The following is a 62,250-nucleotide window of genomic DNA, read 5'->3' on the forward strand; positions in this document are numbered from 1 at the left end:
GGGCTCCTGCTGCTTGTGCCGCTGCCCAGCCCCTGGCAGTGCCCGCAGGGCTTCCGCCGCGACCCCCGACCTCCCCCCACCCCCCCTTGCCCAGGGACCTGACAGCCCCTCCTGGGCGGCCCTCAGGAGCACCCCCGCGCAGATGACCCCGCCCTCAGCCCCCAGCCCAGACTCCTTCTGAGCAGGGGTGTCTGCTGGCCTCGGGGCCCTCCCTGACCCCCACACCTCCTTCAGAGACACCCCTCCCCTGGCTGCTCTGGCTGGAACATGGGGAGAGGCATCCCTTCCTGTCCCTCCCACCTCAGTCCAGGCTCCTAAGCCTCCGTCCACTCCAGCGCCCTCGGGCAGTCCGCCCTCACCTGCCCCCGTCCTGCCCCGGCTCAGGTCCCAGCTGCTCTCTCAAGCACACATCTGGGGAGCCCATCCCTGCTGTACAGTCTGCTGTGGCTCACAGCAACAAACCCACGCCCCAGGTCAGCCCCTGCCCAGCTGTTTGCCTACGCTCGCATCCCCCATGCTGAGGGATGCGGGGGCTCACCACTCAGGGGTAGGATGTGAAGATGTCGGGGTCCAATCGTAGAAGCTCAGAGAGGCAAGCCCTCAAATGTGGCCGTTTCTGCTGTCCTGCTGCTGTTCCTTCCCACCAGGCTCACACGGCCTGGCAAGCTCTGCCCACAGCCCCCCACCTCTTCCCTGCCCCCAGTCCTAGCCTCTCTGGCCTTGCCAGGGCCCCACACCTCTTCATATCTCACCCCTGAGCCCCATTCAGGCCTCTGTTCCCAACTGTGGCAGAGAAAACCCTCACTAAAGGGTCTGCAGAGTGAGACCCCCAGCCAAGGCCAGCGCCCCTGGCTGGACTCACATCCCAGAGAGTTCGGGTGACTGGCTCGGGGTCACACAGCCAGCTCAGGGTCCACGTGGCTGAGCAGTGGGGACATCCCCTGGCCCGCCCCCTCCAACACTCCCTGGAAGCTCCAGGCTCGGGGAGGAGCTGACTCCAGATCTCATCAGGGTCCAGGCCCAGGCCCCATCCCCAACACACATGCGTGCACACACGCAAGCATGAAGCAGCTCAGCTGCGCCAGACGGCGGACGGGCATGCACCGGCACGCCCTGGCATTCCTGGCTGACGGTCTGGGAAGAGCCAGGCAGGCCCGGTCACCACCCCGATGTCTCTCTCAGGAGCTCAGGCCATGGAGGGCCGAGCAGAGAACGCGAACACGGCCCACTGACCTGTGACCAACTGCGGGGGGCGGAAGGCCAGGGCGTCCTGTCCCAGGAGCTGCAGAGCCCAGCATGGCGGGGGGCGGGGGGGTGGTTGGGCATGATGCCTTCAGAGTGGAGACCCACCCTACTGCTCAGAGCCTCCTGCGGGTCTCCAAACCCACAGAAATTTGGGCACCAGAACCGGCAGCCTGGGTGTATCGACGTGGCCCCACAAGCAGGCAGGAAGGTGTCAGCGGTTCCGGCTCTCTGTTGAGGCTGGGAAGTGATTCCAGGGTTTCCCCCACCCCCACCCCAATAAAGAACTTGCGGATTCCAAGATTAATTCCTGAACATTTGTTCTTTTTTTAAAATAACATCTGTCCGGTCATCTATGTACTTTTTAGTGATTTAAAGGAACACTGTTAACTTTTGTTTGGGGCAGCTCTGTTAAACTCTAATTAGTTCTGATAGTTAATCCTTGGTTATTTTGGCATTTCAGTGAATGTTAACATGTTATTTGAAAAGACATTATGATATTGAGTTGGCCGAAAAGTTTGTTTGAATTTTTCTGAAGATGTTATGGAAAAACCTGAACGAACTTTTTGGCCAAACCAATACATCTGTCTTCATCTATTAATAATTCCTAAACTAATGATTTCTTTTTCTTGTCTTACGCATTGGCCAGGGCTTCCAGAATAATACTGAACAGAAGCTGTGAGAATGAACATTTTTATATTATTCCCAGCCCAAAGGGAATGCATGCAAATTGTCTCCGTTAAACTTGCCACAGATTTCAGGGAAATAGTCATTATTTGTTGGGAAAAGTCGCTTTAGCTTCTGTTTCCTAAGTTTCTTTTTTTTTTTTTTTTTTCTGTAAATCATGTCAATTTTTATCAAACTGTCAAATGCTTTACTCTGCATCAATGTAATGATTATCGTTCTTTTCTTCTTTAACCTGGCAAATTGCTGTGTTAAAATCTCTGATTGGAACTATGCTTCTATTACTGAGAGAAACCTTATGTGAATGCAACTTGTGATTGGATTTTAGTTAGCTAACACTTTAAGATTTAAAAAATTCATGATCATAGATAAAACTGGTTTAGAATTTACTTATCTTGTGCTTTTTAAAAAAATCCCTATATTGTTATTTAGTCAGTCAAGTCCGACTCTTTGTGACCCGCCGGGCTCCTCTGTCCATGGGAGTCTCCAGGCAAGAATACTGGGGCGGGTTGCCGTTTCCTTCTCCAGGAGATCTTCTCGACCCAGGGATCGAATCCACGTCTCCTGCATGGCAGGCAGATTCTTTACCACTGAGCAACCAGGGAAGCCCCAGTCTCTGTACTAGCTTCATAAACTGGGGTGGGCAGCTTTTCCTCCATTTCTCTTTTTCTGGAACGACTTACACATCGCATGGGTTATCTGTTCTCTGAAGCTCTGTTAGATCTGTTTGTGGTAACAGCTGGGTTAGGAGCTTTGGGAAGTGTGTGTGCGTGTGTGTGTGTTTGGGCAGTGTGTGTGTGTATACTGGGAGAGAGGTTTGGTTACTATTTTAATTTTTTAAACAATTGTTAATCTCCTGTGGTTTTCTCTTCCTCCTTGTTTGAGTTTCAGTATTTTCAATTCTCTATGCATCTGTGCATTTTACCTAGATTTTCAAACTTTTTGAAAGTGAAAGTCGTTCAGTCATGTCCAGCTCTTTGTGACCCCGTGGAGTCCATGGAATTCTCCGGGCCAGAATACTGGAGTGGGTAGCCTTTCTCTTCTCCAGGGGATCTTCCCAACCCAGGGATCGAACCCAGGTCTCCTGCATTGCAGGCAGATTCTTTACCAGCTGAGCCACCAGGAAAGATCCAAACTTCTTGGTGTATACTTTTAAAAAAATCGTCTCCTACGTTTAGAATATGGCAAGAGTTTTTACCCCCTTTGTCTTATATCTTTTTATACCTCTCCTCCCCCTCTTTAATCACTCTTGAAATAAACTATTTAGAGAGTCAACTTGGGGACTTCCCTGCTGATCCAGGGACTAGGACTCTGCGCTCCCAACACAGGAGCCTGGGCTCTGTCCCTGGTGAGGGAACTGGATCCTACGTGACCTAACTAGGAGTTTGCATGTTGCAGCTGAAGATTCCGCAAGCCGTAGCAAAGATCGAGGATCCTGCGTGTAACGAGCAAGAACTGATGCAGCCAAATAAATGTAGAAAGAAACATTTGGGTTCTTCTTTTTTTTGAAGAAAGAAATTTGGTTACGTTTATTATAAAGTTATTACGTGCCTATCCTAATTTTAGCCAAGGAGAATAAGCTCAAAGAAGAGCTCCCTTGTCATCTTAGATCTTCCATCAAGAAACAGCCATTGTTATTAGGGAAATACCAGAACATTTGTTTTTTAAATAGAGAGACAACTTTGATTTTGTCGTCATTTCTACTTTTTGTTGTTGTTCTCTCTTGCTTTATGTTTTTACTATTTCTTTCCTTCTTTATTTCTTTGGACTTACTCTGTGCTATTTTTAGAGATCCTTGACTTAACTGATTTTTTTTCAGTCTTTCTTATTCTCAGGTAAACATAGTCAAAGGTATACAGTTGTCTCTAATACTGTTTTAAATGTGTCTCACAAATTTTAACATGCAGAGTTTCCATTACTATTAAATTCTAAGTATTTTGTAATTGAATCTTATGAATTTCTCTTTAATAGAAATGTTATTTTAAAACACTTTTAAAAGTTTCTGAATATTGCATTTTTAAAGCTGTACTTTTGTTATTGGTGACTTTTGAAAATTATATTTCATTTATTTATTTTGCAGGTAGTAAATACACAGAGTATTAAATTCACAGAAGAGAATAAAGCCCCTCCCTCTACACGCACACCTTCCAGACATTCTATTTCCTTTCCAGAGTCCACTAGAATTTCCAATTTTTTGTGTGTCCTTTTGAAGACATTCTAAGTATGGCCAGTATGGTAGGTGACGCAGGCCACCCCCCTCTTGGCTTTCATCCTTCCCCTTTCTCTGTTGTCAGGGCCTCACAGTTGGTTAAATACATAATTTCCCTGCCTCCCTTGCAGCCAGGAGCAGCCATGAACTCAGTTCTGACCCACGAGTTACAAGCCATGCCTGCTGAGAGGAAGGCTGAGACAAACACCGGCTTTTCTTTTCTTTTACAAATAGTTTACTTTTTTAAATAAAGACGTGTTAGTTGCAGCATGAGGGAATCTTTTAGTTGAGACACGTGAGATCTTTAGTTGCCTCACACAAACTCTGTTTGCAGCATGTGGGATCTACTTCGCTGATCGGGGACTGAACCCATGCCCCCTGGATCGGGAGCTCAGAGTCTCAGCCACTGGCCCGTCAGAGAAGTCCCAACATTTGCTCTTCCGAGAACGTGGGACCTGTGGGGCCCTCGTTGCCTCTTCCCCGCCTCCTTTCTTCTTGACTTGGGCACCACCGTGTGGGCTGGAGACGAGGCGGCCGTCTTTGACTACGAGCCACCAAGGCTGCTCCAGAGAGCAGGGCGGACAGAGGAGGCCTGCGCTGGGCAGCGAGCCAGGGTGGGGACCACTTCCTCGGGGCCTTGAGAGAGAAAGAAATGCCTGCTTGCTGGCATCACACTGTCAGGATTGATTTTCCTGAGAGCCGAGCCACCCCTAGTGTACAAACCAGACGCACGTCTCCCGGCGGCCAGCGCCACACCCTCAGCACCTTGATCCTTTCACGCAGCCATCAACCTTGGCGATCGTCCTTCCTCTGGGCCTGGAGAGCTGGCGGTGGGACATCGCCTTGCTGCATACACGCCACGGTATGTTGAACCAGCCCCAGTGGCCTTTTGGGATGCTCCCAGTCTTTTTCTATGGCAGGCAGTGCTGTAACGGATAACCCTGCGTGTGCTTCATCTCACATGTGTGAGATGCTTCATCTTCACATAAGTGAGATCAGCTCTGTAGGACAGGTTCCTAGGAGCAGAGAGAGTCCTCTTTATGACCGTGAATCTGCGGATCCTGGGCGAGGCCTGCCCCGCCTGCATCAAGTCTGTGTGTGTCCCTCAGCGGGATTTTTGTTTTCTTTTTTGGATCTTACGTGTTTCTCATTAGGTTTACTCCTGGGTATTTCAGCTTCTGGTGCGATGGTCAAAGGGATCTTTTCTTTTTTATCTCTTGCTAACAAGCTGGTTTTTGTATGCTCTGTGCTTAGTCGTTCAGTCTTGCCTGACTCTTTCCGACCCCATGGACTGTAGCCTGCCAGGATCCTCTGTCCATGGGGATTCTCCAGGCAAGAATACTGGAGGGCATTGCCATGCTCTCCTCCAGGGGATCTTCCCCACCCAGGGATCGAACCCAGGTCTCCCGCTTTGGAGGCAGATTCTTTACTGTCTGAGCCACTAGGGAAGCCCTTTTCCGTATAGACGAAGGCTAATGATGACAGCATGTTCTTTCTGTCCCAGACAGTCCTGAAATACTGTTTGTAATAGAATTTAAATTGATCCACTTGGGTTTTTCCAGAGATTTAATCATATCAGCTGCAAAAAAAACTGGCATTACATTACTCCTATTGTCACGACATTTCCTCCTATTGACTATTGAATAAGAATTCCTCCTATTCCTCCTAATAACATTACTATTGTTATGTCTCATTTTTCTCTTCTCCAGTTGCAAAAATATTAAGTTACAGTGATATCAGAAGACATCCTGAGTTTTTACTCTAATAGGTATGATTTTAGTATCTCCCCCATTTGACATGGGGATAGCTTGGGGGCTTGTGTAAATTTATGGCATTTATACAAGAAAATTTGACCAAGAATGCACGTTGAGGGACTTCCCTGGTGGTCCAGCGGTTAAGACTCCGAGCTTCCGACGCAGAAGGCTCAGGTCAGCCCCTGGTCGAGGAACTAAGATCCCACGTGCTGCGTGGCGCAGCCAAAGGAGAAACAAAAAAGAATGCGTGTCAGTTGCAGGCAGGACATTGTAACTAGCTATACTTACCTCCTGCCGTAAATAACCGTAACATCAGGCAAATGTAGGAGGCGACTGAGCGACAGGTGACGCAGGACTGAAACGCTCCGGAGCAGGGAGAGAGCCAGGAAACGAGCCCTTGTTTTCCCCTGTTGTACCTCAGGTTTCCCTTCCAGGGTCGCGAGAGCTGAAGCCAAAGCAGAGGTCTTACTGGCCGAGGAGGCAGAGATGAGGGGTTCCTGGGGGGCTGGAGGGGCTGCAGCTGGCAGGGGTCAGCGCCAAGCAGGAGGGAACTGTGTGTCATGAGGGCGCAGAAGCACAGGCCTGACACCCATCCCCACGTGGGGGAGTTTCCCACACCAGCTGCCGGGAGGTCTAACAATTCAACTCAATTCCAACGTTATTGACCTGGGAGTAGCATCAGAGCCACAGGAGAAGGTCTCGGTCCCACAAGACTGCCCCACTTCAGACCCCAGTTCAAGTCCAGGTTGTCCCCTGTGCTTCTGTCCGACTTTGTGTAGGTGGGAGCTTCCCAGGGCCCCCCACCGTGAGCTCGATTAATATGCAAGGACAGCTCACAGAACTCAGAAAACCAGTTTACTTACTAGATCACCAGTTTATTACAAAGGATATTTAAAGATGCAATCAAAAGGCGGATGAAGAAATGCTAGGGCGAGGTCCCATACACAGTAGCTTTTGTCCCAGTGGAGTTTGGGGCCTCACCCAGCAGCAAATGTATGCATCTGGTTCACCAGTCTGGAAGCTTCCCAAACCCTGTCCATTGGGATCTTATGGAGGCTTCATATCACTGGCCATTGGTCACTGATTCAGCCTCTCTCCCCTCCTCAGACTTCAGGTATTGGGACTGACAGTTCCGACCCTCTAATCACATGGTTGGCTCCTCTGGCAACCAGATGCCATCCTTAAGTGGTTTCCAACATCATCCATTAAAATAACAAAAGACACATTTACTGCTGTCATCACAGGAAGTTCCAAAAGCTTCAGGAGCTCTGTGTCAGCAACAGGGACAAACATTAAACGTGCATTTCTTACCACAAGTCATAAAACCACAGCAAACCTGCGTGGGGCTGTCAGATCCCGGCTGGAGCCAGGCTGCACGCGTGCAGGGAGGTCTTCCACAAAGCCCGGCAGAAGTGGCTACTGTGGAGCGGAGACGGAGAAACCAGGCAAGGTGCAGAGCTGTGTGACGCTGCAGTTCCCACCCAGCTCGAGCGGAGAAGCCTCAGTGGGCACCTCGGGTGACCAAGCAAAACCCCAGAAAGGCCACGGTTTAGGAATACAAACCACATTCCAGAATAAAAGCCAAACCTAGGACTAAGAACAAGCCTGAAATAGACCCAGCCTTCCACAGCCTCCCACCAGCCAGACATGACCACACGACCTGCTAGGATTTTAGCAGCATTCCAGAACAAAGCAGCATCTTTTAAAAGAAGACATTGTGTATACTCTTTTTCATCCAACAATCACAATGTCTACATATAAGAAACAATTACTAGATATGAGAGGAAGCTTGAAAGCATGACCCATCCCTAGAACCAGATCCTCAGGTGACCAAATTTTGCAGAGCAGAACATTGACAAAACAGTCATTATAAATATGCCCAAAGATTTAAAGGTGCAAATGAATGCATAAGGAGACAAAAGGAAAATCTAAACTGAGAAATGAAGACTATAAAAACAGCACTGATAAAAAGAAAAACACACACATACAAAAAAAAAAAGGACTGAATGCAATTTCTAACCATAAGACAGTATCTGAAATGGAAAAAAAAATCACTGGATATGCTGACCAGCAGAATGGATATCGCTTGGGCAAACTCCAGGAGATGGTGAAGGACAGGGAAGCCTACCATGCCGCAGTCCGTGAGGTCGCAAAGAGTCGGACACGACTGAGCGACTGAACAACGAGAATGGATACTGCAGAAAAGGCTCGATGAGCACAAAGCAAAGCAAAACCGAAGACAGAAGACAATCATACATGTATAGACAGATCAATAAATCATCAGAGACTACGGAAATGATCACGGGGACAATATCAAGAGGTTGAATACATGTGTAATTAGGGTTCTACGTGAGGAGGAAAGACAAATGGGGCAGAAAAAATTTTTTGAAGAAACAACGGCTGAAAATTCCCTAAATTTGGTAGAAAACATAAATGTACAGATGCAAAAAGTTTCGTGTACCCAAACTCGAGAGAACCACATCTAGACACTTCACAGTCAAACACCTGAAAGCCGAAGATACGGAAACGGCGATTTAAACCCCAGTGAGACACCACTTACATGCCCATTTAACTAACATGGAACCACCAACTGCTGGCGAAATTACAGCGCAAACAGCACTCACACATGGCTGCCAAGAGTGTGAAATGGTGCAACTGTGTGAAACAGTTTTGCAGCTCTATACCTACCCCTGCTGCTGGTAAGTCGCTTCAGTCGTGTCTGACTCTGTGCGACCCCATAGACGGCAGCCCACCAGGCTCCACCGTCCCTGGGATTCTCCAGGCAAGAACACTGGAGTGGGTTGCCATTTCCTTCTCCAATGCATGAAAGTGAAAAGTGAAAGTGAAGTCGCTCAGTCGTGTCAGACTCTTCTCGACCCCGTGGACCGCAGCCCACCAGGCTCCTCCATCCATGGGGTTTTCCAGGCAAGAGTACTGGAGTGGGGTGCCATACCTACCCCAGGACCCAGCAATTCCACTCTTATACCTTTCCAAGAGAAAAGAAGACCTCTGACCTCAAGCAACTTGTACAAGAATCATTACCGTGATTCGTTTGCTGCAGCCGAAATCTGGAAAGAATCTATTTGCTGATCAACAGGAGATCTGATAAATTGTGACAGTGTCACACCAGGAAATGCTCCTCGGTGCAAAGGAGAATGAATAACTGATCTATGCTGCAATCTGGATGAATCTCCAATATATTAGATCAAATGGGAAAAAATACCAGACAAAAATGTGTTTGCTTTATCATTCTATTCAAATGAAGAACAAGCAAAATGACAGAAATAAGCACAGCGGGTGCCTGGGAGGTGGGAGTAGTCTTCAAGGGGCAGAGTAACTTTATGGGTGGATGAAAGGCCTGATGTCCCTTTTTCAGAACTCTTTCTTTATTTGACTGTGCCTGGTCTTAGTTGAAGTACCTGTGATCGTCCACTTTTGTTGAGACAAGCAGGATCCTTAGTTGCGGCGTGTGAACTCTTAGCTGCCGCACGCGGGATCTAGTTCCAGGGATGGAACCTAAGCCCCCTGCATGGGAAGCATGGAGTCTTAGCACAGGACCACCAGGGAAACCCCCCAGAGCCTGATCCTCTGATTGTAAGGATTGGTTACAGGATACATACATTTGTCAAGACTCACTGAACCTTTTGCTCCAGATCTGTGCACTGACTCATCCTTCGTCACTGAAAGGAACCAAGGATTCTTCTGGAAATGGCTGATTCCTGTCAGCTCAGGAGAGTGTGAGATGGGCCTGGGAGGATGGGGAAGCGCTCAAAGCGTGGCGGGGGCGGGGTCTGAGGATGCGATGCAGGGACGTCCTTCCTTGTGGGAACTACAAGGCAAAGAGTGCGGTTGGCGAGTCACTCCTGAGCGCGCGGGCGTAACGCTGGGTTTTGTTAGTTTGTTTTTGTGTTAGGGCCCTGCCGCTCGGCAGGTGGGATCGAACCCGCTCCCCTTGCCGTGGACGTGCTGAGTCTTAACCACTGACCTCTAGGGAAGTCCCTCGGGTTTAGGAGTCTTTAAAATATTTTAAAGACCTGTCTACCTGCCTGAATGGAAATTTTACTTCAACAAAAGAAAACCTCTGATAAACCCTATCAAATGCCTCTATGAAATGAACACAATGTCTCTCTTCTGCTTTATTAATATGATGAATTGTATTACACATTTTCTGTTAACAAATCATCCACTAGCAAACCTCACTTGGCCTTAGAGTATGAGCCTTTTCATGTGCTTTCTGATTCTGTACACTAAGATTAATATTTTAACCTCCATATTAATGAGATCAGTCTGTAATTTTACACTATTGTGCTGTATTTTTAGCGTTTTGATGTCCATGTTATTGAAGGAATATTTTTAAATGGGGAAAATTCATCAGTTTCCTACATCCTGGAATACATTATAGTATTGGCTTTAAAAAAAAATATTATTCTTTTTAAAATTTGTATTTCTTTATTTCCTTATGGCTGTGCTGGGTCTTCATTGCTTCGTGGCTTTCCTCTAGCAGTGAGAAAAGAGGCTGCTCTCTCGTTTTGGAGCATGGGCTCCAGAGCACAGGCTCGGTAGTTGCGGCTCACTGGCTTCGTTGCTCCGTGGCACGTGGGATATTCCTGGACCAGCGATTGAACCCATGTCTCCTGCGTTGGCAGGCGGATTCTTCTTCACTTAGGAGATTGTCTTGGCCTGATGACTTTTCCAGGGTTAGCTCTGCATTACTTGCTGTGCTTAGATTTTTAAATCTCTTCAGGGATCTGTTTCAATAAATCTATTATCATTATTAATTATAATATTTCCTTAGAAAAACCATGTTTCAATCAGGTTTTATTTATTTGACTAGTGTGCATCAAAGTACTGTATCTTGTATTTAAAAACAATTTTCTACATCTGTGATGATTTCCCTCATGATTGTTCTTCTGTATATTTAAAATTTCTCCCTTCTTGATTTGGTTTTCCAATTATCTCTCTATTTTTCGTGATTTTTGTCCCTCCAAAATTAGCTCTTGGAGTTATTCTTCAATCCTAACCATCTTCTAGTTTCCAGATCCGTTTATTTTTCCTGTTTCTTCACCCTGACCCTCTAGAAAAGTTGGCCTGTCAGCCTCCCTGCAGTCAAGGCACACGTTTCCACAGCAGCATCCTCCTGTCTCCTCCCCACAAAGACGACAGCCCCTGGGTGGTCCCCGGTCCCAGGACGCCAGCACGTTCCTCCTCTGTATCCCTTGGGCCTGTGGTGATGGGGGCAGGTCTTCCTGGGACCACGGTCAGGAGACGAGAAGTTCTTGGTTCTTATTTTGGAATCCTACCGCAGCCTTTCCAGCATTTCAACCTCCACTGCTGGGTGACCGCTGAGCCCCAGACTCAATCAACCAACCAAGAAAAAAGTGAGGGACGCTTCCAGCTTCTTGAGTTGAAAAACCGCTGTTGTTGTCTAATTGCTAAGTCGTGTCCAACTCTTTGCGACCCCGTGGACTGTAGCACGCCAGGTTTCCCTGTCCTTCCTGGAGCCTGCTCAAACTCATATCCATTGAGTCGGTGATGCCATCCAACCATCTCATCCTCTGTCGTCCCCTTCTCCTCCTGCCTTCAACGTTTCCCAGCATCAGGGTCTTTTCCAATGAGTCAGTTCTTTGCATCAGGTGGATAAAGTATTGGAGCTTCAGCTTCAGCATCAGTCCTTCCAGTGAACATTCAGGGTTGATTTCCTTTAGGATGGACTGGCTGGACCTCTTTGCTGACCAAGGGGCTCTCAAGAGTCTTCTCCACACCACAGTTCAAAATAAATCCTCAGTGCCAGCCTTCTTTATGGTCCAGCTCTCACATCCATACGTGACTACCGGAAAAACCGTAGCTTTGACTATAAGGACCTTTGTCGGCAAGTTGATGTCTCTGCTTTTTAATGTGCCGTCTAGGTTTGTCGTAGCTTTCCTTCCAAGGAGCAAATGTCTTTTAACTTCATGGCTGCAGTCACCGTCCACAGTGAGTTTTGAGCCCAAGAAAATAAAACGTGCCATTTTTCCACTTTTTCCCCATCTGTTTGCTGTGAAGGAATGGGACCGGATGCCAGGGTCTTAGTTTTTTCAATGTTGAGTTTCCAGCCAGCTTTCTCATTCTCCTCTTTCACCCTCATCAAGAGGCTCTTTAATTCCTCTTCTCTTTCTGCCATAAGTGTGGTGTCATCTGCGTATCTGAGTTTATTGATATTTCTCCCAGCAATCTGGATTCCAGCTTGAGATTGATCCAGCCCAGCATTTTGCATGATGTACTCTGCATAGAAGTGAAATAAGTAGGGTGAAAATATACAACATGTCCTACTCCATTCCCAATTTTGAACCAGTCTGTTGTTCCATGCCTGGTTCTAACTGTTACTTCTTGACCTGCATACATGTCTCTCAGGAGGCAGGTAAGGTGGTCTGGTATTCCCGTCATTTTCAGAGTTTTCCAGTTTGTTGTGATCCACACAGTCAAAGGCTCTAGCATAGTCAATGAAGCAGAAGTAGATGTTTTCCTGGAACTCTCTTGCTTTTTGGATGATCCAACAGATGTTGGCAGTTTGATCTCTGGTCCCTCTGCCTTTTTTCCTCCTCTGCTCCCCACATCCTCTGTCTTTTCTAAATCCAGCTTGAATATCTGAAAGTTCTCTGTTCATGTACTACTGAACCCTAACTCGAAGGATTTTGAGCGTAACCTTCCTAGCGTGAGAAGCGAGCGTGACTGTGCGGTAGTTTGAGCTTTCTTTGCCTTTGCCCCTCGTTGGGATTGGAATGAAAGCTGGCCTTTTCCAGTCCTGTGGCCACTGCTGAGTGTGTCAAGTCTGCTGGCATATTGAGTGCAGCACTTTAAGAGCATCATCTTTTAGGACTTGAAATAGCCCAGCTGGAATTTGGTCACTCCCGCTAGCATTGTCTGCAGTGATGCTTCCTATGGTTTCCCTGGTGGCTCAGAGGTTAAAGCGTCTGCCTGGAATGTGGGAGACCTGGGTTCGATCCCTTGGTCGGGAAGATCCCCTGGAGAAGGAAATGGCAATCCACTCCAGTATTCTTGCCCGGAGAATTCATGGATGGAGGAGCCTGGTGGGCTACAGTCCCACCAGGGACTGTAAAGAGTCGGACACGACTGAGCGACTTCACTTTCACTTTCTTTCCTAAGGCCCACTTGACTTCACACTTCAGGATGTCTGGCTCTAGGTGCCAGACACCCAGAATAACACACCATTGTGGTTATTCATTAAGGTATTTTTTGTACAGTTCTTCTGTGTATTCCTTTTTTTTTTTTGGCTGTCAAATAATCCTTTATTCTTCTTTTCCTCTTGCAGTTCTTAACTAGCTGGTCACTGTCGATGTCATCTATGATGCCACGAGGGCGGCGGCCATCGACATTGCAGCCGCAGATGGGGCACTTCCTGGGACCTTTTTAATGGTTCCAGAGAGTTCTCTGGGCTAGAGCGTTCTCTAGCTAGAGATCAATGCTGCACCTGCCAGGCAATGTCGACAATCTCATCAAAAGTGATGTTTCCACTGTGCTTAATGTTTTCTGCTTCTTTCTATCTCTTGGTGGTTCCTTGAGGACTTTGATGATCAGGGCAGAAGCAGAAGATACCACCTCAGTCCAGGCCTGTCTGTTCTGATCAGTTTCACCGTAATCCTCAGACTCTTCCAATCACCAGCTGTCCTGGTGATGTTATCACCTACCTTTTTTGGAGACAGACCCAGGGGCCAATCTTGGGGATCAGGGCAGATGTGGCACCAACTTCCCCACCAGCGCACCTCAGGTATGCGACTTTGATCTCATTGGGGTTGAACTTAGGTGGCATGGAGGAGGCAGCTGGTGTCGGAAGAACCCGGATTCGGGATGACAAAGAAAGTTGTACTTTTGCCTCCTCTGAGCCAAAAGCTCTTCTGTGTATTTTTGCCACCTTTTAATATCTTCTGTTTCTGTTAGGTCCATACATTTTCTGTCCTTTATCATGCCCATCCTTGCATGAAACATTCCCTTGATATCTTCAATTTTCTTGAAGAGATCTCTAGTCTTTCCCATTCTATTGTTTTCCTCTACTTCTTTGCACTGATCACTGAAGAAGGCCTTCTTTCTCCCTGCTGTTCTCTGTAACTGCATTCAGTTGGGTATATCCATTTCTCCCTGGCTTTTCAACACTCTTCTTTCCTTAGCTATTTGTAAAGGCTCCCCAGACAACCACTTTGCCTTCTAGCATTTCTTTTTCTTTGGGATGCTTTTTGTCACTGACTCCTGTACAGTGTTACAACCCTCTTTCCATAGTTCTTCAGGCCCTCTGTCCTCCAGATCCAATCCCTTGACTCTATTCATCACTTCCACTGTATAATCATAAGGGATTTGATTTAGGTCATACCTGAATGGTCTAGTGATTTTCCTTACTTTCTTCAATTTAAGTCTGAATTTTGCAGTAAGGTGTTCATGATCTGAACCGCAGTCAGCTCCAGATCTTGTTTTCGCTGACTGTATAGAGCTTCTCCATGTTCGGCTGCAAACCATAATCAATCTGATTTCGATTTTGATCATTAGTGATGTGCATGTGTAGAGTCGTCTCTTCTGTTGCTGTAAAAGGATGTTTGCTATGACCTGTGCACTCTCTTGGCAAAACTCTGGTAGCCTTTGCCCTGCTTCATTCTGTACTCCAGGGCCAAACTTGCCTGTCACTGCAGGTAACTCTTGACTTCCTCCTTTTGCATTCCAGTCCCCTATGATGAAAAGGACATCTTTTGGGGGTGTTAGTTCTAGAAAGTATTGAACGTCTTCATAAAACTGTTCAACTTCAGCTTCTTCAGCATTACTATTCGAGGAGTAGACTTGAATCACTGTGATATTGAATGGTTTGCCTTGGAAACGAACAGAGATCATTCTGCTGTTTTTGAGATTGCACTCAAGTACTGCATTTCGGACTCTTTTGTTGACTATAAGGGCTACTCCATTTCTTCTAAGGGATTCTTGCCCACAGTAGTAGATATAATGGTCATCTGAGTTACATTCACCCATTCCAGTCCATGTTAGTTCACTGATTCCTAAGATGTCAGTGTTCACTCTTACCATCTCCTGCTTGACCACGTCCAGTTTATCTTGATTCCTGGACATGACATTCCTGGTTCCTATGCAGTACTGTTATGTACAGCATCGGACTTTAAGTTTCACTACCAGACACACCCACAACTGCGCGTCGTTTCTGCTTGGCCCAGCCTCTTCATTCCTTCTGGGGCGATTTCTCCGCTCTTCTCCTGTAGCATTTTGGGCACCTACTGCCCTGGGGGTCCATCTTTCAGTGACCTATCTTTTTGCCTTTTCATACTGTTCATGGGGTTCTCCAGGCAGGGATACCAGAATGATTTGCCATCCCCTCCTCCAGTGGACGATGTTTTATCAGAACTCTCCACTGTGACTATGGGTGACCCTGCACGGCATGGCTCATAGCTACACTGAATTATGCAAGCCTCTTTGCCTCAACAAGGCTATGATCCATGACGAGAGCGCTGAAAATATCAAATCCCGAATCCCTTGTTACTGCACACATCTTGGAAGATTTAATCCAACCCACAATATGCTCTTCCCTCCCTCACTGGGACTTGCAGACACCAACCCACACACCCCCAGGCTCCTGACAGTATAAATGACGAATCTGGCAGACCTTTTGATGTGCAAGCCCTCTTTTCCCAAATTAGGCTTGTGCTTAACCTCCTTGGACATGCTGGGATCTGACTCTAATTGTCGGTTTGGGATGGTGAGGGGCGGTGGAAGTGGAGTGGAGCGCGGTGGAAATCGGCACCTGCTTGCAAAGTAACCACATCAGAAGAGGCCACTGCTGGGCCTGCAGAGGAGGCAGGACTGGACCCACGGGAGGGGGAGGGGCCGTGCCCCCTCAGCGCGGTCACTGGCTACTGTGGGATTCTGGCATCTAGATCCGCCCCAAAACCGGCGTCCAACTCTGTCCCCATCAGAGTCCTGCCATTCACGGGGACCTGCAGAGGGAGGTTAGCTCAGTCTGTCTTGGGATTCTGAACCCTCTGGATCTTGCTGGGCCACCTTGGGAGCACATCCGCTCTGCAGACTTTGGGGAGCAGAGACCCTCTCAATGATGGCAGGAACACTCTTGCTCTCTGATCTGCCTTGAGCTCAGGATTCAACCCCCCCCATCATGTCACTTTATTTCCTTAGACACTGGTGCAGTTCCTCCAGTGGCCCCTCCCACTGTCCTGAGCTGTACCCGCCCCTTCCACCCCAATCACTGCTTGTGCAAGTAACTGTTTCACCACAGTGTACCACATGCTGTTGCTGCTCAGTCGCTCAGTCATGTCCGACTCTTTGTGACCCCGTGGACTGCAGCACACCAGGCTTCCCTGTCCTTCACCATCTCCCAGAGTTTGCTCAGATTCATGTCCACTGAGTCAGTGATGCCATCCAACCATCTCTTCCTCTGCCACCCCCTTCTTCTCTTGCCCTCAACCTTTCCCAGCATCAGGGTCTTTCCCAATGAGTCAGTTCTGCATCAGGTGGCCAAAGTATTGGGGCTTCAGCTTCAGCATCAGTCCTTCCAATGAATATTCAGGAATATTGATTGGTTGATTTTCTTTAGGATTGACTGGTTTGATTTCTTTGGTGTCCAAGTGTCTCTCAAGAGTCTTCTCCAACACCACAGCTCAAAAGCATCAATTCTTTGGCACTCAGTCTTCTTCACGGTCCAAATCAAACATTTGTACATGACTATTGGAAAAACCATAGCTTTGACTATATCAACCTTTGTCAGCAAAGTGATGTCTTTGCTTTTTAATATGCTGTCTAGGTTTTTCATAGCTTTTCTTCCAAGGAGCAGGCATCTTTTAATTTCATGGCTGCAGTCACTGTCTGCAGTGATTTTGGAGCTCAGGAAAATAAAATCAGTCACTGTTTCTATTTTTTCCCTTTTTATTTGCCATGAAGTGATGGGACCATGACCTTAGTTTTTTGAATGTTGAGTTTTAAGGCAGCTTTTTCACTCTCCTCTTTCACCCTCATCAATAGGCTCTTTAGTTCCTCTTCACTTTTGGCCATCAGAGTGGTATCACCTGCATATCTGAGGTTGTTGATATTTCTCCAGTTACCATGGCTCCAAATGTCCCATGGTCCCTTCACTGCATCCTCACAGCCTCCAACCTGGTAGGGCGTATGAACTATCTGAGATGTCCCCTGGTAGGCCTGTGGTCTGCAGCGGCCGTGGGTGCCCTTATGCTGGGAGACAGGATCCGGCCATGGAAAACAAGCAGGAGTCCAGGCTGACCACAGGCCCTCCGAGGCTTCTGCAGGATGGAGGGGCATATGATCTGTGTCTCGCTGATGGGAGCCAGGATGGAGGGGCGTATGATCTGTGTCTCGCTGATGGGAGCCAGGATGGAGAGGCGTATGGTCTGTGTCTCGCTGATGGGAGCCAGGATGGAGGGGCATACGATCTGTGTCTCACTGATGGGAGCCCAGGTTGCAACTAGCTCTGACCAGAAGGAAGCATCTGCAGGCCGGGTTAGGTGCCCAAGGAGGCCAGGCAGCCCCACCCAGACCTTCAGAAGAGGTGCCCGGCTGGTCCCGCCGCCCAGCCTGCCGCTGACCCTGAGCCCTGGAGCAGCTGCGGTTTTGAGAAGCCGCGCTCCGGGGCGGTCTGCTGCACACGCACCTTTCAGGGGGTCGCTGCCCCTGCTGTGGCTGAGAGGCTGAGGGAACCAGAAGACATGGCCCCACATTCGTCCCGGACCTCACTGAGGACCGTGGCCTGTGGCAGGACGTCCTGCTGGCGGTCCCGCTGGGCTCGCCAGCAGACAGATGGAAATAGCAGCCGCAGGTCACCTGGCTCCTCCCCCAGCTCCCTCCCATCGGGCAGTCACAGGAGGTTCCAAGGAGCCCACTGGGGCCTCTTATCTGACCCACATGCTTGTCCAGCCTCGACCAGAATGAACCCACAATGTCATTTCCACCAGGTTGACTTGTCACATTCAGTTCAAACTTGGGAGGAAAAGAAGGACATTATTGGCAGGACTCCCCAGGCCCCCCAAACTCAGAAGTCACAAAGAGAAACACTGACAAGACTCAACTACACGTGAATTTCAAACGTCTGATCATTTGCTGTGTGGCTCAGGAAACTCAAACAGGGGCTCTGTCCCAGCCTAGAGGGGTGGGATGGGGCGGGAGATGGGAGGGAGTTCAAAAGGGAGGGGATAGATGTATACCTACCGCTGATTCGTGTTGAGGGTTGACAGAAAACAACAGAATTGTGTAAAGCAGTTATCCTTCAATAAAAAATTAATTAATAAAAAAAAGTCTGATCAGCACAGGAAGCACAAACGGGGAAAGACCTTCTGCAACACAGCTCTCTGACAGTGGACAGGTTGCACCACGTGGTTTAAAGGTCCTCTTTGGCAGAAGAGACCACAGTTGCCCCCAGACTGGGGAAAAAACCAACTTGCAACCTACATAATGGAAAAACTGACAGATATAACCATGTAAAAATTAAAAACATCTCAGAGCAAAAGATGCCATAGGCAAACGTAGCTGGTCCGAGCTGCTTCTCCAGCTCAGGGTACAAATACGGTCACGCGTTTCTGTTCTTCGTCGCACCCCACCTGCTCACACGGCCAGGACGCTTTCCACGGCAGCTCAGCCCCCATCACCTCAGGCGTGTTTGCTTTCGACACGCGTGCACCCCTCCCCCGGCGACACACCACCCCCGGGGGCACCTGTGTGCAGCCGGTTCCCATGGCGGCACAGGGGCTCCGGTCGCTGGGGTGCCGTCAACGCGCTCCCACCCAGGATGCTGCCCACATCAGGACTGGCGTGAACGCTAGGATGACAACCAGAGGCTGCTTCCTCCTAAGCAAGTGGCGTGGGGGCTCTGTCCACATCCCTAACACAGAGAGGCACTGGACGTTAAAAACGATAATAAAGTGCGTGGCGAAGCTGAAAAGCCAGGAGGGACGGGGTGAGAGAGGATGGGCAGGTGTTGAACCCTCGGGGAGCAGAGCAGTGGCACCCGACGCGTCTGGGAGGTGCTGGGGCTGCGGTGCCTCCCAAACTGAGCCTGAGGGTCGGAGGGAAGGCAGAGGGGCGCGGGGTCCTCGCCGGCACAGCACGGTGTCCCTGGGGCACTGCCTGCTCTAGGGTGTCCTTCGGGTGCAGAAGGCGGGCCCGGGGGCTTGGGACACCTGGTCAGTGCTGCAATGGCCATAGGCCCTTGGGCACTTTTGCAACCTCCTGGCACCTCCAGGAGCGAAAACTGCATCCTCAGCTCAGCCCTCCCATGAACTGGGCCCTGGCCACAGGAGTTACTTCTGTGAAGTGGCGAGGCCTGGAGTACAGAGAATGCCGTGAAGCATTTGCGAACAGTGGGCTCTGGGCCACACCTCGCCTGGGGCAGGGGACTGAGTCCAGCCTGGAAAGGTGCCCACGAGGCTCCAGGTATGGGAGAGGCCAAGGTGGGTCTTCACTGTATGTCCACTCCCCACTGGCGTCTCTCGTCCACACAGAGATGCTCTGGCACCATGCTGGCTGCCAGGGGCTCCAGCTTCTGTCTCATCACCACGCAGATCCGCCTCACCCGGTGGGAGCCTCTGACCAGGAGCCTGCCGTTGACCCATGTGACTGTCCGGCACGTGTCTTCCTTCTCAACGACCACCCTGGGCAGCCGTCCCCGAGCGCTGGGCTCTGAGTCCAGTCCCGGGTCTGGCGGACAGGGAGCTGGGGCCGTGAGGAGGTAGTAGCTCCCCACCTTTGCACACCACCGCCCAGGAGAGGTCCTCCTGAGGCAGTCACGACGGCAGGAGCACAGTCCACAAGCCTCTGCACTGCCAACCCCAGCTGGGAGCCCGGGGTCCCCAAGACCAGCTTCCATGTGAGCATTCACCAGAACTCACTTCCCAGCTGTGGTCGTGACCCCGACAGGGCACAGATGAAAGTCTCAAGGTGGGAGGGCCTGGGCAGGGCTCTAGAGGGCTGGGCACCAGGCTCCAGATGTCGTCCCACCCTGGAGTCCCAGTGTGTGACCTTCCCGTGGGGTGTTGCCACTTGGGGTCCAGGGTCCTCGCTGGAGCGCCACACCCGACCACCTCTCTTGTGGGGAGGCTGACCCGTGGCCCACTCTACATCACATTGACCTATAGGCCACCAGACACTAGAGACCCTCTTACCAGGCAGGACACCCGAGAGGCCTAGCGATCACCTCTCAGGAGCTGAGGGCAAGGTGGTCTCTGAAGTCCACGCCTTCCAAGCAGAAGAAGAGACCAGCCTGTGTAGGCGGGGGAGGGGCTCTTCCTAGGACCAGCCGGCCTAGGAGGATGGGCGCTCAGGGCCATCAGGCGTGTTTGAGCCCACCTCATGACCCCACCCTATCCTCTTCGGCAATGCTGACCATCACAGAAAACCCCTGCAAAGGCGCTGAACTCAGCCTGGCTTTGAACTAAGTCAATGCTGAGGCTTCGACAACTGTTTTAGAGCTATAGTAGAAGCTGACCACATCGTAAGCGAAGAAATAAAGCCCAAGCTCTCACTGACCATGGCTAACCACCCCCCACCCGCCCCCTGGGCAGGTATAAGCAGCCAGCCCACCCTTGGTTCCAACACCACTGAGGGCACCCGGGCTCCTGACAGCGCAGCTTGGCAAGTCTTCCCACCCCCAGTGGAGTCCGTCTCCCACTTCTGGAATCCAGGGGCTGGACCTCAGGGCTTCCTGGGTCCCACATGAAGCGCCACATGCTAATTCCACGCCTTGCCCTCGAGACAACTTGGGCAAAGGGAAACTTACGCGTTAGTTACTTAAAGATTACAAACACTGCTGGAAGAGATGGAGGCTCTAAACGAGGAGATGCCACTGTTCACGCACTGAACGACTCAGCACCTCTGTGATGGCCACCCTCCCTGAGTTCATCCACGGACCCATGGCAACCCCTATCAAAATCCCAGCTGGCTCCTTAGTTTTTGCAGAAATCGGTACACTGATCTTAACATTCGCACATAAATGTAGAGTCCCCACAAGAGCCAAATACTCTAAAAAAGAACAAAGTTGGAGGACTCAACATTTCCTGACTTCAAAACTTACTCCAAAGCTGTCGTAATCAAGATAATGCCATATGAGCAAAAGAACAGACATCCAAACCAATGGAGTAGAACTGAGAGTCCCAGAAGAATCCAGAACATTTATAGCCAATTGGTTTCCAACAGGGACGCCAATCCCAGAATGGGAGGAGGCACACGTCACATCCTTGATCGAGGACTTGTATCCGGAATGTGTCTTATCACTCAAGAGTACGACAAATAATCCAAGTCTTAAGTGACTAAAAGTTTTAGATATTTGACCAAAGGATACAGATGGCCTGTAAGAACTTGAAGAAGCACCTGGCAACAGTATTAAGTAGAGAAATACAAATTAAACCCACAGTAAGACACGCGAGGATAGCCATCATCAGAAGAACAGTTGCTCTTTTGATGACAGTTCTGGGGATGGAGAAGTTTGGAGAAACTGGTTGTTGTTTAGTTGCTAAGTCGTGTCCAGCTCTTTCGAGACCCCATGGACTGCAGCCCCTCAGGATCCTCTGTCTGTGGGATTTCCCAGGCAAGAATACTGGAGTGGGTTGCCATTTCCTCCTCCAGGGAGAAACTGGAACCTTCATATATTAACGGTAGAAATGTGACAGGTGCCATCATTTGAAAAGCAGCTCAGCTGTTTCTTAAAATGTTAAACATAAATTTACCATACGGCCCAGCAATTCCACTCCTCTCATCTACCCAAGAGAAATGGAAACATATGCCCACACGAACACATGTGCATGAATATTCACGGCAGCTTCATTCTACAGACCAGGACTGGAAACAGCCCAAATGCCTATCAACTGGCATTGGGAAACAAGACGGGCTGGATCCTTGCGGGGAGCATCGGCTGGTCCTTGCAGGGAGCATCGGCTGGATCCTTGTGGGGAGCATCGGCTGGATCCTTGCAGGGAGCATCGGCTGGTGCTAAGAAAGAACCAAGTTCTGACGCATGGTATAAGATGACATCATGCTAAATGAAAGGAGATCTCAGACGGTGTGATTCTATTAATATGAAAGGTCCGGAAAAGATAAATCTGAGGACACAGGAAGCGCATCAGCGGCTGCCAGGGGCTGGGCCCCGAGGTTGCTGTGTGGGTGGTGAAGGCATTCTGCACCAACACTGTGGAGCTCACAGCATAATTCCAAATTTATTTTTAAAAAATTGAATTGTGACACTGAAAACAAGTGAATTTTATAGTTTATAAAATATAACTCAATAAGACTGTTAAACGGAAAAATGGAAGAGAAGCCTCGAGTACTGTGCTCTCTCTCTCCCCACTTGTCTGCCGTGATCTGCTACTGATGAGACGTGTGGCTCAGACACTCCACTGCCCACTCCCCAGCTGACAGGCAGCTCCCAGATGGGCCAGGAGACTGTCCTAGTCAACCTCTGGTGACCAGCCAGGTGCCCACAGGCCACGGCAAGATCAGCACAGATCAGCAGAACCACCCAGCAGAGCCATGCCTTCATGAGCAATCACGGACTGTCCTGCTTTACCTTGAACTGGGCAGTTTGTTATGCAGCACCAGCTGACTGATGCACACCATCTGTAGCAGCACTTGATTCCAGACGACCGCGGATGACTGCTGATGCAGCAGACACGTGGGCATCACACCCCATCTTCCCCCAGCTGAGCTGGAGGAGGACAGATGTGCCACCCGCCGTGCTGAGGACACGGGGTGGGGCTGCCCTGTCATCTCTCACTGCAGCCCTGTGATCACACAGCCCCAGTGCTCGGGTTTAGAGACTGGTTCAAACACACAGCTTCCTGCCTGCAGCCTCGGTGGGAGGCTCACAGGGAGTCAGGCAGGGGCGGCTCCCCCAGCAGTGCAGCGGCTCAGCCCCCTCCCGCCCTATGCAAGTGTGGCCGTCAGCAGCCCTTCTTCAGAACCCCCTGCCCCGGGACGCCGTGGCCTAACGTCTGGAAATTCTGGGTTGTTTTGGGGCCACGTCAGCTTCCTAGGGGTAGAGGGGTGCGGCTGAGACAGATAAGTGAACTGGTCAAGGTTGCAGGACACACGGTCCCTAAACAAAACTCAATCATACGTTCACACACTACCAAGAAACAACGGGAAATGGAAACGTAAAAATACCATTTATAAAAGTACCACTTAACGGGCAATGGGATAAACCTGACAAAAGATGGGCCAGAGCTGCAAACAGAAAACTACGGAACAAGAGTGGTGCACTGAAACCGGCTAAGACTCCCCTGGCGGTGCAGTGGTCAAGGCTCTGCGCTCCCAAGGCAGGGGGCTTGGTTTAACCCCTTGTCGGGAACTAAGTTCCCGGAGGCTACACAGCATGGCCAGAAAAGAGCAGTTGCCGTGGCAACTTACAGGGTGTGTGTCACCACAGTTACGATGATAAAAGCACAGAAAACCAGAACGGCCCCAATACCGACAGCGGCTGTCCCCTGGGGAGTGAGATTGCGGATGCTTCCCCTTCATTTCTGTGTTTTCCTACACTGTCCACATTTTCTCTAATCAACAAGGATCACTTATAATTGGAGAAAAGTCAAATTAATTTTTAAATTAAAAAAACCAAAAAACTCCAAAGCATCGCCAAGAGAAATTCACCAAGAACTGAATGAATGGAAACGTGCACAGCCTGGAGGGTGAGAAGACCCAGTTTTGCTGACGCCAGATCTCTCCAAATGCGACACAGTTCCAATCAGAATCCCAGCAGGAGTGGTAGGGCCATTCCTTAAATCAGTCAGATTTTAATCAGTTTCTTGAAAAGCTAAAATAGGGACTTCCTTGTTGGTACAGGGGCAGACTCTGTGCTCCCAATGCAGGGGGTCTGGGCTCAACCCCTGGTCAGGGAACTAGAGCCCATGTGCCACAACGTGGGCAGAAGATCCAGGGCAGCCAAATAAATAAATACTTTCTAAAAGCTAAAAGCACACTTAGCCTACACCCAGCACTCTCACCACTGGGTATTTATCCAGAGAAGTCGGAGCTTCTGCTCACAGCAGTGCCCGCTCACTAGTGTCTACAGAGCTCTGTGTAACAGCCTAGACTGGAAACAAGTGTCCTTCGACGGGTAAACAGCTGGACAGATCTCGGGCTGCTGCACGGTGGGGCAGAGCTCAGCAACACACCAGAACAAGCTACCCATCTCCTGCTGGAAGGATTCAGAGGAGGCGATGCTGTGGGCACAGACCCGTCTCAAACGTCGCAGGGCGTGTAGTTCAACTGACACGGTATTCCTGAAGTGACGAGACTGCAGAGGGTGGCACAGATTAGAGGCTGGGGTGGGGGAGAGGCGGCGGGATGGGGCAGCAGGGCGGGGGCCCCTTGGTGGTGGTGGTCTTAATTGCGTCTAAGCTGGCGTGGCGGCTGTGGGAATCGACGCCGTGGTGTCAAGGAGTGACAGAGACACAGGAGCCTCTGAAGAAACCCGTGATGGCCCAGGAGGCTCTGTGGGCTGGTTACCACACCCTGCCTTTGATTGTTTAGTCACTAAGTCTTGTCCCACTCTTTGAAACCCCATGGACTATATAGCCCACCAGGCTCCTCTGTCCAGGGGATTTTCCAGGCAAGAATACTGGAGTGGGTTGCCATTTCCTTCTCCAGGGATATCCTGCCTTTGATAATATACCACAATTACGGAAGGGAGGCTGGTGGGGAAAGCAGGGTGATGGGTATACAGGAACCCTCTGTACTATTTTTTGCTACCTCTTGTGACTGTATAATTACTTTAAAACAAAATCCCAGCAGGCTTTTTTTTTTTGGTGGAGGGGGGCGTGTAGACAGAGGAGCCTGGCTGGCCACTGTCCCAACAGGGTCACAAAGACTTAGATACCATGGAAGTGACTTAGCAGCATGCACAGAAAGTGACGAACCGATTCTGAAATTCAGATGGAAACGCAAAGGACCCAGAGTGGCCCAAAACAACTTCAAAAAAGAAAAAAGAGTTGGAGGGAACTCCCTAGCAGCCCAGCGGTTAGGAGTTGGTGACTTCACTGCTGGGGCCCGAGTTCATTTCTTGGTGGGAGAACTAAGATCCTGCAAGCTGTGTGGCACAGCCAGAGAGAAGAGAAGAAAAGGAAAACAGGCGTGGGGGCAACACTGCCTGATTCAAGACTTGCTGTAAAACTACAGGAGCCCCAAACCAGAGCCAAGCCCTGCGTCCACCAGCGCGTGTGGCTGGGTGGCCAGCGGTGGCACACCCACGCAGTGGAGAACCATACAGTAATAAAAAGGGGCAGCTACTGGTGTACACCACAGGGACTGGCCTCCGAATAATTAAACTGAGGAAGAAAAGCCAAGTCAAAAAAGACTACCTCCTGTGGTGGTTTAGTCGCTAATTCACGTCCGCTTCTCTGCAACCCCATGGACTACAGCACACCAGGCGTCCCTGACCTTCACCATCTCCCACAGTTTGCTCAGATTCACACCCATCGAGTCAGTGATGCCATCCAACCATCTCATCCTCTGTCGCCCCCTTCTCCTGCCCTCAATCCTTCCCAGCATCAACGTCTTTTCTAATGAGTCAGTTCTTTGCATCAGGTGGCCAAAGTATTGGAGCTTCAGCTTCAGTCCTTCCGATGAATATTCAGGGCTGATTTCCTTTAGGATTGACTGGTTTGATCTCCTTGCTGTCCAAGGGACTCTCAAGAGTCTTCTCCAGCACCACGGTTCAAAAGCATCAATTCTTTGATGCTCAGCCTTCTTTATGGCCCAACTCTCACATCTTTACATGACTACTGGAACAACCATAGCTTTGACTATACGGACCCCAATGTCTCTATTTTTAAATACACTGTCTAATTTTGTCATAGCTTTCCTTCCCAGGAGCAATCATCTGTTGATTTCATAGCCGCAAGCACTGTCCACAGTGATTTTGGAGCCCAAGAAAATAAAATCTGTCACTGCTTCCACTTTTTCCCCTTCTGTTTGCCATGAAGCCATGGATCTGGATGCCAGGATTTTCGTTTTCTGAATGTTGAGTTTCAAATTAGCTTTTTCACTCTCCTCTTTCACCCTCATCAAGAGGCTCTTTAATTCTCTTTGCTTTCTGCCATTAGAGTGGTATCATCTGCATATCTGAGGTTGTTTATACTTCTCCCAGCAGTCTTGATTTCAGCTTGTGATTCATCCAGCCCGGCATTTCTCATGATGTTCTCTGCATCCCCAGCTGAAGGTCTTTCCCACTCTGGCCCAGCCGCTTCATTCTTTCTGAAGCTTTTAGTAACTTCCCTCTACTCTTCCCCAGTAGCGTATTGGTCACATTCCCACCTGGGGGACCCATCTTCTGGCATCATATCCCTTTGCCTTTTCATGCTGTCCGTGGGGTTTTCCAGGCAAAAATACTGGAGTGGTTTACCATTCTCTTCTCCAGTGGACCAGGTTTTGTCAGAACTCTTCAGTACGACTGGTCCGTCTTGGGTGGCCCTGCACGGCATGGCTCTCAGCTTCAGTGAGTCAGACAAGCCTTTTCGCCACCACAAGGTGTGATCCGTGAAGGAGGTGCATCCTGTATGATTCCATTTACAAAATTCCGGGCAACGAAAACTAACCCATCACGAAAGAAAGCGGGTGAGAGGCTGCCTGGGGCTGAGGGGTCGCAGAGGGACACGGGGACACTGTGGAGACGACAGCGGTGTTCACCATCTTGATTGCTGCCCTGGTTTTGCAGGCGTACACTCACGTGAGAACTTATCAAGCGTGTGTCTTAAGCGTGCGCCATTTATTGTGCATCAAGTGCACTTCAGTAGAGCTGTCGTTAACAGTGAGGAATGTGTGGAGGTAACTAGATTTTTTCCACAATTGGGCACAGATTCTGTTTCTTGGGAGGAGCCATGGTTCCTACAGCAGGAATGTGCAGGTGGAAAGAGTCCAGGGAGTTTGTGCACCTGAACCCTAAGGTCACTGTCATCCTGTTCTCAACACAGCTGCATCCGGGCCACGTCCCCATTTGGGGAATGCCCCTGAGGTCCTACTATTCATACAAGATACACACAGATGGTATGTGGGTATCGCGACATACCCACGTATACCCATGTAAATCGTGACACAGCCACAATTTCTTTTAAAAGAACACAGATCATCCAACATCAATAATCATTAAAGAAATACCAATCAAACCCACCTTGCGACACCATATCACACCATTAGGATGGTTATTATATCGAAAAAACATAAAGTATCGAGCGTCGGTGAGGACGTAGAGAAACTGGAATCTTGCACAGGGTCGGTAGGGATGTAAAATGGTGCAGTCGCCACGGAGAACAGCATGATGCTTCCTCCAAAAAACAAAAAATAGAACTACCATATGATCCAGCAATCCCAGCGTGGGTATTCATCCAAATGAACTGAACGCAGAATCCCAGAAGGAGACCTGAACCCTTGTTGAGTGCAGCTGAGAGCTGGGTGCAACCTGGGCTCCAAGGGCAGACGAACGGGTGACGAGATGTGGTCCATCCAGACAAGGAAATGTCGCTCAGCATTAGGAAGGAAGGGAGTTCTTTTTTTTCCCTCCAATATTACTTTCTATTTTCTTATTTTATGTATTTTTAATATAAATTTATTTTAATTGGAGGCTAATTACTTTACAAAATTGTATTGGTTTTGCCATAGATCAGCATGAATCTGCCACAGGTGTACGTACACATGTTCCTCATCCTGAACCCTCCTCCCACCTCCCTCCCCGTACCATCCTTCTGGGTCATCCCAGCGCACCAGTCATGCATCGAACCTGGACTGGCGATTCGTTTCACATATGATAATATACATGTTTCAATGCCATTCTCCCAAATCATCCTGCCCTCGCCCTCTTCTGATGCCAGAACTTAAGGGCATCACGCTGAGTGAAATAAATCAGTCACAAAAAGAGAAATACTGCTGACTCCATCGATAAGAAGAACCTAAAGTAGTTCGATTCCTAGGATTTGCAGCCAGAGGCTCCAGGGCAGAGAAAACGCACAGCTCTTGTTTAATGGGGATGGAGGCTCAGCTCCACGAGGTGAGGAAGCTCTGGGGTGGTGTTTCACGACACTGTGAACGTGCTTTAATTAACATTTCTGAACTGTGAGCTCAAAATCTGCTGGGATGGAAGTTTTACCTTCTGTGGGTTCTGCCACAATTGAAAACTTCTTAAAATACCCCATGATGGTGGGACTACAGTGTGAATGTGCCAAGGCCTCTGAGCTGCACACTGTAAATGGCTGAGGCGGCCAAGTGCTTTACGTCTATTTTACCACAGGTTCCTAAAACGGAATTTACAAAGGGACTGCGCCTCCCTGCAGGTCCAGTGGTTAAGAATCTGCCTGCTCATGCAGGGGACACAGGTTCAATCCCTGGTCCGGGAAGATTCCCCAGCTGAGCCTGTGGGCGCCACAGCTACTGAAGCCAGCGCGCCCTGGAGCTTCTGCTTTGTAACCAGGAGTAGCCCCTGCTCCCCGACCAGAGAAAGCCAGAACGCAGCAGCAAGGACCCAGGGCAGCCAAAATCAAGAAATTAAAATAAATAAATAATTTCCTTTAGAAAAGCAGCGGAATGAGAGGTGACAAGCTGGCGGAGGGGTAGGTGGACGTGGAGTCCATCTCTCTACACGGATGCACCAGGAATCCATCTTCAGACACAGAAGATCTCACAGAGCACCAGCTGAGAGCGGGCAGGAGTCTTTGACGCCTGGAAAAGAATATATAGACCCACGCAAAACTCTGACTTCCCTGGTGGTGCAAAGGATAAGGATCTGCCTGCCAACCCAGGTCCAGGAGGACTCCACGTGCCGAGGAGCAACTAAAGCCCGGCAGCCACAAGTGCTGAGCCCAAGAGCCGCAATTACTGAGGCCCGCACGTCCAGAGCCCGTGCTCCACGACCAGAGAAGTCACCACCAAAAGAAGCCCACGCACCGCCCTGAAGAGTACCCTCCATTCACCACAACCAGAAAAAAACCATCACGTGCAAGAAAGACCCAGTGCAACCAAAGATTTATCCATTAATTGAATTTAAGAAAGCAATGGAAGGAAAGAAAGAACACTGACGACAGGTACCATGACTCCTTACGCAGATCCTGCCTTTCCAGCTCAACCGTCCATGGGCCTGTGGATAGCCTTCCGTGCACCCTTCGTAAAGCTTGCCGCATGCTGTCTCCTGGGCTGCCTGAGCGTAGGTGACCTTCCCCGACAGATGGCACATTGGGGTCTGGTTACTGGCCACTACTGGCCAGGCGGCCACGACCAGCCCAGCCTCAGGACCCTAATGGTCGATGCTTCGGGGCAGCAGCAAAGGGTGGAGCACTGGACAAGCGTCAGGCTGTCAGGCGCCGCCCTGCCTGCAGTGGCCCCCCACTCCTCGGCCGGCTCCCCGCCCCCTCCCCACCCCAGCTTCCCTCCACCAACAAGGTCAAGGAGCTGCTTCACGCTGATCTTAACTGGAACTTCTCGAGTGGTCATGAAATTGGACGGGCTTTTCTGTGTGAGTTTTCTAAGTGCTCCCGAGAAGCCCTCGGCCACACATGGCTGACGCAGGCCCCACTCGGCTGCATCCACTGGGCCCCTCCGCGGGAGCCCGCCCATCTCCGCAGCTCCAGGGAGTAGGGCACAGAACCACCCACCAGCTGTCTTCCTTCCTTGATGCTTGATTGGCTCTTGGAATGCTTTCCTGGAATGCTTCCCTTAGTTTTCTGTTGGGGACAATTTTCCTCTTGCTAGTTTGTAGAAGCTCTCTGAATAGTTGTCAAGGCTGTAGTTCGTCCTCATGAGTGTTGTTATGAAGAGGTGGAGCCCCTTGTGTGGACACCGCTGACTGTGTGAGCCGTCGGACCAGCTGCTCGCGCAGCTCTCCCAGGTTTTGGCCTCCAGCTGTAGACTCCTCCGTGAGCACGTGTGCGAAACGGACGCACACCCGGGTCTCCATTCCTAACCCCGGCGCTGCGGCAGTGCTGGCCAGTCCCGAGCTTCTGTCCGCCCAGCCCTGCCCTCCGGGTCCTTTTCCTCCTGCTCTGAGGCCGCTGTCCCGGGGCACGTTTGCTCCTCGTGGGTGGGGACTCACCTGTGTCCTGTTCAGACACAACGACTCTCCAGCTGTGGGCAGGCGGGCGGCCAAACGCCTGTGCCCGGACCTGCTTCCCACCTCCCCACACTCCACCGAGGAGCCTGTGGGGGAGCATTACCCTCCACCGGTCCCGGACCTGGGTGGACACGCCCACTGCCCCTCCCTTCCAGGATGAGTGGACATGCCCACTGCCCCCTCCCTTCCAGGATGAATGGACACGCCCATTGCCCCGCCCCTCCCCTCCAGGATGAGTGGACACGCCCACTTCCCCTCCCCTCCAGTATGAGTGGACACGCCCACTGCCCCACCCCTCCCCTCCAGGATGAGAGGGCACGCCCACTTCCCCTCCCCTCCAGGATGAGAGGACACGCCCACTGCCCCTCCCTTCCAGGATGAGAGGACACGCCCACTTCCCCTCCCTTCCAGGATGAGAGGACACGCCCACTGCCCCCTCCCTTCCAGGATGAATGGACACGCCCATTGCCCCGCCCCTCCCCTCCAGGATGAGTGGACACGCCCACTGCCCCGCCCCGCCCCTCCAGGATGAATGGACACGCCCACTGCCCTGCCTTCCAGGATGAGAGGACACGCCCACTGCCCCTCCCTTCCAGGATGAGAGGGCACGCCCACTTCCCCTCCCTTCCAGGATGAGAGGACACGCCCACTGCCCCCTCCCTTCCAGGATGAATGGACACGCCCACTGCCCTGCCTTCCAGGATGAGAGGACATGCCCACTACTCCGCCCCTCCCTTCCAGGATGGGAGGACACGCCCACTGTCCCTCCCCTCTAGGCTGATAGGACACGCCCACTGCCCTCCCCTCCAGGCTGAGTGGACACGCCCACTTCCCCCACCTTCCAGGGTGAGTGGACACGCCCTCTGCCCCTCCCCTCCCCCTCCAGGATGAGTGGACACGTCCACTGCCCCCTTCCCTCCAGGATGAGTGGACAGCTCACTTCCCCGCCCCTCCCCTCTAGGATGAGGGATGGAGATGCTCACTGCCCCTCCTCTCCCCGTGAGAACTTCCCTGAGGGCCTACCCTCTGGACTCTGGCCCGAGCTTCCCTTCATGACACCCTCCCCATCCTCACCCTGGGGTTGTCTGCAGTACTGACCTCTCCCACGTGTCCTGTCCCCTCTCCAGCCACTGGGCTGCTCCTACTTGTACCCCCGACAACACTAAGGGTGGCGGCCAAGCCGCAGGACCCCTTAAGCGCCCCACACTCCCAGACACTCATCAAGCCCCGCCCAGGTCCCCACCTCCGGGATCCACACGTGACAGGTGGAGTCCTGCAGCTGGGCAGGCCTCCAGCCAGGGGGAGGGGCGGGCTCCCTCCCCAGGCCCCCCATCCCCTCTCGTGAGGTCCAGGGACGACTCCTGCCCCTCTCCCCACTGGATGGGGAGGAGAGAGGCCTCCTGCCCCCCGGGACTCCCTGCAGGAAGGCAGGTGTCTCTTCAGACCCCGTCCCCTCTACCCCAACCCCCAGAGTACATCTGTACCCAAGGCCTCAACTGCAGGAGAGAGGGGCCGGTCCAGCCTGGCTCTGGGTGGGGGCTGGGAGACCTCTGCTCTGACTCCAGGCCCAGCTGGGCGGGGGGCCCCACCCTGTGCCTGGGGGACCTCTCCTCCTCCACTCTACCCAGTGACAGGTGCAGGAGGGAGACAGCCGTCCAGCGTCCTGCGCAGCTGCTGCTCTGGGGCTGGCCTGGCTCTCTGTCCTGGGACCTTTTTCTCCTCTGTGTGGGGCGGGAGGCGCTCTCAGCGTCCCTCTCTCTCACCGGCTCCCTCGGGGTCCCCACGCTGGCGCCCTCCATCAGAAGCCCGCAGCAGGCTTGGAGTTCAGGGCCAGACCAGACCTCTGGGCCCCACGCATGTGTCAGGGAGGGGCACAGGGGCAGCTGGGGGTGCTTTCAAATATGTCCCAGGTCCTCTTCCCTCAGGTGTGGGCTTGACGCCCAGGTGGAGCTGGTGCAGTGACGGTGGGTCATCAAAACCTTGCAGCTTCTGTCCTGCGATTCCTGGCCCCTGGCGGTGGGGAAGCCCACCGCCCCCTGGTGAAGACACTGCAGGGACCCCTGGGAGAGGCTCAGGCCCCACCAAGAGTCACGTGAGGGAGCTTGGAGGCAGACCCCCCTCCCTAGTCCAGCCCAGTCTTCAGAGGAAAAGCCCTGGCCAAAACTGTGACCACAGCCTCTGAAGACCCCAGGCCAGAACCGTCCTGTGAAGCCCCTCCCAGACCCCAGACCCAGAGAAATTGTGAGATGATAAAGGCTTGTCATTTTAAGCCCTTTGGGGTGACTATGTCTGGGGCGACTTGTCACGCAACAGCAGATAAGCAGTCCTAGAACAGACAGACCCTGGTGGTATTGCAGATTTGGGTCCCGACCACCCCGATAAAGCAAATATTGCAAGAATCACATGAACTTTTTTTGTTTCCCAGGGCATATGAAAGTCATGTTCATACTCTATTGTAGTCTGTGAAGTGTGCAATAGCGTGATGTCTAAAATCAACGCACAGACCTTAATTTTAAAATCATGCTGTTGGAAGAATAGCAATGACGGGCTTCCTTGACAAAGGCTGCCACAAACCTTCAATCTGCAAAAAACGCAGCGTCGGCAGAGCGCAGTGAAGCAAGAGTTTGTACACGGACAGGAAGTCCAGGGCTGCCCGCGAGGGGTCTGCGGGAGGGCGTGCAGGGAAGACCCAGCGCCCAGTCTCAGAGGTCACCCCACGCGAGACCTCTCAGCCCCCGCAGCCAGCTCGGCACTCAGGTCTCACCGGTTCCTCTCGCCCCAGGGCTTGGCGGGGCTGCAAGGTGGAGCCCCAGAGCGACATGATGCTTGTGCACGCCACCTGCCCGGGGAGGAGAAGAACCAGAAACACCAGGGCACCAGTGCCGCCCGCCTGCCCCTTTTGTGGGTTTGGCTCGTCTCCCTGGGTCCTTGCGAGCCTCCATCTCTTCCACAAGCTGGAGAACTTCCTGGGCGCTAGCCAGGCAGCGCGGGGACACGTGTTCGCCCTGTGAGCTGGGGGCCCCTCGCTTGGTGTCTGCCTCCCCGCCTGTTCCTTTCTCTCCGTTTGGAGCTCCTGTTGCCTCCCCTGAATCTCTACCCTGTGACGTTCAAGACTGTCCTGTGGGTCTCTGTTCTGGCCGCCTGCACTCAACGGGACCTTGAGTCTGGGGTCATCCTGGGCCAGTGCTGACCTGTGATGTCCCGCCCCGCCCCGCCCCGCCCCTTTCTGCTCACAGGCTCTGCTGCCTGTCTCCCTGCAGCCGTGTCTCACGGAGCAGGTGCTGCGGCGTCCTGACCAGGCCTCCCTCTGGATACCCAGCGCCCACTGTCCCCCAGGGCGACTCTAACCATGAGGAGGGCAACATTCGGGAGCTCAGGAGGCGGAGGTGCCACCTCCTAGGGGGCCGTTTGTGGGGCAGGGTGTCTGCACAGGACCCGCGGCTCAGTGAGAGGTCCCGTCCATGAGAGGGGACATCTGCCCCACCCACCCCGTGCCCACCCGCCCCCAGAATCCATCACCAGCCCCATCCTAGTCGGTGTTCAGGCTCAGGCACCGGCCAGGGGCCACCTTGGCCTTGCTGCTGGCCCTAGGTCTGGCCTAATGTCAGGAGGGCTCCAGTGGGCCCTCCCTCGTTGGGTGGTGGGCTTCCAGAATCCTCCAGGGCCAGGGCCGGGGAGAGGGGTGGCACAGACTGTTTCTCTTTCCTAGTGGCCTCCAGGCCCCTGCTCTCAGCTGGAGACCCTCACAGGTCCCAGACAGCCCAGCTCCTTGAAGACATGGGTCTGGGGTCTGATGAGGGAGGGCCAGCGGGCTGGGTCCGAGAGAGCTGGGGTCAGGCCCCGTGAGGCCAAGGCCACAGGCCCACAGCCTGGCCTGCGGGGGTTAACGGCCCGGCCGCCCAGGGGACAGCTGTGGGATCTCCTCCCCGCTCCCTGGGGCCTGGTTTCTTCGGAGACTTGGCAGGCAGAGCTGTCGTCAAGCAGAGCCAGTCCCCAGGGCCTGGCACCGGGGAAGCAGCGGGCAGCCCCGGGGGGCAGCTGCAGGAGGCTCGGATCCCGGCCCCAGAGCCACTCTGCACCCGCAGCAGGCTGGCTGCAGGGACATGGGTCAGCACGCGGGGCCGGGACTTGGCCCTTGGTCCAGGCCCGGCACTGACGGGGCTCTGCTCCTGGCTCTGACACCCCAGGGATGAGGAGATGGGGGAGGCCCGTCTGATCCCAGCCAGAAAGAGGGGCCGCTCCCGCAGAGCTGCGGACCTACAGCAACAGCCACTGCCAACTGGCCACTCTTCACCTGGTGGGCACAGGGCTTCCTGGGTGCCTGGCCTATGGAGGGAGTGCCCGCTGCCCAGGATGGGCCAGACCCCGCACGTCCGCCAGCACAGCCCCATCAGGCACCTGCCTGGGGCCTTAGACCCCCACCCAGGCCTGCCCCTCCCCAGGCTGGCACCTCAGCACACCTTGATGTCCACCTCCACCTCCCCACCATCCTCTCAGCTATGCAACAGTACGGACCTGTCCAGACCCGCAGCCTCCGCAGGCCCCAGCTGGAGCCAGTCCAAAGGTGCCACCCGCTGTCCTCTCAGGGAGCCCCCAGCCTCTGGGCCCACACCCTGAGCCCTGTGCTGCCTCCAAGCCCTTAGCCCTGCAGGCCCAGGGAGGCCCAGACCCTGTTTGGTGACTGGAGCCTGGAGGACAGTGAGGAGGCTCCCCTGGTGCTGTCAGGCTGGGCGGGGAGCAGGCAGGCGGGGAGCAGGCGGGTGGGTGGGGGCGCCAGGAGGGGCCACAGCCTTGCAAACAAGGAGGCTCGTGTAAGGCTGCTGCGGGGCCAGGGGGCCCTGAGCTGCTCTTGGACTCCACGTCCACTACCCGCCGGCTGCGGTGTGATGCCGCTCCACACCCGGACTGGCGGAGGCGCCACAGGGGCCCAGCCAGTCTCGGGAGATGGGGGGCCCCAGCTGTGGCCCCCTGAGCCTTCCTTCATCTGAGCTTCCTGACCGCACGGCTGACCCTGATGGCCCACCCGGGAGAGGACTGGGTGTGGCAGGTGGAGGAGCCTGGCGAGGCAGACGGCGGGACCGGCAGGGCGAGGGCCACCCTGGGGCACAGGGGTTGTGCCATCTGGGCTGCCCTTTGCAGCCCAGCCAGGAGTGGTGGAGGCCACACTGCAGCGGAAACGAGCCTCACCGTCCGGGAGGGGGTGCCCATGTGGCCGGCGGTGTAAGCTGGGCCTGAAGAGGCACGTGGACAGGCCTGTCCCTACACGACTGGGCACCGGGCCACCTGGGCCAGGCCTGAGTGGGGAAGGGGGCTGGTGGCAGGCGGGGAGGGTGGGCAGGCTGCACACATGTGCACACAGGGGCGTGCAGTCTCCCCCAAGCCAGCAGCGTCCTGTGAGCTCCCCCCAGGCCCCTCAAGGTCACAGGGTTCCCCCAGAATGTGGGGGGGCCACTGGCACTGCCCACGGCCACGTCCTGACGGCCAGGAGGGGCCTGGCCCTCCCTGCCGCCACTCCTCTCTGCCTGCCCACCTCGAGGGACACCCTGCCAGGCTCCGACCACCAGCCCTGCCTCGCCAGTCACGTGGGCCTCCCGCCACCCAGCTCTCCGGTCTAGGCGCTTTGGGACCATTCTCCCCCGACCTCTTCACAGCACAAGAGGCTTCTCCTCTGACCTCTTCTTCCTTCGGCAGCGTCAGAGTGGCATTCAGTTCTGCTTGGAAGTGGCACTTTGTCATTTCTAGAAACTCCACTCATTTCTTTTCAAATCCACTCAGCAGGGCGAGCGGTCTTGCTCGAGCACACCCAGCAAACAGGCTTTGTGCTCTGGGTCCGGGCATCCGAGGGGAGCCTGCAGCAACCCAGGCCCCTGACCGCTCTGCCCCAGGGGCTGGGGCGCCCTGCGGGCCAGGGTCTGGGCTGCGGTCTGTGTGCCGGCTTGGGCAATCACTCACGAGGAGCAGAGTACTCTAGGACAAAAGGCGCTGGCGTGGTTTCTCCCAGGAACCCGGAGTCCCGAGTTACATAAACACAGTGGAAAAGGAGCCTGGAAGCTGGCTATCCTTCTGGTGGCGCGAGTGCTCCGCGAGCATGAGCTGGCATAAACCCTGACACGGTGAGCAGCCTCACCGACAGGCACGGAGCCAGCCCGGCCCACCGCCCCGAGGCCGCTGGGCTGAGGCCCCATTTGCCCAGCCTTCGGAGCCAGGAGTCACGCAGGGCTTTGCCCTTGGGCTGTCTAACTTTGACCTCATTCCTTGAAATCCTGACAGCGCTTCATTGCTAAGTGACTTGACACCATTGACAAAGCTCTTTCCACATGTTCTCAGCTCAGACCAGAGGCAAAGCGCCTCCGTCGCCCCATTTCCAACAAGGCATCTGTCAACAGCATGGACACCCACGTGTTCACAGACGTGGGGAACCCGAGGGGCCCCGGGGTAGGGGTCCCTGGCGTGGCCCGCCCCCGGCCCCCCGGCCCACTCTGCATAACAAAAGAACAGCACCTGAAGAACAAGGGAGGCCAAAACGTTTAAGTTATTAAATCAAATATACAGAGTGATTCATTTAATATGTACATATGTACAGAAATGCACTTTCACGAGGAGGGGCGGCCGGGGCCGGCAGGTGGGCAGCAGCCGGGTGCCCGCGGCAGACGTTGACAATCGCGAGGGAGAGTCTGTGAGAAGGCACTTGTCACAAGCGTCAGTACTGCCGCCGCCCGGGGGACGGAGCAGTCAGGAAGGGCACTTCTGAAAGCACAGTTGAGAGATCTCTGGAGCGAGCGTCGCGGGCAGCGCAGGCGAGGACGGCGGGCCGGAGGGGTGGGTCTGCCCGCGGCCTCAGGCCATGCCGACCGCCACGGGCCCCCTGGCGATCCCCAGCCCCACCGCCACTGCAGGCGCCCCCGACAGCCGCGGGCCACGCCAGACGCCGCGGGTCCCACCGGCTCTTTGGCCTGGAGCCACAGCGAACCCAGATGAGGAATAAAGGAAGATTCTGTAAACAGCGCACCACCTCTGGGACAGACGTCCACGGACCTGGGGAGGACAGGCCTCCTCACTGTCTCCTGCCACACACGTGCGTGCGGCACCGGGGAACGTTACAAAAATAGCAACTCTCCAAGAACACGCCGTTGTTTTCCGCCTGACACTCAGCGAATGACTTAACGAGGCGAAAGAAACGTAGAAAATAAACATTTGTTTTTTGCTTTTGCTGTTGTTTCTTTTTTACACAAAATAAACTCTGCGCGGCCTCGGCCTCCCGTGGCCGGCGGGCGGCCTGGCGCCCTACTCCCGGCCGGCGCGGCGGGCAGCACTCACGCCCCCAAGCGTGCGGTTGTCCACCTTGGGGCCTGAGGCCCAGCGGGCCGGCCGCCCGGGCGAACGGCCGGGGTCTTTGGTGAACTTGTGCGCGAGGAACTTCTCGGCCTCGGGGGACTCGTCCTCCCCACGGCCCGGCTCCTCATCTTCCTCGTCCTCGCCGGCCCCCGCCGGCCCGGGCAGCGCCTCACCCACCCTGCGCGGGGGTGGCGTGAAGTTCTTGCAGGGGAACAGAGCGTCCTTGGGGCCGCCGGGGCCACCCGGCCGCTCGATGGGGTTGCGGATGGGGTTGAGCGGGGCCCACTGGTTGTTGGGGCCCTCCTCCCGCGGCAGCCGGCTCCTCTCCCGCTCTTTCCTGCGCTTACGCATCCACCACACGCAGACGACCACGCACGCCAGACACAGCACGCTGAACACGCCGCACAGCACCGTCACCAGCAGACCTGGGGCGGGGGCACCCAGACGTCAGAGGGCCAGACGCCCAGTCCTTCGGCTCGTGGGGATGGGCAGGGCCCTAGATCGGGGCTGGGAGGTGGGCTGGGCTGGGAAACCTTCGCCGGCAGGTGCAGAGGAGCTGCCACGTCCCCGGGGCTGGTCGGCCATGGGGCAGGGCGGGCAGAGGCCGCAGCCCCACCCCCCCAAGCCCAAAGGAACCCCACCCGCTCGCCCTGGGCCCAAGCGGCGCGCCCCTCCCGCTCACCTGTGGAGGACCTGCCCACAACGACCGTCTCCACCTTCACCTCCGTGACGGCCAGCAGCAGCGAGCTGTTCCCCCGCTGCGTGATGGCGGCCACGATGGCGTGTGCCGCACTCTGGATCAGGGTGCTGTCCGGCACGTCTCGGGCCGGGCTGAAGGACTGTGGCAGAGAACAGTGCTGAGGGGCCGCCTGCGCACTCAGCTGGGCAGCGGGAGGCCTGTGACCCCTCCCCACTGTGGCAGCAGCTGGGATAGCGGCCCGGCCCTGCGTGCAGCCCTGGGGAGTGCGAGACTCCTGCTCTGGCTGGCCGGTCCAGGCAGTGGCGAGGAGGGGCAGAGACCCTGCGGCCCCATAGCACGGCCGTCTTGGAGCAGCGTCAGGGGCTGGGGGCCTGGGGCCCTGGAGGAGGCTCACTGGAGGAGGGCTCTGGCAGAGCCTGGAGGTGCCCTACGCTGGGCAGGCCACGGGGAGGTGGCCATGGCCTGGTCTGCACTCCCACAGACCCCGCTGAACCTCGGCCCTTCAGGTGGGTCCCAGCCCCAGCAGGCCACGCCTGGAGTCCTGAGAGGGCTACAAACCCGCCACTGCCCTGATGCTGGCCCAACTCACCTCCACCACCCAGCCCCTCCCACGCCAACACCAGCACCCAGAGAAACCACAGCCTCGCCCGACCCCCGAGATGCCGACTCACACCCCATCTAGGAGCACGTTCACTGTGGGACCCGCAGTGGCGCGGGTGTGGAACACAGGTGGCCGCCCGCCGGCCGCACTCACCAAGGCCACCTCCACCGCGCTGGCCTCCGAGGGCGGCCGGTCGCAGAGCAGGACAAGCAGGCGGTCCCGGGCCGCGGCCCTTGTGGCTGGCAGAGCACGGATGCCAGAGCAGACGGTGCCCACGGTGGTGCCCTGCCGGGTGGGCAGCACGTGAGCAGCGGGCAGCGACCGCGGCCCCAAGGGGGTCCGCCTCTCAGTGTGCGGCGGGACGCCACAACAGCCTGTCTGGGGGAGCAAGGGCCCTGGCTTCCCACGGCGGTCCGCAGCCCCACCCAGAACCCAGACGGCCTCTGTGGCCAGGGCCGGTACTGAGACCAGAAGGCCTTATGGGCAGAGATGAGGGCGGGGTGAGAATGCCCATGGAGCCGCGGGCCGGCCCCGCCCTCACGGGAAGGCCGCCTGCAACCCAGGCCCTGGGAATGACTGGACGAGTGGACATCTCGGCCCAGGCTGGCCCCTCCCGGCTGCCCCGAGCCCAGCGCTCCATCTCATCCGACCACATGCAGGCATGGGGCCGGGCGGCCAGCAGGGCTCTCGAGCCATCTGAGTGGCCACAGGAAGTAGGCCAGCAGTCAGGGCCCTGCTCGCTGGTGGCGTCCAGGGCGCGGGCAGCTCACCTGAGGCACCTGATCACGGTTGAAACGCAGGGTGAGGCGGGCACAGTTGTTGTCCAGGTGGCCGGAGCGCGGCTGGCATGGGGTGCTGGGCAGCGCGGGCTCCTCCGCACTACATGCCCCCCAGGCCGCGCAGGGTGGCTGCAGACACTGGCCTGGGGCCTTCTCCAGGCACTGCTGCCCCGGCGGGCACTGGGCGCTCAGGGCATCCGGCCGGCCAGCCAGCAGGCAGGGCTTCTGGCCGCACCACACCTGGGGGCACACGGACGGGACCCACAGGCAGACCCGGACGGCACCATGTGGGAAGAAGCACACCGTTGGTCATGAGTCCGTGAGCAGAGCGCCCCCTACCGCCAGGCCCCCCGGTGAAGGAGCCCAGCACAGCAGGGCGGCCCACGTCTTCCGGGGCCAGGTTCGCCTGTCTCCCTCCCCCCACATCCTCCCCGGGTGAGCAACAGGGTTGGGGGTGAATGATGGGGACTGCAGGCCTGGGGCGCGGAGGCAGCAGACCCGCAGGGCAGTGGGAGCGCGCAGGGCGGGTGGACAGACCCCACACCTTGCTGCAGTCTCGGTGGCCGTCCAGGCAGCGGCAGCTGTTGCAGTCCTCCACCCACGAGCTCCCGTGAGGGAAGGGCACGCCCTGCGACCAGCAGGACCTCCCGAACACGATCACTGTGGGCGGGAGAAGTGGGGCACATGGAGAGAAGGCTCCCCCGGACCCCCCAGCCTGAGCGTGGCCTCGCCAGCGGCATCCCCCACCTACCCTCCTGGCACCGCAGGCCGGATCGGCCAGGTGGGCAGCTGCAGCGGTAGCCATTGATTTCATCCACACACGTGGCCCCGTAGGCACAGGGTGAGGACTGGCACTCGTCAATGTCTGCAGGAGAGCGGCCGGGCACAGCGTCAGCGAGGCGGCAGCTTGGGCAGCAGGGCCCGCGCAGAAAGAGCAGCCCCGGCCAGCCTGGGCCTCAGGGGCCCCAGGGGCCTCTGAGCTGGGCCTGAGACCGCCGTCACTGTCACCATCTGCCTCTAGGAGCTAACGGCTAACCCAAGCTGGGTCTGCCCCTGACAGGGTGCCCCCCAGCCACTGCTGGTGGGAAGCAAACAGCAGAACCGAGGCTCAGACAGAGCGGGGAAGCGGCTGTGACCACAGTGCGCCCTGAGGTCCGCGGATGCAAATGACCCCAACAGCTCCCAGAGCGGGAACCCCGCAACCCCACCCGGGGTGGGGACCCCAGCTCCTCACTGATGCGGCAGTCGGGACCCGCAAAGCCAGGCGCACACTCGCAGCGGAACCAGTTGACGCCATCCACGCAGACACCACCGTTGTAGCTGCAGAAGAGAGGGCAAGGGTCAGGGCAGACCAGCCCATCAGCCGTCCCACCACCGGGGGTCAGGGGAGCCCAGGGCAGGCCAGCCCACCACCACCACTCACCAGGGCAGGGGGTTGCAATCGTTGGTATCTGCATTTGAGGAGAGAGAGGACGGTGAGCCCGGCACTCCCCACCCAGGCACCCACCCGTGCCCGGTTGGGGGCGCCCCAGGTACACGGGGAGGGCAAGCAGATACCGCGCTGTCTACACCAGCCTGCCACGCCCAGGCTGGAGGATGTGGGGCCAGGGCAGCTCTGGGAGGACAGCCCGTCCTGGAGGCCCACGCGGAAAATGGACTGTGTGAGCAAGACAGTGGCTGGCCGGAGACGCGCAAGGGCCAGCACCGACGGGAGGAAGCTCAGGGGAGTCAGAGGGGTTCAACCAGGCTTCCGCGGCCAAGCACAAGGAGTGGGTCGATGGGGCAGAGTCGGGGTGGGGGCAGGACAAGGAAGCAGGGGATGGGGTGGGCCCACACCAGCCCACGCCCACAGCCGCCCCCTGGTGCCGCCAACCCCTGAGCTCACTATGGGTGCAGGTGCGGCCCTCCCAGCCGTCCCGGCAGATGCAGGAGAAGGAGTCCCCACTGCCCACGCAGGTACCCCCATTCACACAGGGGTTGGGCAAGCAGCTGCTGTTCTTGGCTGCAAAGGAGTCAGAGAAGGAGAGCAGAAAGAGAAGGAAGGGCTCTCACCTGAGCCAGGCAGGCCGGGGTCCCCGCCCCAGGCCTCGGCCCAGACAGGCACAGCCCAGCCCCGGCCCTCACCGACAGTGCAGGTGCTGCCCTTCCAGCCCGGGGGGCAGGCACAGCGGAAGGTGTCCCCGCTGTCGTAGCACGTGCCGCCGTTGCTGCAGGTGTAGGCGTCACACTGGAACTCACCTGCGGGCACACAGCCACTCAGAGGCTGCCCGGAGCAGCGGGCGGCGCCCCGGCAGGCAGTGCAGCCCCCAGAGTGGCAGGGCATGGTGGGCACTCACGCGAGTGGCAGGTCTTGCCCTTCCAGCCATCGTCGCACATGCAGTAGAAGTCGTTGACCAGGTCGAAGCAGCGACCGCGGCTGTGGCAGGGATCGGGGAGGCAGTCGTTGGGATCTGGGGGCGAGGACGCCGGTCAGCGGGGGTCCCCGGCGTTCAGGGAGGGCTGCCCGGAGGAGGAGGCACCGGGGTGGGCCAGGGAGCGGCAGAGGAGCGGGGAGGGAGCGTGTGTACCCCTCTGCCCGCCTTCTCTATGTGCCGCATCCCAGTCGGCGGCTCAACACATGGAGCCAGGCCGACGCAGGGCACGGGTCGCGGGTCGCGGGGCGGGGTGCGGTGCGGGCGTGGGGCGTGGCGCGCTCAGCACCAGGAGGCACAGGCCCTGCGGCCGAGAGTGGAGCAGTGTGGCCCACTCACTGGTGTCACAGAGCTCGCCCTCCCAGCCACTGGGGCAGAAGCAGCGGAAGGCGTCCACCTCGTCGATGCAGGTGCCCCCGTTGCGGCACGGCTGGCCCAGGCAGTCGTCGATGTCTGCGGGAGGTGAGCGTGAGCTGGAGCCCCAGTTGGCCCGGCCCCCTCCCGGCCCTGGTCCACGGCTACTCACTCTCGTGGCAGTAGGTGCCCGTGAAGCCGCTGTCGCAGACACAAGAGAAGTTGCCCCCGGGCTGGCTGATGCAGTGTCCGTGGGGGCCGCACACGCCAGAGGGGCCCATGCCAGCCACCCTGGTCCCTGCCTCAAACCCGCAGCCATCGACCACTGCCAGAGAGACAAAAAGGGTCAGCCCTACCTCTGCAGAACACGGCCACCCCTCGCCACAACCCCACTCTTTCGGGCCCAGCCCACACTACACCCATCCCTTTAGGCCCCGTCCCTGCTGCACACAGGCCTGCAGGCCCCGCCCACCGCACCCACCATTGCAGGCCCCGCCCACAATGCACTCACCTCTACAAGTCCCGCCCACTGCACCCTTTCCTGCAGGCCCCGCCTACAAAACACTCATCTCTACAGGCCCCGCCCACAGCACCCACTCCTGAAGGCCCCACCCACCGCACCCACCCCTGCAGGCCCCGCCAGGACAGGGCGCCCGAGGCTCAGAGCAATTCTTGCCGCCCATGTCATCCGGGCAGGCGCAGTAGTAGTCCCCCTCCAGGTTGTAGCACTGGGCCCCGTTCTGGCAGGGGCTTGGCTCGCATAAGTCGATGTCCACCTGTGAGGTGGGGACAAACATGAGGGTGCTGCTGGCACCGGACAATGGACCCGGGCTCATGTCCCTACACACAGCCCCTACGAGCGGTCCCTGAGACCCAGGCCCACTCAGACCAGCCAGCCAGGCCTCTGCAGACGGAGCCTGGAGGACGGCCCAGCTCAGCCCGTCCGGACCCCTAGCTGGCCGGAAACACCTGGGTGGGCCAGGCCCCGCCCTCCGCCCCGCCCTGGGGCAGCCCTCTTCCGCGGCCTCCCGGGGCAGCATCCGGCCTTCGCCCCTCCCACTGGCAGGAAGGCCAGCTCCCGGCCACCCCTCCAGCCTCCACTGCTGCTGTGAGCCCCAGCTGTGGGTCCTTCTGAAGAACCACCCCAGGCTCCAGGACACAAGACAGGATCTGGTGTTCACACCCCGCAGCTCACTCCTCTCCCGGGTAAAGACAAAGCAGGTCAGCGGGGGTGGAAGAGTGAGCCTCTCCTTGTCAGACCCGAGAGTGATACCCCCAGCCCACCCCAAGGCCCCTCTTTCAGGGGCCTGCAGACTCCACCCCATCACGGCCACCTGCCCTGCATCCGCAGTGAGAACCAGCCAAGGCACAGGGTAGCCAGTGGACCTGCCAGGCCTCCAGGCCACCCCACCAGGAGGGGCTGGTCCTGACAAGCCGGGACCCTACGCCTCTCCCCCGGCCCTGCCCAGCCAGGACTCTGGGGCTGGGGTCTCGGTCTAGTATTGAGCCTGGGACATGCTGCAGGGCCAACCCCCACCGTGGCCCCTCCCGGCCACTCGATGGGCCACCCGTGGCAGCTGCTGGGACCGAGGGGCAGGCAGCACGCATAGGCCTCACCTCGCAGAGCGGCCCTGAGAAGCCCTGGGGGCAGTGACAGCGGAAACCATCGACCAGGTCCTCACAGAGGCCCCCGTGGCAGGGGCTGCTGGCACACTCATCCAGCTGGTGCTCGCAGTGCCGGCCCCCGAAGCCCCGTGGACACACGCACTGGTAGCCATTCACCAGGTCCTGGGGAGGTGCGGGGCGTGGGGTGAGCCTCCCAAAGCCGCCCTCAGGCACCTGCAGCCCAACGCCTGCACCCCCCACAAAGTGTGCAGGCCCTCACCTTGCAAGTGCCGCCGTGCTGACACTGGCCCCGACAGTCGTCGACGTCTGCGGGCAGAGGCGCAGGTCACAGCGGGCCCTCCCTGCCCCCAGCCCTGCCCCCTGCGGCCCGCCCACCCATACTGACTGATGTGGCAGTTGGCGCCCTTCCAGCCCGGGAGGCAATCACAGTAATAGCCACCAATCAGGTTTTTGCAAGAAAAAGCATTAAGGCACGGCTTCCCTTCACACTCATTGGCGTCTGTGAACGAGACAAGGGGGGCGATGGGCCCGCAGCCCTGGCAGCACACGCAGCAGCCGCCGCAAGCACAGCGCACAGCATGCACACACACCCCGGCCCGCGGGGCCCCTTACCCAGCTGGCAGGTGGCCCCCACCCACTGCTCCGGACACACGCACTCAAAGCCGTCCACCTGGTCCACGCACGTGCCCCCCGCCGCACACGGGTTGGAGGCACACTCGTCAATGTCTGCGGAGAGTCCAGGGGGAGGAGCAGGGATGATCGCAGGGTGGGAGGGGGCAGCTGGCCCTCAGGAAGGAGTGTGAGCACCCGGGTCTTCCCCTCGCTCCTCCCCAACCCCAGCCCCACGGGGATGGGCCGCCTCGCCCTTACCCTCCTGAGCCCCGGAATGCAGGCTGGGGACCCCAGAAGCCCTGGAGCAAGCTCTCACCCAGCGCACAGGTGGGCCCGCTCCAGCCCGACGGGCAGTGGCACTCGAAGCCCGAGGGCACCTCGTGGCAGGAGCCCCCGTTGGCACACGGGTTGGAGGCGCAGGCATGCTCGGCTGCATGGGGAACCACAGGGGTGGGTGTGGTGGCCAGGCCCCCACCTTCCACAAGGGCCCCCCCGACCCCCGCTGCACTCAGGCCAGAGGAGTGGGTCCCGCCGTGGCCGCCCTGACGTACCCCGCTCACAGTTCTTGCCCGAGTAGCCGTCAGGGCAGGCGCAGCGGTACTGGTCAGGCTCCGCGTTGATGCACGTGCCCCCGTTGGCGCAGGGGTGGTGGCTGCCACAGTAGTTCAGGTCTGGGGGTAGATGGTGCTCAGGGGACAGGCCTCGGCCCTCACGCCGCCCCCGCGGCAGGCCGCCACCCCCCGCACCTTTGTTGCACAGCAGGCCGCCCCTCACGCCCACCCCCCGCGGCAGGCCGCCGCCCCCCGCACCTTTGTTGCACAGCAGGCCGCCCCAGTTGGTCTCACAGGTGCACTGCCAGGGCTCCACGCAGCTGCCGTGCACGCAGCCGGGGTACGGGACGCACTCGTCACAGAACCTGCCCTGCCAGCCGTAGCTACACCTGGGGAAGGCAGAGGGCCGGGAGGCCCTGCGTGTGACCGCAGACCCCGCGAGCGGGGGCCACGCCCAGGGTGGCGTGGGGACATGGCGCAGCGTCACGTGGGCCCCCGGGGCCAGCGGCCGCAGCCTTTGAACCGGAGCGGCCCCGCCCGCACGTCACGGGCAGTCCCGGCCGCTGGCCGCGCACGGTCAGCCGCAGCTGTCCAGTCACTCCTCCTGGAGCTATTTTGGGACACAGCCGGAGCGGGGCCCCCAGAGAAGGCGCCAGGCAAGGAAGGCTCTGCTGGGACCCCGGGAATGAGAGGGCCAGGTGCTGCCAGGGCCGGCAGGCCAGCGGGCACAGGCCTCCTGCTGCCGGGAACCCTGGGCACAGCCCGCGACCTCGCCTATGACTCAGAGGCGGTCACTCTCTCCATGAGGCCCCAGCAGGGACGCATCTCATAGATGGGGACGCTGAGGCCCGTGGGCTGTCCCAGGCCAGCCCCGTGAGAGGCCAGATCCAGGGCACTTCCTGACCCGGGAGGAATCACCCGCTCCCTGGCCTCGAGAGACCTCTGGGCTCTCAGGCCATAACCCCAGGAGCCAGCCCTGCCCGTACTGTGGGCCAGCATCCTCTCCGGGAAGTCCTTCAGGAGGAGACGCAGAGGGACACCCCGGCCATCAGCACCGCCCCCTTGAGAGCCCAGAGCCCCAGGGAGAGAGGCCAGCGCCCTGTGCTCAACGCCCTGGGGCCCACCCTGCTGGGACCCCCAAGGGGACCCCCCCTAGCACTCAAGGGTCCTGTGGGATGGGGTGACGTCCACACCACCACCCGTCACGTGGATTTATTTTTGTAAAAGGGAAGAGGCACGGCCCTTCCTGGGCTGCCCCCGACCCCCCGGCACCCAGAAGGGACGCTGGTGGTGCAGGACAGGGAACCGAGGCTGCCGAGAGGGACTCGGCCGGCCAGACGCGCGTGCGGGACGGGGGATGCAAGCCCGGGCCCCCTCCAGGTGAGAGGGGTCCCCCGGGCGTGCTCTCAGCCCTGGGTGGGGCCACCTCTTCAGGCCCCCGTGGCCCCGGCTTTCCTGGCCTGCGGCTCCAGCAGCTCGGGGAGGAGGCGGCAGGAAGGCACGGCCATCTCCGCGGCATCCGGTGGGGGTTGTCCTGAAACCTGAGCCCAGGGCCACCAGCAGCAGCTGGGCCTCACCCACGGAGCCAGAGGGAGGCGAGCAGGGCTCACCTAGGGCCCTGTCCAGGGAGCCCTGTGCCCCCCACCGTCTTCCCGCAGGGCCCACGTGGGGAGTGGAGCGCTAGCCTCCCCTCTGCCCGCCCCGGTCACTGGCCACCCGGGGCCAACAGCTCACCCCAAGAGCTCGGTGCCAAGGGCTGGGCCAGGCCCCAGCCCTGCCGCGTTCACAACCCAGCAGGGAAGGGTCTGCCGGACTCCGGGGCTCACGCCTGGGTCAGAGGGCAGGGCTGCAGGAAAGGCCTGCCCCAGGCAGACAGCAGCCCTGCACCCCGTCTCCCACACCGAGGGTGCTCCTGGGGTGCCTGCCCCTTGAGACGGGAGCCCGCCACGGGCCACGCCCCCGGGCACCTCTCAGCCCCGCTGCTCTGAGACCACCACTCAACTCAGCTCAAACCCGGCAGACAGAGTGGGTGAAGCCCTAGACACAACGCCCCCCTACCCTGACGCCGGGTCCCTGGGCAACCTGCCCACTTCCCTGCCCGGGACTGGAAGATTCGCTCCACTTACCCCTTCCCAGGCCACAGCCACCGCAGGATGAACAGAGGGTGCCCCCATCCTGGCTCCCAAACACTGCCCTCCCAGCCAGAGTCAGCGGGGCAGTTACCAAACTTCCCTGCCCAGCGTCCTTATCGGAAAATGCACCCACCTCCCAGAGGGAATCCTGATGACTCAGACCCAGAGTGGGGAGGAGGCTTCACTCACCCCCTGCTCCTCTGTCAACTGGCATCCCCCCCGAAGGGCTTCACCCCCGAGGGCGTCCGCCTGGTCCCCGGGGCCCAGCTCCCAGGCCATCGGCGAACTCCTGGCACCCACCTGGCTCCCGCCCTGTAGAGAGCCCCCTGGCCGCCCCCACCCCTTCTAGCCCCCACTCCTCCCCGCCCACCCTCGACCCCACTCAAGCCAGCAGCGATTCCACTGCCCCTCAACCAAGGTCTGCGGCCCAGACCCCTGGCTCTCTGGTCCCTCTGACCCCCCGCCAACATGTCTGGGACCCCCTGCCCCTGCCAGCTCCTTGCTGTCCACCGGCAGCAGCAGGAACCCCAGCTGGCTCCCCCGCCCTGCCCGCCCCGCCTGTACGCACACGGCCCACGTGCATCCCTAGCCAGGCCTCCTCCCACAAACCCGGGCAGGGTGGGCAGCACTCCCACGACAGCAGCTGCTCTCCCGCCCGCTGCGCCTGGGGCCGCCCCGTCAGTGGCTCAGGGTACCAAAGGCGCTCGAGCCCCACTCTCCTGCCCCAGGACGCCCACGGGGGCGGCCCCCACACCCACACCGGACAGCAGCCTCTGCCTCCTGGCCCGCCCCGTGGGGCCTCCTGGCTACCCCCCGGCCTCTCCCGTTCCCCACCTGTGAGCACCACCCTGCACCGCCTGGACCACGCACTCCTGCCCTGGAGCGGCTCTCGGCCCAGACCAGAGGTGTGGAATGTGTGGCGGCCCTGCCCACCAAGGCTGGCCCGCGCCCTGGGGCACACTCGGGCTCCAAGAGCACGTGCGGCCTTCACCAACAGTGAGCCGCACACGAGCAGGGCCCATCCCACTCACGTCGCCTGTGTGCAGCCAACTCTGTGCGGGAGCGAGTGTGTGCACGCTCGGGAGGCAAAGAGGACCTGGCGCGGGGCACTCACCTGCACTCCCCGGGCACGGAGCACCCCCCGTGGAGCAGGTTGCATCCCTGTTTACACACGGCTGCGAACGGAGAGAGCAAACAGACCCCTGCAGCGGCCACACACCGGCCTGCGGCCGTGACACAGGCTCTGGGGACAGCCCCCCGCGTGGCCCCCCACCCGCCGCGGGGCACCGCGCGTCCTCCACGATGCCCCCACCTGGCCCTCCGCTGGCCTCCGCTATGCCCGCAGCGCCCCCGCAGCCCCGCCCCGCTCACCCTCCTTGCACTCCTTGCCCATCCAGCCGTCCATGCACGCCTTGTTGCCATACTGGTCACAGGTGTAGTGACCGAAGAAGTCGTTGCGGGGCCGGCAGAACTTGTTGCAGGTGGGGCTGTAGTAGTTCTCGTCACAGCGCACGCGGATCTTCAGCTCCAGGTGGGCCACGTGGCCGCTGAAGTGCAGGCTCTTCCAGCGGTCCTCGGGGTTGATCATGCCCGCGTGTGACACCCGGTCGATCAGCAGCTCCTCTTGGAGGGGGAGCAGCAGTCAGCCGGCACGGCCGCTGCCCCGCAGGACCGGGGGGCCTCCCGCCTGCGCCTGCGGCCAGCCTGTCCTGCCCGAGGCCCCGCCCCGCCCCGGGCTCTGCACGCTTCTCACGGCTGCAGTCAAGGCCGCCCCGTCCCCGCAGGAGCCACAGCACTCAATGCTGCCGTGTCTCTAGACGAGCCTCCCTGGGCCCGAGACCACGGACCCGGCAACCCGAGGGCTGGGCCTCCCTCCAAGCCAACCTGCTGCGTGGCCGGAGCTGGCAACCACGGTCACGGGGTCTCCCTACACGCGTTGTACCGGTTTAGAAGATGGTGCAATAAAATGCTAAGGACCCTCACCCCACAGCCGGCTCCACTGACCGCTGCTCTCCGCCCGCCCCTCTGTGTTCCCATGGCATCTCCACTGCTGGGACCCAGCTTGGTCTAACCCAGCATCCAGCTGCCCATCTGACGCTGTCCAGACACAGAGCGTCCAAACAGCGCTCCAGCCCATCCCCACGACAGCCTCTCCGCCCCGCGGCCACCCAGTCAGCAGGCCCCGGGCCTCGACCTTCGGAGCGAGCAGAACCCCGCCCACCCCACAGGCCGCCCCTGGTCCCAGCACCCTGACTGCTACACAAAGCTCCCCACCTGTCTCCACCCTGGCCCTGCAACCCACCCTCCACGCGGCAGGCTGAGCAACCCGCCTCGGAGAAGAAGCCGGTGTCCTCACAGGAGCCACGCGGCCTCCACGAGCTGACCCTGGCCCGCTAACCTCATGGCAACCCCTCCCCTGCCCACAGGCTCTGGGCTGTTGGCACTGGCTGCCCCCTACCTGTCTGCGAGGAACCTCTGCCCACCACCACAGGCCCTGTGGACTCTGTGCAAGGCAGGCCAGCCAGCAGCTAGGCCTCCAAAGAGGCCCACCGAGCCCTTCACCAGGGCGGAGAGGGGCCCACACAGCCAGAGAAAGCTCTCGGCGGTGACCCACCCACTGAGCCACGGCCAGGCCCCAGAAGACCGGCCTTGGGTCTGGGTATCAGCAGGAGGTCACGAGAATGCCAGGGACGGCCCAGGTGCCAGGTGCGGGACCTCGAGGAGGACGCAGGCCTCCTGCCAGAACACAGGCGAAGCCAGGGCAGCACAAGCAAGTCCCGAGCGCAGCAGGGCATCCTGGCGGCCAGGGCAAGAGGAGCAGAGACCTGCAGGGCAGAGGCAGCTCCCTGCCCGCTGTGTGCCTTCTGCCCCAGCAAGCAGAGGACGAGGAGCCTGGCTACGCGCGTCTCCATGAGGAGGGAGGCCCTGTAGGCAGCCCCCCGGGGACCCTCAGGGGCTGACTCACCATCCGGGGTGGTATCGTTGTCCCAATCCCAGGCCTCCACGATGAGGGTGAAGGAGCGCTGTGGACACGGGGAGGGCGGGTCAGGCTCCTCCGCCCACCCCAGCCGGCCAAGCCCCCTCCTCCATCTCGGCCCAGACCCCGAGATGACCCCTCAGAGCAGGGACGCTGCTCCTTCCAGCTCACAGAGACTCAGGGGCCTGGACTCCGGGCTCCTGCAACCTGCCAGCCAGCAGACCAGGTCAGGCTGCAGAAGAGACAGTGACCCACATGGGGCAGCGGGCAGAGGGCGGGCACAGCCGAGTGGCCTCAGCCTGAGGTCCCAGGTGGGCTGGGGCCAGAGGGGGTCGCGTGGGAGCCCAGGGTCCTCCAAGCCCACTGGGAGAGTTGATGCCCAGTCACCAGGCTGCGGGGCCGACCTGGGTAGCCCGAGCACTGGAGCTGCCGTGGGACACGCGAGCTCACAGTGAAAGGGAACGCTACTCAGTCGTGTCCGACTCTTTGTGATCCCGTGGACTAGACAGTCCTGAAGTCTCCAGGCCAGAACACTGGAATGAGTAGCCATTCCCTTCTTCAGATCTTCCCAACCCAGGGATCGAACCCAGGTCTCCCACACTGCACGTGGATTCTTTACCAGCTGAGCCACCAGGGAAGCCCTTAGTGAAGGTCCAGGAAAAGTGGCCCCACTTCACAGATGGGGAAACTGAGGCCCAGGGACGGCCTGAGGCAGCCTCAGCAGTGCTCACTGCCCCCCACTGTCTGGCCCTGTGTCCCAGGCAAGGGATGCGGTGAGTGACAGGGTAGCATCACTGAGCAGCCCAGGACCACCCTCTGCCCTACCCCACCCTACAAAGACCACCAGACACAGGCAGCGACCCCCTCCCCATGCCTTCCCTGCCCGGGACCCCCTCACTTCCGCGGCTGCCCCTGCCCAGAGCCCCCCTACCCCAGCAGCTGCCCAGAGAAGACGGGCAGGAAAGAAGACGCCATCGTCCACCCTTCTAAACCCCACCCCCATGGGGCCAACCCCAGGCTGTGAATCCTATTACCGAGGGTCCCCGAAACCCCTGCCTCCCTGCTGTCAGCGCTGGCCGCCAGGCCATCAGGCCTGGTCCAGGCTGCCCGCCTCCTTCAAGGGTCCCCAGCAGCCACCACGGCCTCCGCTCCCCCATCCACAGGAGCCCCAAGGACCCTCAGAGCTCTGTCCACATCTCCCCGACTGCCCAGAGCCTTCCTGGGGCTGCCTGTGGCTCCCGCGCTCCCCACAGGCATCCAGCACGACCCCACCACGGAGCCCTTGCACACACAACGTCCTCCCTCTGCCTGGAATGACCCCACGGGCCAGCCTTCCCCGGGTCACTTCACTCCTGGGTGCAGCTGGAGCACCCAGCTCCTCCCCAGCAAGCACTCACTTCACCCACCATCCACCCACCATCCACCCATCCATCCATCCACCATCCACCCATCCACCCACCATCCACCCATCCATCCATCCACCATCCACCCATCCACCCACCATCCACCCACCCACCCATCCATCCACCCACCATCCACCCATCCATCCATCCACCATCCACCCATCCATCCATCCATCATCCATCCACTCACCCATCCATCCACTCACCCACCCACCCATCCACTCACCCACCCATCCATCCATGCATTCACCCACCCATCCATCCACCTACCCAGCCAGCCACCCACCCACCCATCCGTCCATCCATCCACCATCCACCCACCATCCATCCACTCACCCATCCATCCATCCATCCATCCACCTACCCACCCATCCATCCACCCACCCACCCACCCATCCATCCACCATCCATCCATCCACTCACCCATCCATCCACCCACCCACTCATCCATCCACCATCCACCCACCATCCATCCACTCACCCACCCATCCATCCTCCATCCATCCATCCACCCACCCAGCATGCACCAGGCACAGGCCTGCCTCTGGGGCAGTGGATGGGTGAGAAGCCGCTGTACTAAAGGGTGTCAGGACAGGCTTTGGGGAGGGTGCTCGGGAGGAAGCATCCCAGGCAGGGGGACCACAGGCAGGGCCTTCGGCTGGAAGAGGAGCAATGCGGGGAACAGGTCTCAGGGTCAGACTGCGGGGCCACTGGCCCCTGTGCCAACTGTGGTGCCAGCGCTGAGCAGAGTGGGTAGCTGCCAGGTGGGTGTGAGTGAGGGCCAGGGGCTCCTGGGGCTTCAGCGGGCATCCTGGCCACACGGGCCATGAGGGAGAGCATGGGAGGGGGCGGGGCAGGGCCCAGGGCTGAAGCCCTTGCAAGGCAGGCCGAGGAGCGCCCCGGCCCCAGGGTGCCCAGCCCACAGGGCATGAGAGCCCACCTCCCAGCACCTGCGCTTCAGAAAGCAGGGAGCTCCTCCTGGCTCCCAGGAAACCCCACGCCAGCCACCCAGGTAGGGTTACCGTCACCTTCACCAGCACCCGAGGCTCCGGTTACCTGCCCCTGAGGGGACATGCGCCCGCCCGCCCGCCCACCCACAAGGGCCCCGCCGCCCGCCAGCTGGGCTCCTGCACCTGGGCGGCAGGGAGGCACCTGGGGAGAACCTGAGCTGGGGGGCAGGGCGCCAGGCTGGGCCTCCGCCTCCTCCCAGTTGGCCTCCAGGACTCAAGTCTCCTCTCTGCAAAGAGCAGCCTTCTGTCCCAGGGACAAGCCTCGTGGGCCACGGGCTGGCCGGGCTCTGTGGACCCAAGACCCTACAGAACAGGAGGGCCCCTGGCCAAGCGTAGCTGGGCTGCCAGCCTGCCCAACCTTGAGAGGCCCCCAGCCTGCTGGCCTTCTTCCCTCTTCCAGAAAGCCCACCCCAACCTGCCTGCGCCAGAACCCCATCCTGACCGCGGGTCCTCCTGGCCCACCCCCAAGGCCAGGTCCTGACCCGCGGTCCGACCCTCAGAAAGTACGACGGGCCGGCAGCCCCAGTGGCACGGGGCACCCCAGGCCCAGGAGGCAGCACTGACTGCAGAGCCTGGGTCCGCGGGCCCCACCTGCTTCCTCTCCCGCAGACCCCGCATCCGAGCCGGGCCCCCCGTGGAGCAGAGCAGGATGCGGCGCCAGGAGCTCTCAGCGAAGATATGTTTCCTGAAACCTGAGCTTTGCAGAGGCCCAGGTCTCTGCCTCCATTGTCACCGCAGGGGAGTGGGGGGGCCACCTCTCCCCAAGCTGCTGGGCCCAGCGGGGCCACGGCAGGAGGACTGGACCGCAGGCTTCCCCACGGGAACCCGGACGCCCACGCTCCGCACCGGGGACCAGGCAGGCCGTGCCTGAGCGTGCCCAACCAGCCCACTGCAGCCAGCAGCACACAGCCTGCCAGCACCTCGTCACACGCACCGGGCAGGACCATGAAGTCGAAGATCAGATGGACCCTGGTCATACCAGGATGCGTGATGAGGCCTGGGGCCGCGGACCCTGGCTCAGGCCTGAGGATTACAAGCATTTGTCTCCACCAAGAAGCCCCTCGCTGGCCCAGGCCGCCCTCACCCAGACACGACCCCTGGGAGGGTCCCCGGAAGCCACAACTCCTCCAGAAGCCCCTGCCCAGACCCCCCAGTGACCTCCCCCTCTCCACGGTGGAGCCTCACTCTCAGCTCCACCCCCTCAGGCCCCAGGGACAAAGCCCTAGCCTGTCTCTGAGTGCCCACTGGCTGGCACTGCCCGTCTGGGGCCCCTCTTTGCCCAAGAGCCCCACCCTACAGCCCCAGTACCAACGCCTGGGCCAAGACCCCTGATCCGAGGCAGGTGAGCCTCTGCTGAGCGGGACCCCTGGCCCCTGGCACAGGAAGGAAGGGAAAGTGAGCCCCCACACGGACAAAAGAGGCAGCAGCCCTAGGCACCGCGCGGGGAAGGGGCCGGGGCCGCCTTCGCCCCACACCAGCCGTGGGTCCTCGGGGGGCAGGGAGCACCAGGAAGACGTCATCTCACACCGTCAAGGACAGCCCCCAGGGGCAGCGCCTGGCCCGGCCCACCGCGGAAAGGCGCTCACGCCAGCGTGCGCATCCCACCAGGCCACACCCTTGGATGTGCCCCCAGGGGCAGCCCCTGGCCCGGCCCACCGCAGAAAGGTGCTCATGCCAGCGTGCGCATCCCACCAGGCCGCACCCTTGGATGTGCAGGCCCTTGACTGGCCCAAGGCCCCCTGCCGACCCCTGAGCACAGCGCACGGGTCCCTGGTCCTCCTCTCACTCCAGCCTGGCTTTCCACGAGCCGCCGCAGCACCCCCAGGCCAGCAGTCACCCCGCAGACACACAGTGCACATACCAGGATGGGGCCTTAGACCTGGAGGCCAGGTCCTGAGGTCTTGGAACCAGAATGTGAGCCAAGGAGGCAGGCATGGCCTCCAGCTGGGCAGCAGGCCCTCAGTCAGCAGGAGGCCCCAGGGCCACGCTGCGCCTCCATTGGCCAGGCCCCCCAGGCCCCCGTGAGCCCCCAGTAGCCACTGACTCACCCAGGGAGGGCACACACACACGTGATCAAACATGGCCTCCACCTTGTTGGCTACGAGCCAGCTGCCAGGGCCAACCGGGTGTCATCCATCTCCTGGGGACCGGTAGGACACGTGGGGGCATCCGTGGGGGGGATCAGGAGAGGAGGGGAAGCCCCACACTCAGACTGCCCGCACCTGCCCTCCCCTCCCCTCACCCAAGACCCTGGACACACCTCTGTCCAGAAACCTGAGCCCGAGTCCAACCTGAAACCACGCAGAGCAGACAACACGGGGACTCTAGGGCCCGCGCGGCCAGGTAAGGGTGCAGAGAGTCCCCCAGCCTCGCCTGGGGCACCAGGATAGAACGAGAAAGCAGTTGGAGGGGGGTGGGTCAGGACTGCCTGAAGGTCACTGGAAGGGCTGGAGAGTGCAGAGCCCAAAGTAGGTCCTGGTCCGCCCTCTCCAAAGCCAGGGCCAGGCGCAGGCCGGCTCCCCACACTCCTGGACCCCCCGCCATTTCCAAGGCCCTGCGCACACGACCTGCTCCAGGGTCCTGGACAGAAGCCCCTGCGCCCCGCCCTCTCACGTGAAGCTCCTGAGGCAGGGCCCAGCCCCTCCTGAGTCCCCAGGGCCATAGTGGGCGCACCGGGTTCCAAACTCGGGCCAGCTCACGGGATGGAGCTGGACTCGCAGGGGGCAGAGGCAGTGCAGCCACAGGGCCGCTGCCGGCCGAGCGGAAATACCAGGGCACTGGCATCACTACACGGGCCATGGGCCCGGCAGCCAGGCCACGCTACCCGTGCGGAGGGGGAGACAGGAGCGGCCCCCCAAACGCACAGCTACCCCGCTGCCCCACCCTCACCACGGGCTGGGCCACCAGCCCCTCCTGGGTGCGCCCAGCAAAGTGGAGGGCGGGGACCTGGCCCAGCACCTGCCCCTGGTCTGCAGGCCCCTGCCTGGGAGACCCGGGCCTGCCCCGTCCCATTCCATGCCTGGCCGGCCGGTGGGACCAAGAGCGTGAGGGACACGCGTCGGCCCGCCACATTCCTGCAAGGCCTCCCTGCCCCCACGCCCACGGCTGCCAACTCGAGCAGAAAAACACATCCTCAGGTAGCGATTTCGAACCGCGCTGGCCCGAGCCCAAGCGCAGATGACAGGCTGCGGGCCCTGCTCAGACCTGCCTGCCGCCCACTGCGGGGGCGAGGGGGCTGGGCTCATCCCAGCGCCCGGGGCCTCCCAGCCTGCCCCTGCCTCCCGCCTGTTCCACCCCAGGGACACACTCCCCACCTGCGGCCTGGAGGTCCAGGGAGACTGCAGAGGCCCCAGGTACGTGGGGGCAGGGCTGTGGCCAGGGGTCAGGAAGCAGGGGGAGGGGGTAGCCGTGAGGCCTCCTGGCCTAGGATACGATATGGAGGAGGTGCCAGCACGGGGCTCAGAGCTGGGGGGGGGGGGCAGTGGGGGGCCAACCTCAGCCTGGCCTCAACCCCCAGTCTCTTTCAGAACCACGGCACCAGGTGGGCATGTTCTTGTGGCCTCCCAGTGGCTGGCCGAGCCAGAGGTCCTTGGTCAGAAGGACAGTCCCTCAGTCAGCCTGGCACCCTGCTCTGGGCACTGTCCACACACAGACACACCCCAGCTGCCCGGACCTGCCTCTGCACCCTGAGACCCCACTTAGCAGGGGCCTCTCTCCTCCCTGCCCCCACCCAGTTCCCTGCGCGCACAGCACAAAGACCCGGGAGGCCAGGCTTCGGGCCACATCGGGCAGCTGGAGGCCTGGCCTGCCGCAGCCCCCACCCACCGGGGCCCAGGACAGCCCACTGAGATGGACCGCATCCCTGCCAGCATTCCCAGGTCCACGGCTCCTGTCTGACAGGCGGACCTCAAGCTCCTTCTCCAGAAAGAACAAACAAAACCCAAAATGCAAGACAGGAAGGTGCTTAACAGAGAATCACAGCACCAAGGCCCCTCGAGGCTGGCTCCCCGGGTCTGGACCAGCGGCAAAGGCTGCCACCAACCCACGAGCACGAGGTCCCTCGGCCCCCCGCCTGAGCAGCCCCCCACCCCCACCCATCCAGGAAACTGCAGGGCGGGCGCAGGCTGGCCGCGGGCCCGGGCGGCTCCGCCGGGGCCTGCCCCGGACCAGCCCCAGCACGCGCGGTGCACATGCCTGCGCGGCCTGCCCGGGCCCGAGGCGCCCGGCCGCGCCTCCGCACCCAGACAGACACGCGCAGGGCGACGCAGGCACACGCCGCGGGCCGCCCCGCACGCGGGCCGCGGCCACCCCGCCGCGCTGAGACCCCCGCGCGCCCACGTGGCCGGGCGGGGACCCCGAGGCAGGCGCCCCCTGCCGGCCCCGCCCCGCCGTGCCCGGGCGCGCGCGGCTCGCGCGCGGAGCCGGGGCCGCAGGTGCCGGGGAGCCAGGGGGGCGGGGGGGGGGGTGCCTGGAGGCCGGGGGGCCGCGGGCAGGGTGGGGCCGGGCGCCCGGAGAGGGCAGCGCGGGAGGAGCAGCACCTACCGGCCAGGCGAACTGGAACGGGATGACGACGAGCCCGGGGTCCTGGTCGCCGCCGGCCCGGGCCCGCGCTCGCGCCCGGTCCCCAGCCGCGCCCGCCGGCGGCAGGTAGAAGGAGTTGCCGCCCAGCACGGGCGTGGCGCCGTGGCCGTAGCTGCAGGGCCCCGTGGGCGTCACCTTGGCCTGGTACTCCTTGAGGCACACGCGCACGTACGTGTCGCACTCGTCGTGGCCGCAGCCCCCCGCGCGCGTCGTCCGGCCGCCGCCGTCGCAGCAGGCGCCGCTCAGCAGCTCCCCGTTGGCGTTCCGCAGCGCGCTCAGCTGCAGCTCGAAATAGCCCATGGGCCGCGCCGCCTAAAAATAAGGCGGAGGGACAGCGCGAGGAGGCGCGGGCCGGGGTCGCCCGCTGCGCGCCCCGCCCCCGCCCGCCGGGCCGCCCCGAGGGCTTCCGAACCGCGGCGCCCGCGGGCGGTGCCGCCGGCCCCGAGGGCGGCGCGGGGCGCCCCGTCCGCGCCCCTGCTCACCTGCACGCAGAGCGCCAGTAGCAGCAGCAGCCGCCGGGGCAGGCGCCCCGGCCCCGCGCCCGCATCGCCGCCGTGACCCCGCCCGCCGGCCCGCCGCCGCCGCCGCCCCTGCGCGCCGGGCCCCGGCCTCCCAGCGCCCGCGCGCCCGCCCGCCCTCCGAGCGCCGGCGGCAGCGGCAGCAGCAGAGGCGGCGGCGGCGGCGGCGGCGGGCGGGGTCGAGGCGGCGCCGCGCGGGCGCGGGCGGCGGGCGCGCGGGGGCGGCGGGCGCGCAGGGGCGGCGGCGCTCGGGCTCGCAGGCGGCGGCGCTCGGGCCCGACCCGGCTCCCTCCCGGAGGCGGCGGCGGCGGCGGCGGCGGCGGCAGCGGCGGCGGCGGCGGCGGCAGCAGCGCTCCGGGCCTCGGCTCTGCGCGCCCGCGCTGCGCTCGCCCGCAGCCGACAAGTTCGGGCCGAGACTGACAGCTCGCTCGCCCATTCGTCACCCGCGCACCTGCATATGCATGAGGGGGCGGGGCCGCGCCACGGGGTGGGGCGGGGGGGCCGGGGGCGCCCGGGATTTAAAGGCGGCGGAGGGCGCCTCCTGTCAGCGCCTGGGCCCGGCGCGCGCCTCGCGGGGCGCTCGGCGGCCGAGCGGTGGGGCCTCCGCTAGCGCCTCGGCCGGAGCCAGGAGAGCGGGACCCGGCGCCCCAACGCGGCCGCGCCTCGCCGGAGCCCCGCCGGGTCTCCGGAGCCAGGGGGTGGGGCGCCCCCTGAGGTCACCGCCGCGGTCCCCTCCCACCGGTGCGCCGCCGCCGCCGCCGCCGCCGCGCTCCTCGCGGTCCCAGGGAAGAGGCTGCCTCCTGCACAAATCAGGGCTCTATCCTACTTGGGGCGGGCGCGGCCCTACTACGTGCCCCCGCCCCCGGGAATACCTCCCCCGCCACTCCCGCCGCAGGGGGCGCTGCTCCCCTCGGACGCCCGCCCCACTGCCCGCAGGTCGGAAGCCACGGAACTAACGCTCTTCTGCGCGGCCCGTGTCCAGCTCTACTCTGGTGGCAGAGGGGACATCCGAGGAACGTCCGGGATGGGGGTCGTGGTTTGGGCGCGGACGAGGGTGCGAATAAAGGACGGTGGTGCAAGCCCCAAAGGACAAAGTGAAGGCCGCCCAGAGAGGCTGCGGCTGCTGTCCTGGTCTCCAGGCCCCCGTATCCCACCCCCTCATCGCCTTATTGCCCTCTCCTGGAGTAACCTCGCCTCACCTCCCCGGAGTCATGCCAAGGCTCCGGGTCTCCAAACACCCCTTCCTCTCTGCCAAACAGGGTCCCTTCCAAGGCTGGAGATCGCCTTGGCCGTTAGGGATACCAATTTGGTCCAAAGGGGTTTCCCCGCCCAACCCCGGTAGCAACTGGGCTTTCTTCCATCCCTGGCTCCTCCCGCAAATTTGCCCGCGGCCCTGGTTTCACTGCCCAGGCCAGAGGTCCAGCCCCTAGGAGCCTAAAGAGCTGGGCCTGACTGCTCCCTCCAAACACCCATCCTGGCCTGAGCTCCTCTCTAGGTTGGGAGGGGGCAGGACACAAGCCAGGCCCCGCCATGCACAGCGACCCCCACCAAATAAGGGAATGTGAGCGCTGTTCAGAGCCTTCCAGTTGCTTCCTGGGCAGCGGTTACCGCCTGTGGGGGCAGGGGGTTCACGGAGAGAGGCTCCCGGCCCCCCTGCTCTGGCCCAAGGGCAGGGACGGAGTCCTGCTGGCCCCATCAGGGACGAGCGGCCCCTGCACCATCCCAGGGGCAGAGCTCCATCCTGGCCCTTGCTTGCTGCCTTACTACCCACTGTCCTCCAGCACTTACTCAAACCATGAGCAAGGTGGACACAGCCCCTGCCCACCCACCCGTGAGTGGTTCCCAGTGGGGCTGGTGGAGTGGGCAGAGAACTTAAACAACACAGAACAGCAAACTGTACTGAGTGAGGCACGTGGGGGTACCCTGCCCAGTAGGCCTGCTCAAACCCAGTGGGCAGGCCAGGGTCGGCCAGGGAAAGTGGCTGCAAACAGCACATGCAAAGGCCCTGGGGCTGAGGAGGAGGACTCGCCCTGGCAGAGCAGGTGAGGGCCTGGGGAGGCTGAAAGGAGTGGCAAGCACCGGCTGTGCTGGGCCGGCCTGGCGAGCCTTCCTGCGAAGACTGACGGGAAGTCACAGAAAGCAGCTGAGCTGGGTTGGGCTGCACATTTGTGACTTACATTGTCACCAAGATCCCTGGCTGTAGGGGGGAAGGGCAGCACGGGGTGAGGTCGGACAGGGAGGCCATAAGCAAACGAGAGGGGCCGGTGGCCTGGCAGGGTCCTGGCCGTGGAGGGGCCGAGGGGGCAATTCCGGCACGAGTGAGAGGTGGAATCTGGAGAACAGCAGCCCCCCAGCCGCTGCCGCCCTCTGTGCTCCTCCCTTGTCCACCTCGAAGTTTCCTGCCAGCGGCCAGTTGCAGGAGAAGCGGACGGCCGGGATGTGCCACGGGACGCCGTGGCTGACCCTGGCGGCTGGGCCACGAGTCCCAGGAGCTGCTGCTCTGGGCAGAGGCCCTGCCCTGCTCTGGGCTGTCTTGGCTCGAAGGCAGCAGTGAGGGATGCTTAGCCCACCTCCAGATTCCAGCTCGACCTGTCAGGGGACAGAGCCGCCCTGGGGCCCAGGGAGACCCCACCCGCCCTGCAACACAGGGAGACAGGGGTCCGGGCCCCTCTGCTTCCATCCAGGCCCTTTGGGAGCAAAGTGGGCTCCCTGCCTCCCTGCCCAGGATGGCCCCTGCAGGCCACAGACGCCCCTCATGGTCCCCTCTCCCTACCCTCTCCCTCCCAGGAGCCACAGCCTGGACAAAATGGACCCAGGAGATGCTCAAGGCAGGACGCTGGCTGCTTGAGGGAAGGGGCCGGGGCTGGGGCTGCGGGGCGGGCGATCCTCCTACAGGGGTCCTCTCCTATGGTTGCGGGGGGGAGCCAGAGGGCTGAGACTCAAGAGACAGCCAGGCTCCCGCCTCTTCCAGGAAGACCCCGGCATAGTTTAGGGCTCCCTGGGTCACACTCCGCTCAGTGTCCCAGCCCCACCCGCCCCCTAACCCAAGGGCTCCCTCTCCGAGTCCCCTGCCCCAGGGGCCCTCCAGGCAGACTCTGGGGTCGGCATCACTCTGCGCCAGACAAGGCACATGTGGAGGGGGCGCGGCTCAGCCCTGCCAGGCTGCTCAGGACCAGGCTGGGCACCCGCTGCCGGGCATGTGGACAGAGCCGGTGGGGCTGAGTGAGCTACTTCCGCCCGTGTTTTGTGGTGCTAAATATAGCGGCCAGGGAGGGGAGTTTCCGGTTACAGCCCCCCCCCACCACACTGCCAGGAAATCGATGCCAGCTCCATTAGGCCCGGCAGTGCCTCCTGACCTGCCTCAACGGGCTGCCGAGCAGAGTGCGGAGCTGGACTGCACCCAAGACCAGGGCCCTGTCCTGCCAGGACGAAGCCCATGTGCTCCCCAGGGCAGAGGGCCCCCAGCCCCACCCGGGGCCCAGCAGAGGCCCCTCTGAGTGGGCAGGCAGTGGAGCTCAGGAGGTGGGCAGCGGCAGGTGGAAGGTGCGGGCGGGGTGGGGCAGCCCCAGGTTGGGCAGAGCCCCTGCCTCAGATTCTCCAGACATCCCGGCCCAGGGCCGCCCTCAGGGCCCCTCTGAGAGGGCAGTGCTGGCGCTCGGAACCCCAGCACGGCACCACCCCGCCGGCTCCACACCTCGGCCCGAGCACCGCCCCCACAGCACCCCACTGCCGGGCTGGGCTCCCAGGACACCCCACCCGGGCCGTCCTACCTGGGTCACAGCCGGCATTTGCACACAGGTGGTGCTGCCTGAGTGGGCTTCCTGGGTGCAGCCACCCTAGGGGGCCCCAAGGGCCAGACTCGGGGGCCATGGGCTCTGAGCCGCTCCTGGAGGGGCTCAGCCACACACGGCCCCCAGGCCAGCAGGAACTAAAGTGCCCACTGGCCCGGGGCAGGCAGGGAGCACAGGAGGGCAGGGGGCCCTAAGCTGGTGAGCTGTCCCCTCCTGACAGCAGGCTCTCAGCAGAAGCCAGAGGCAGTGCGTCCTCGCTCAGCGCCCCTCCCATTCCAGACAGGGCCCAGTCCCGGGGCACGCTGGGCACAGGGCATGCAGGTTCACAGCAAAAGCTCCTGGTCACCCGGGCCCCCAGTCCCAACCTGTCTGTCCAGCAGGATCTCCTGGACACTCTGCCCTCTACAGGATCAGTGGACCATGACCCAGGCTGCCCCCATCATGTCCTAGGGCATCACCCAAGGGGCTGACCCGAGGATTTGGGGGCCTGTGGGAAAGGGCCAGGCCAGGCCACCACCCTCATAAAGGGGAGAGCCAGCCTTCCCTCCAGGAAACCTCCCCGGCCCTCTCCCAACTGACGGCCCCGCCACGCCCTCAGACACCCAGACCACGATGACCTGCACATACTCCTCGCAGAGGGCCCCAGCGCACGCTGGAGGTCCTGCTGGGCACCTGGTGGGGCAGATATCCAGCCCTCCTAAGACCCCAGGCGCTCAAGGGCAGCTCACGTCATCCCTGACCCCTTGCGTGGGGGTTCTGTGGGGCTCGCAGGCCAGCCTGCACACAGGTCAGCAGGTGGAGCGAGACTTATCACCAGTGCCCAGGGCCACAGGGCTACTGAGGGGGGCACCGGCCCAGCCCCACTCAGGGAGGACCCAGGAGCAGGGAGCACGTGCCT

At 59.5% G+C, this 62,250-nt stretch overlaps 1 protein-coding gene and 1 pseudogene across 2 annotated transcripts; both read right to left on the reverse strand.

Annotated features, from left to right (window-relative positions):
• Nucleotides 1-1,186: 1,186 nt before the first annotated feature.
• Nucleotides 1,187-13,770, reverse strand: LOC113879617 (annotated as a pseudogene).
• A 22,708-nt stretch (nucleotides 13,771-36,478) lies between these two features.
• Nucleotides 36,479-57,590, reverse strand: JAG2 (jagged 2). 2 transcript variants are annotated; one of them, XM_027521207.1, is made up of 26 exons: nucleotides 57,526-57,590; nucleotides 57,005-57,355; nucleotides 50,038-50,095; nucleotides 48,444-48,695; nucleotides 48,187-48,247; nucleotides 45,199-45,329; nucleotides 44,941-45,060; nucleotides 44,706-44,819; nucleotides 44,390-44,503; nucleotides 44,163-44,276; nucleotides 44,037-44,083; nucleotides 43,769-43,939; nucleotides 42,777-42,927; nucleotides 42,324-42,476; nucleotides 42,137-42,250; nucleotides 41,723-41,836; nucleotides 41,511-41,624; nucleotides 41,272-41,388; nucleotides 40,810-40,837; nucleotides 40,621-40,706; nucleotides 40,138-40,251; nucleotides 39,931-40,046; nucleotides 39,378-39,626; nucleotides 38,761-38,892; nucleotides 37,989-38,145; nucleotides 36,479-37,731 (listed from the first exon to the last, which is right to left on the reverse strand). In XM_027521207.1, exons 2-26 carry the CDS (start codon nucleotides 57,341-57,343, stop codon nucleotides 37,256-37,258), a joined length of 3,642 nt encoding a protein of 1,213 aa, XP_027377008.1. In that variant the 5' UTR covers nucleotides 57,344-57,355; nucleotides 57,526-57,590; the 3' UTR covers nucleotides 36,479-37,255. The 2 variants fall into 2 exon arrangements, with proteins under 2 accessions (XP_027377008.1, XP_027377009.1); XM_027521208.1 differs by lacking the exon at nucleotides 44,163-44,276.
• Between the last annotated feature and the right edge of the window lie 4,660 nt (nucleotides 57,591-62,250).

This window comes from Bos indicus x Bos taurus, chromosome 21 (genome assembly GCF_003369695.1).
Source record: "Bos indicus x Bos taurus breed Angus x Brahman F1 hybrid chromosome 21, Bos_hybrid_MaternalHap_v2.0, whole genome shotgun sequence".
Classification (NCBI taxonomy): Eukaryota; Metazoa; Chordata; class Mammalia; order Artiodactyla; family Bovidae; genus Bos; species Bos indicus x Bos taurus.

Excerpts from the sequence above, each read along its gene's own strand:
- JAG2 (XM_027521207.1), bottom strand. The coding sequence starts at position 57,343 with ATGGGCTATTTCGAGCTGCAGCTGAGCGCGCTGCGGAACGCCAACGGG. Across the intron at positions 48,696-50,037 it reads CAACGATACCACCCCGGATG|AGGAGCTGCTGATCGACCGG; the intron begins GTGAGTCAGCCC and ends TCCCCCTCCAAG. Across the intron at positions 38,146-38,760 it reads GCGCGGTGGAGGTGGCCTTG|TCCTTCAGCCCGGCCCGAGA; the intron begins GTGAGTGCGGCC and ends TCTCTGCCACAG.